This window comes from Rhinolophus hipposideros, assembly GCF_964194185.1.
Source record: "Rhinolophus hipposideros genome assembly, chromosome: 10".
Classification (NCBI taxonomy): Eukaryota; Metazoa; Chordata; class Mammalia; order Chiroptera; family Rhinolophidae; genus Rhinolophus; species Rhinolophus hipposideros.
The window spans coordinates 11,085,336-11,153,758 of NC_138056.1; the positions used below are offsets into that span (position 1 = coordinate 11,085,336).

The following is a 68,423-nucleotide window of genomic DNA, read 5'->3' on the forward strand; positions in this document are numbered from 1 at the left end:
ATCTAGGTTTATCTCTGAGCTCCTGCATGGAACCACTATGATATTTTTTCTTGAGATGCAATTGGCATCATTTCTGGGCTTATGGCTCCCCAACTCATGCTACAATCTCTCACTTTTTAAAATTTCCCTGCATTTCAAAGGCAACAAAATCAAAATGACCATGGTTCTGAAATGTGTTCTCTCTCACCCACAGGAATCTGATCCATGAAAACCTAGGAAGTTTGTTAACAGACCAACATGTTTTCTCCTGCTAGTTCAAAAATCCTGTATAGGAATCCCCGATTCCTCCGGTTAGCTTTTCTGCAGCTTCATCACCAGCAGCAGACTGGAGTGTTCTGTGATGTCCTTCTGCAGGCAGAAGGTAAGAGACTACTGGGGCAGCCAGTTAGCTCAATTGGTTAGAGCGCGATGCTCGTAACACCAGGGTTATCGGTTTGATCCCCGCCTGGGCCAGTGGGAGCTGCGCCCTCCACAACTAGACTGAAATAACTACTTGACTTGGAGCTGATGGGTCCTGGAAAAACACACTTAAATAAATAAAAGTTTAAAAAAAAGAAGAAGGTAAGATCCTTTCGTTCAAAAAATTGATTCCAGCTGGGGCCACTGTCTTTGTGGATTTTGCACTTTTTCCCCCCATTTATCTACACAGGTTTTCTCCAGGTGCTCCAGTTTCCTTCCACATCCCAAAGATGTGCACGTTAGGTGAATTGGCGGGTCTGAATTGTGCTAGTCTGAGTGTGTGTGTGGTGTGTGTGTGTGTGTGCCCTGTGATGGAAGGGCGTCCTCTCCAGGCAGGGTTGGTTTGACTTGAGCCCTGAGCTGCCAGGATAGGCTTTGGCCACCTATGACCCTGAACTAGAGTAAGCTTATTAGAAAACAATTATCTGACTTGTTTTTATTAATCTTAAATATATGCATAGCTCACGTTTATTTCAATGTTTAATATTAAAAGTGTTTTGGTTCTTTATTTAGAATTTTGGTGACACTTTTGTGACCAGAATATGCTGTAGAAATTTAACTCTTCTTTATATCAATTAGCCTATGATAAAATTGGTTTCTTTATAGCCATTTCGCTTAAGGTTGCAGTTTCTAAGTACTTATCAATGACATTGAGGACTTGGCTGTAGTCGGGACTCAATTGAAAACTCACCATAGAATAAGATAAAATGAGTTTAGGACCATTTGTCCCCCACAGGACAAAACCAGAAAAAACTGTGTTATTAACACTTTTGAGCACCGTAAACTATTTGATAAGGAGCTGTTTGTTTCTAGGACAGTTACTATTTTCAAATGTGAAAATGAGACTTTTTCTCTTTAAAAAAATGAAACTAATTGTAAAGTGTTTTTACGGTAGAAATTCTATAAAATACGAATATAATGGGATGGTTTTGAAGACTGAGTTAACACATGTAAAGCACTTTGAACAGTGCTTTTAATGTACTAAGCACAATATGAGTATGTGTTACTTTTTGATGACACCATTATATGTTTCTTCATTTTTTTTTCCCTCCCCTTTACCCTACCTCCCCCCCCCCCACTCCGGTTGAAGCTGTTGTTTCTCAGTCTAGTTGTGTAGGACACAGCTCCCTGGCCCATGCTGGTGTTATGAGCCTTGAGCTCCCCCCACTGAGGCAGTCAGTCGTCGGCCCCTCACAGCAGCTCTCCCCGGCTGCTGGCCTCTCACGATGGCTGACGGCCACTCTCGCTGGCTGCCCGCCACTCCTGGCAGCACACAGTAGCCCATGGCTGCCCCCAGCAGCCCAGCTCCAGGGAGAGCTGGTGTTCACAATCTTAGCTGTAGAGGGCGCAGCTCACTGGCCCATGTGGGAATCGAACCTGCGACCTCGGCGTTAGGAGCACACCGCTCTAACCATTTGAGCCACTGGCCCGATTTTCTTGCTAAGCTGTTGCTTGTCTTCAAATTGATGGTTTTTGTTGATTGCTGTTAGACCTAAAAATATGTTAGTTCCACCTCTTCCTTTTACACTTGAAATGTTAAATCAGCATGAGGTAGAGCCTGGTATAGTATAAAAGCCTAAGACTAGGAGTCAGAGTTTAAGTCCTAGTTTTGTTACTTAGTAACTAAGTGACAAATGAGCAAGTGCTCATTTTCTTCCTTTATAAAGAAAAGAAGAAAATGCTACCTTGCGTAGCACTCTACAGAGTACATATACTGTAGTGTCTTAACAGCCTTCTGATGTGTTATATGGTTCAGGTTCTACAGGTGAGTGAATTGAGGTCTAGAGAGTTAAGTGACTTGCTTGTTAGTTCTCTTTGTAAGTGCAGAGTTGGGATTTATTCCTTAATTCAAAATAAAGTATCAATTACTGTATATGCTAGTACACTGTATTGGCATGGGCATACAGTATATATGAAGATAAAAAGTCCTTCCTCATAAGGAATCATGTAAGGGGAAGACATTCAAATAACCAGTGTATTCAAGTAACTGTGCAGTATGATAAATGACATAGTGGGTAAGTATAGGCTGACATACAGCATCCTTGACAGACTTGAGGAGGTTGGGAGATTTTCTTGGAGGAAGTAACCCATAGGTGAGGTCTGAATGACAAATAGAAGTAGGAGGAAGTGGGGAAAGATTTTCCCATTCGGAAAGAAAAGCACATACACAGAATTAGAGACGTGACCAGGGATTTGTGAGTGGCTCATTATGGCTAGAGTGCAGACAACAGGAAGTGTATTGACCAGATATTGCTAGAGAAATTAGCAGCAGTCATGTAAGGTCTGAAGTGTTATGCAAAGGAAGTAGGTCTTGTTCTCAGACCTTTGGAAATTATATTTAAAGATTTTAAGGTCATAATCAGATACCTGTTAGAAATAGCATTCAGGCTGCATGACAAGAATTACTGGATTATTCTTGAGCCCAGATAGGAGGCTGTTTTGTAACCCAAAAGAGAAGGAATGGTGTCCTTAACTAAGGCATTGAGAGAATTTTTTGGCTTTGAGCTGTTAAATTTACACTTGTTGCAGTTAACAGCATAGACTCTATAGCTACACCCCCTGGGTTTAAATCTTGTTGGTGCTACTTACCACAAAATTGTGGGCACATGACTATGCCCACAATATGGGGCAAATGTGGGCACAATTGACTCATCTGTAATAATAGCTACTTCACAGGGTTCCAGTAAAGATTAAATGAATACAGATAAAACCCTTATAACAACACCTGGCACATAATAAGGACTCAAGAAGTGTTCGCTTTTTAAAAATTAATGTTTGATTAGATGCAGTGGGTAAGAGAGAAGAATCAAAGATGAATTCTAGTGCTCAGTCTTGGGTAACTTGGTGAATGTGATACCTTATTTTGAAGAAACGGAAGGTTTTAGGGGGTGGGGAATGAGTTCATTTTCTAGAAATGTTGCATTGGAGGTACTTGTGGGACATCACTGTAGACATGCAGACTGTGTCACGTCTCAGGAAAGATACCTGGGCAGAGGTTTGGACCCAGGAGTCATCAGCAAGCCTTTGTGAATTGAAGCCATGGGAGAGACTGAGATTGCCAATAAAGTGAGAAAGTGGCTCAGGACAGACTGCTGGCTCTTAGGCAGTGGATACAGCTCAGGAGAGAATTGAGCCCTGATCCAAAGCTCATGACCTTTCTGTTAGACCACAAGCAGCTTCTATAAAACTTTTAAAATTCTCCTAAGTCACAAAAACTTACTCAGCAAGTATTTGATCCCCTAGTCAAGCTCTGGCTATACCTGAGTAAGCAAGACAGGCACAGTTTGTCGTCAGAGCTCAGTTTTAGTCAAGGAGATGGACCATAGATAGCTAAGTGCTGTGATAGCTAGAGTACCTCTCTGTACCCAGGAGGACCTAACCCAGATGCGGGGTAAAGTAGGGGAAGGCTTTGAAAGAAGTGATGTCTAAACTAGATTTTGAAAGATATAAACTGAGTTAGCTAGATAATGGCAGCAGGTCCCAGGAAAGCAAAAGCAACAAATTCCTCCTACTTAAACTTCCATGGAGAGAAATTGAGAGAAGGGGCAGCCTTTTTGGGTAGTCGTATCTGCTCAGCTCATGAACGTGACAGTCTGCATGAGATAAGTGTTTGGGTTTCCCTCCAGGTGAGGCAGTCCCAGCGCATTGCTGCATCCTGTCTGCCTGCAGCCCCTTCTTCACAGAGCGCCTGGAACGGGAGAGGCCAGCTCAGGGTCGTAAGGTGGTGCTGGAGCTGGGGGGCCTGAAGATCAGGACCCTTAGGAAGCTGGTAGATTTCTTGTATACCTCAGAGATGGAAGTATCTCGAGAAGAAGCCCAGGATGTGCTTTCTGCTGCCCGTCAGCTCCGAGTATCTGAGCTCGAATCCCTTCAGCTAGAGGGTGGGAAGTTGGTGAAGGCCCCTCAGGGCAGAAGACTGAACCGGGAGTGCTTACAACCTCCAACTGCTGCACCGGTCTCTGCCCGGGTGGTGGCAGCCAGCCGCCGCCCTCGAACTCCACTGCCGGTCACCCAGACTCCCTGTCCTCTTGGGGCAGTGAGGCTGAAGGCGTCGGGGGAGGAGGGGTCCCAGGACAGGTGCAACCGACAGAATGCAGAGAACTTGTCTGACAGTCTTGCGCTCAAGAGGAAGGCCAGAGCCTGCCCACCTCCACAAGAAAAAAGCTCTTCACCGTCAAGCCACAGTCAGGGACCTAAAGAGACTAAGAGTGACCCTGTCCTTGGTCCTACAGTGCTTTCCCCCAGCAACTCGTATCCCTCTGTGGATGAGCGACTGTTGCCCAGAAAGATCAGACTGAGTCGTTCAAAGCCATCTCCTGATGTCTGTACATCCAAGCCTTCCTGCATTTTAAGTGGACCCAGCTCAGTGCCCACAGCCCCTGGCCGGCGTCTTTGGCGACAAAAAAGTATAAATAAAGAAGCACCAGAGGACAAGCAGAAAGCTGGGAGAGTTAATCTTCTACACAGCACCCCAACTCCATCTGGTCTTGGAAAGACGGGTGGGAGTAAGAAGCGCAGCCCTGAAGTCAGGGCACCTAACTCAGACTCTGCAGAGGAGGGGCAGGTTGGCAGAGTGAAACTTCGTAAGACTGTCAATGGGACCTGCTGGGAGGTGGTGCAAGAGCCTCCCCTCAGAAACTCTCAAGATAGTCCTCAGATCCCAGAACCTGGAGACTCAGAAGAGCCTCCAGGGATGCAGCCATCCTCAGTTAACCAGCAGGAAATGTCATCTGCTACAACAGACCTGTGTCAGGACTCCCCAGTGTGCACTAGACTACAAGACATTCTTTCTGCTAGCAGCTCCCCGGGCCCCCCAGTGGTGAAGTCTGAGTTTGGGTCCAGTCCAGAGCTGGTAGGGAAGGAACCTGGGTTCGATGTTGACTGCAGAGAGCCGTATGCATTTGACACAGACCTGCTCGGGCAGCCCTGTGAAGCCGAGGAGTACCGAATCACAAGTGCTGCTGCCACCAGTGAGTTGGAGGAGATCCTGGACTTTATGTTGTGTGGCTCAGACATTGAGCCACCTACAGCATCTCTGGCGAGTGCCAGAGCTGAGGGATGTAGGACCCCTAGTTACCACCTGACAGAAACAGCAAAGAACTGGATGGAAGGGGAAGAATGGTATATACCAGACATGGAACTCTGGCCCAGGGAGCTCACAGGATTGGAAAAGGGACCTGTCGGTGAGAACAAAGAGCCAGTCGAACCCCTTAGCCCTCTTGTCCTGCCCTCTGAGATGAGTGAAGGGGAAGTGCTTTCAGTAGAAGGCTCTTGGACTCAAGACCTAGAAATTAGCAGCTCCGAGCCACTGAATGATCAGAGAGACAAACTTCTACACACTGACTCCCTTGACCCTCCCCAAAAGTACTACGGAGACCTCTCACCTCCCTGTTCACCCTGGGTGGAGTCTGGGCTGGAAGAGTCTCTAACTATGGATGAGGTATTGTACCCTGCTCCAGAAGCAGACAAGGAGGTACTTAGCAACTCTGAGCTGTTGGACCCGCTTCCTGCCAGCCCTAAAGAGGAAGAGATTGATGTGGTAGACTGGACATCAGAGGGAGAGCTGATGCCCACCGGTATCCCCTCCGTATGGCCTGACCCTTCCTCAGAGTCCGACACAGAAGTAGACATACTAACGTAGTGGAGCAGGGAAGGCAGTTTCAGGGCACTGGGAGGATAGAAATGTTGGCTAGCAGAAGGGGTATTGTTGACAGAGAGGCTAGCACATGTCCCGTTCTCCCCTCCCCTCCCCAGGCTTTGGGAGTCAGGCCTAAGTCAAGAAGTACCATGAGTAGAAAATTATGAATTTGAACCATCTTATTTCCTTGCAATCTATTTTACAGTTAGTGACTAACAAGTGAAATGATAAACTGTGTGGTCCCCCACTCTAGTGGGTCATAAGTAACAGCCAAGGCCAGATCTCCCAGGTTATGAGGCACTGCTAATTCAGGAAAAAATAACACCCTCCATGGCAGGAGTTTTATGTATGAGAATACATTCCAGAAGGTGCGAAGCAGTGCTGGAGTGGGACACTGAGTGGGTGGGAGTGACAGGATGTGTCCAGCACCGTCATGTGAGGCTTACTCTTGCCAGTATGGGGAGTTAGCCAGAACCTCCAAAGGGGCCAGGAACAGGTACTTCCATCATCACTTCCAAGAAGTGAGTTGAAAAGATATATTTGCTTTTAAAAAAAATAAATTATTTACTTTTCCCCATCGTTTTTACAAGTATTTCACATGCTCTACCAGAGAACCTAGGAATTCCAGGTTAATTTGGTGACCTCAGGCTATGAAAAAAACAAGGGACCAATTCCGTAAGGCTGGCTTTGTTCACCCCCACCATAAGATTAAGTTTTATTACTCAAATACTTTATTTCAACTTTTTATTAAACAAACCAAATCCAAGAACTTTTCAATGCCTTACTAGAGGGTTGCCTCACATCTGAACCATCATTTCTGGAGGGGTAGAAACCACAGCTTCAGGCACATGGCTGAAGTTTGGCCATGTCCCGTCATAAATGCTCCAACACCACCAGGGACAGAATGCTGTGAAAATGAGGGGGGAAAAGGTTAGAGCAGGGATCCAGACAAGTAGATAGCCTGAGGAAGATGTGCCCCGCCTCCAACCCTTGAACCCACAGACTCAGGAGAGTCAAGGATTGCCTCCTCCAGCCACATCTCAATCAACATACCAAGTGCCTGACCACATGCCAAAGCACCGTATGAAGCACTACAGATAAGACAAGGTCAAAGCCATGTGACCAGGAGTGAGAGTACTGTAAATGCATGCAGTGTTACTACATGGAGCTATTAACAGGCCATACTAGAAACGAAAAAACACGGTAGGGGTAAGCATACCCGAAGTCACACAAAAGATTTTGCCCATAAAGGGAAAATCACGACCCACATAGATAAGCACGTGTCAATGATTTTGTTTAACTCATAGATGAGGGAACCAGTGGTACTTAACCACTTCAAACAATCAAAACACATACCCTCAGGAATGTGGAAAACGAATATTTTAACAAAAATATAAAACTGGTCCATACCCCCAAGGTAATAATTAACTGCATCTTCATAAATAAGGAAGAACATAAATTGCATTTCTATAAATCATTACATTACCATCAGGCCTACGACTTAGCTCAAAGACGATTAAATGAAACATGGAGTTAGCACACGGCACACTAGAAAGGAAACTGATTTTTTACGATTTCCGTTTTCCCTACCAGTAAAAGGGAAGATTCCCAATAGAGAAAATGCTGAGGGCAAGTAACGAGTTATGAAAAAATGTAGCTCCTGTGTGAAAAGCGGGTAACAGGGCTGCTTGGCAACTAGGCACGAGACCAACGCAATCCCTCCCAACCCCAGGCCCCACTTCAAACCTCAGCATGAGGACTTCTGCCCAAACCTCCCTACGAAAGGTACTTCTTCAGCTCCCCTACCACCTCTGGCGGGTCGGGGAACTTGAGTTTGCGTGGGGGCCCCTTCTTGATCCCCGTCCAAAGCTCCGCACCTGGGAAAAGAACGGAATGAAGTTACTGTTATCTCTCCGCGGTTTCTGAGCATAGCCCTTCCTCCCCTCGGAATCATGCCTTCTCCCCCCAGACCCGGACCCCCACTCACTGCTGCCGTCCGGCCGCAGCAGCGTCACCTCGAAGCTGCCCCTCCGGGGCTTGGCCGGATTCACTTTGACTGGAAGCTCGGGGGCCTCCAGGCGCAGCGCCTGCCTCAGGGCCGCGGCGTAGCGCCCGTAGACGCGTCAGCTCGTGCTACGGGGAGACGGGGAGGGTCAGAATGGGGCCCCGGGTCTGCGACGCCCTGCCCCCATCTCCGTGACTCTCCAGGTCCCTCACCAATGCTCGATAACCACGGTCGCCTCCTCCACTCCTTTCTGGCCGCCAGCCCGCTTCTCCCGCTTGTCGGCCGCCGCGACCACCGCCGCCTCGGCCTTCCGCTTCCTCCCGCGGGAAGCCATGGCGCCTGGAGCTCGGCCCAGAACCGAGCCGACCTGGGGCGGGAATAGGGTGCAGACGTGGCCACTGAGCAGCCACGGAACAGTGCACGGCCCCGCTCCGACGTCCAAACCGCAGGCCAGAAAAACTGCTAGCAGAACAAAACTTGCCAAGCGGCGGAAAGCCCCGCGCCCGCGAACACGTGGTCCGGAGGCGGGACCTCCCGGCACAGCCACTCTGCCCGCAGGGTGGGGGGAGGTCCGGGGAGCAAGACCGAACCACCAGCGCCTGGGAGGGGGGTGGCGAGCACAGCAGGGGCGAGAATTAGGTATCTCTGAAAACAAGACTGGCTGCAGGTTTTTCTGTAACAGCGCATCGTGAACTCAACCCCCAGCCCTCAAAACCTACTCCCTGGGACCCGCGGACCAGTTCTGATCCAAGTTTACAATCTAACTCGGTGCGGTCCGTCCCCTGGTTTATAAAAACTGGCATTCACCAACTCTCCCCAGTCCTGGGGACCAATGCCTGGCGTTTGGTGAAACTAATCAGAATGGTCTTTGACGTGAAAGAGGAAGTAAGCAATTCCTCTGCAGTTGCCTGGTTTTGTAACACGCAAGGATAAAGAAGCAATCAAAAGGAAATCCCAGTCTCTTTATTATGGAAAACCATCAACTAACTGGGTGTGGGAGAATAGCTAGGAGAGTAAGTGAAACCCCAATCCTGTCCAGGGGCTTTCTTCTCCAGGCCCATCACACCAAAGGAAGGTCTCAAACCTCTATTCCCCTTCCTCCCAATCTCCATAAATACATTATTCAAAGCTATACTCATAAGAAAACTCTGTGATTAAAGTTTTCTCCTTGGGGCCAGTTACGAGCTTAGGTTTGTATTTTCTACTGAAGGCCACAGACCGAGACAGAAAGGCCTACAGCAGTAAGGGTCCTTGGAAAAATCGTAGCATTGACTATACATACCCTGGCATCTTATATTAGGGTGTAAGTAGTCTGTGTATGTCCACTAAGGAATAATGAAACCACAGGCGGTGGAGATGTGTGTTGGGCAGCACTTGACACTGATGCAAGCTTGGAGGGAAAGCATTTCCTACTCCATCACGTGAGCTCTCTCTCTCCAGTGGAATAGCTGGCCACTGCAGTGGAGGCCTTCCTGGAGGGTACCTGTCAATTCTCTGGATGCTTCTTTAAATCAGAAGCAGCATCCTGCCCCACCCAGGCCAAACAGGGAAAACATAAATAAAAGGTGGAGGCCTCAGGCAAGGCTTGTGGTTCCAGAAGGAGCAGGGCCTCAAAGGTGCCAGGAATTGACCAAGGCACTGACAAGGCAAGGAACCTATTTGTCCTTCTTGCTTTCCCCATCTGGCACTGCTGTGGGGGTTAAGGCCACAGGCTGCTCCTCAGGAATATTATCTCCAGCTTTGGATAGCTTCTTGGCCCGTTGATACAGCTCATTCAAGCTGAATTCTCGGATTACGTTCTCCTGCACAAAAGAGATGCATACATCAGGGTTCAGGTTAGAAGGGAGACTTCAGACCTGGGAAGTAGGAAGTATTTAGACGCAGTTTAGGAAAGGAAGAAGCAAAAGACAGAAATCTACTCTAACTAAATCTCTTTTTTGGGTACCTGGAAAAGTCAACTAATATTTAAGTACCTATTATGTGCAAGTCACTGTGAGCATACAATCTAACGTAATGTGCAAAACAACCCTGTGAGTCCAGTGTTACTGTCTCCAATTTATTGCCAAGGAACCTTAAGGCCTACAGACTGTAGGTACAAAGGCCTTTGAGACAGAATCTTAATTTGTAATTGTTTTCCCAGTGCTCGCAGGTCTAGCACATGGTAGAAGCATAATATAAATTTGCTGAGTGAATTCGTGAAAGAGGTCTAATAACTAGTCCACACTCTCAAAGCTTGTGGGCAAATGGCACAGCTAGGAATCAAACCCAGGGTGGGCTCCAAAGATCACCCACTGTTCCACACCCTTCTCCAAACCACTTGTCCACTCTTTCCTGTACCTCAGAGAAAGTCCAAGAGACAGCTCGTCCTTTCTTGTCAATCTGTGGCCGCCGCATGACCTCCTTGCCTCCTTGGAACAGGATCAGGGTAGGAAGCTGCTTGGTGAGAGGTGATGTGCTCACTTTGTACCTACAGGACCCAGAAAGTACCTGTATATGCATCTATATACACCATTCCAAGTGATTCCCTGCTTAGACCCTCTGCCTAGGCTCTTACATACCGTGTACTAACATCAGTGTAGCGTCCAACGTCCACCTTCCCAAAATTTAGCCCTGTACAGTTGTACCTAAGAATATATGATTTAACACAGTGAAAGAAGAGAGAATGGATCAAGGGAAGAGGAAGTACAGATATTGGATGGGGTGGGGGGATGCCTTTGGTTGCAGTGTGCAAAAATCAAGGTCAAAAAACCGTAAGGGAAGGGATGACATCTCAATTTCCATCCTCCCTCCCTTTGCACTACTCACTTGAGGGAGAGGTCCGCATAGATTGGAGCAAATGATTGGCAGTCATTAGACCAATTGGCAAAGAACTCCACAATCCAAGTGACCCTCTTGTCCCGCTCCAGCTCTTCCTGCCACACACAAAGAAGAAACAATGAACTTGGATCACACAGGCTCCTGGTAAGGTCCAGCCCTTAGCGTCTAACTCCTCATCCTGGCTTCCCCTCTCCACGTTCCCTAGCTCCCACAATGAACCACAGTGCCCTTGACTTCCATTCTGAAGCACTGCTGCTCCTCCCAGTGAGTAGGGAGCATAACTATAAAATGACCCACACGGGACGCGCAAAACAGCAGGGCGGACGAGCACTCACATCGATGGTTTTATCATTGAAGTACTTGATGTACTCAGGGCCCATGTACAGAGGAGGTTTGCACGTCATCAGGAACACTAAACAGAAAAAAGATGTTGAAGGAAACATACAAGGCCTCAGGGAGGGGATTTATTTTCAAACCAATTCAAAGATTTCAAGCACCAAAGAACATACTTTATGGACATACACACAGACCACAGACACATTCCCTTCCTGTTAGTTTCCGTAGATTCTTATCGTCTGAGCCACACATATAATTACTTAGGTACAAGTTATGGAAGAAGCGGATGGAGAAACTGGCTGCGGGTTAGGGTTTGGTCCCCACAACCCAGTCTCGTAGCACCTTACCTATGCAGAGTGTGATGTAAAGCAGGCCCATGCGAATATCCAGGCGGAAGAAAAGAATTGCATTGGCCACCTTACTAAACATGAAGATGTTGCCTATATGCTGCTCCACGGTGACTGAAACACAAAGATGTCACAGGTCAGGCGGACCTGCATGCTCCTAGGACCCATTTTTTTGTCCCTTTTCCTTGAGTGCTTTGAAATGGGAGACGGGGAGGGGGATAAAAACCTAAGATGGAATTCAGCCTTGGCATGGAATGAGGGACGAGTCCTAACATGAAGGGAAGTGCCTCTGGGGCTGCCGAGCAGCGGGCTGAACTCACTGGATCTGCGGTTCTTCATCATCACAATGGCGCTGAGAAACATCAGGATCTCCACTTCTCTCTGCAACAAAACCAAAGGGACAGGAATGCCATCAAAGAGACGATCTGGGTGGAAAAGGGAGCCAAGTACGGAATAAACACCAACAGAGATGCAAACCAGGAATGGTGAAAATAAAGATGTAACTGGAGTCAGCTAAGGCAGATGGGGAAAACACCAGGCAGAAGACCTAGGTTCAGGCTCTACCCGTCACAAGCTGGCTGGTGCCTTTTAGCAAATCACTTAACCACTGAGCTTTGGTTTCCTTGACTGAAGAATAGCTATTTCAAAATGCTATTGTGAAGATTAAGTGATAATGAGCATGAAAGAGTTATGTCAAGTATGATATGGTATAAAAATGTGATATTAGGGCCGGCCGGGTGGCGCAGGCGGTTAGAGCTCCGTGCTCCTAACTCCGAGGGCTGCCGGTTCGATTCCCACATGGGCCAGTGGGCTCTCAACCAAAAAAAAAAAAAAAAAAAAAAAATGTGATATTACAACCAACTCAGTCTGACCTTGGTAAGGTAAAACTTTTCCAAAGAAACTTTCTCAGTAAGATTCCATTAATACAATATATGGTTATTCCATTTGCTTGGTTTTGTTTAAATCATTCTTCTCCACCCAATATTCAGTGATAATCCACACATCTTTGCTATAATTTGAGAGGTTAAGGAGGCCTTTTAATAGCTCTCAAAGGCCCTTTTCAGTACCCTTGGCTTATGTTCTTTCTCACATTCTAGAATGTAAGCTCCATTGGAGCAAAGTGAGACAGACAATCAACATGACAAAGAAACAAGATAATTTTAAAGAGTAAAGACTGCAATGAGGAATAACAAGGGCCGTGTGCGAGAAAGCGTGGGAGGAGGGCGACTATGGATGGGATGGTCTGAGGTCTTCCACAGCTGTTTATAATACAGGGGCCCAAAGCATTACTTCAGACAGAACCAATCAACTCGGATTTATAGCTAGGAGTCAGCGACGTAGGTTTTTAGCCTCAATCTCCAACAAAAAGTTGACAGGATTTACAAATGGAAATGTACAGTGAGGATTAGAGAAGATGCAGACCTTTCTAAACATTACACCTGAGCAGAAATCAGAAAGCATTTTCACAAATGAAATTGATTTAGCATTGAGACTTACAATTGTGGAAAGGTGAATTTAAAAGGGGAACTGGTTAATCAGGAGGCCAAAGATAGGACTAAAAGGAATGTTCTCTAAAGACATAGAATGGGTCCATGGTGAATACTGGCTGTGTATATTCCAAACCTAATTATTTCCTTTTCTTCCTAGGCATACTGCAGCTACACTCTCTGTCTCTGCATCTAGGTAGAACTGTGATTAGCACTCCTGAATGGAATGTGAGTGGAAGTGATGACACTTCTGCACCCAGTCAGTAAGAAAAGGTGTGTCTCTGCATTCCAGCTTTCTTTCTTCATATTCTGGCTGGATGATACAGGGATGACCTAAGGCCATAGGTTGAAGACAGTATGAGACTGGGTTCCAGAATAACTGTATGAAGCAGAGCCCCTTTGGTTGTTCTGCTTGTTTGTTCGTTGCTTTAAAACTTTTTAAAAGGAAATTTCCAAACATACACTAGACAGGATACTGAAGGGTAGCAGACTATGCCACCCCAAAATATGCCACTTTAATAAAAGGATTATTTTTAGCCTGAAGATAATCGAAAAGTAGATACAAGAAAAGCTCCCTGTTCTTCCCCCTTTTTGTCTAAAAGCAGGGCATAAATTTTCAAAGGTGTCCCTCCAACGCTCTCTACCAGAAAAAAGTTAGTCAAGAAATATAACTTTAAACCCTATCAGCCAGAAGATAGCATCAGAGGCATCTGTATAACAAGCTAGCCTTTATCTACCATTAGTTTACCTTCCCAGAGCTTGCTGCCCTTGGAAGCTTAAAACTGCGTTCCTTTGTCCAATCACTCCTCCACATTTATTTTCCTTTGTTGAAGATGCTATATATGCCAGAGTAGTAAGCCACCTCTTTGAGTCACTTATTTCTCCCTGGGTATCTCACATGTGTATGAGGTGTGACAATTAAGTTTGTGAACTTGTTGCAATGATGTTGCTAACCATTGTTGATATCAGAGGGATTATTAATTATGAATTTGTACCAACTGGACAGTTAACCAAGTTTACTACTCGGAAGTGCTGAAAAGCGTGTGTGAAAAAGTTACGTGACCTGAACTTTTCACCAATAATTCATGGATCTTGCATCACGACAATGCACCAGCTCACACAGCACTGTCTGTGAGGGAGTTTTCAGCCAGTAAACAAATAACTGTATAGGAACACCCTCCCTACTCACATGATCTGGTCCCCGGTGACTTCTTTCTTTACCAGATGATAAAAGAAATATTGAAAGGAAGACATTTTGATGCCATTCAGGGCATCAAGGTTAATACAACAGCTCGATGGCCATTCCAGAAAAAGTTCCAAAATTGCTTTGAAGGGTGGACTAGGTGCTGGCGTCGGTGCACAGCTTCCCAAGGGGAGTACTTCAAAAGTGACCGTAGTGATATTCAGCAATGAGGTATGTAGCACTTTTTCTAGGATGAGTTTGCGAACTTTATTGTCTGACCTTATACATGAGACTTCTGTGTCTTTGTCTTTTATTACAGCGGTCTTAGCCAAGACCTCAGAAGGATAGAGGGAAATTATTTTTCCTCCTCTACGATACTTTAATGAACCTCTATTACTCAGCTTCAACAGTAACATTTTGCCAAAATGCTTCCATTTCGTTTATGCTAGCCACTTCTTTTGCTGGAGAAACTAAACGCAAATTCCAACTATATCATTTCACCTGTAAATACTTCAGTGTGTTTCTCACAGATATGGATCTTTTTTTTACAAACCAAAATACCATTATCATACCTAACACAATTAATAATTCCTTAATGTCATCTAATACTTGGTCCTTATTCAAATGATCCCAGTTACCTCAAATTGTCTTTGTACAGTTGTTTGTTTAAATCAGGAACAAGCAAGCAAGATGCACACATTACTTTTGGCTGATTAAGGTCTTCCTTAATCTCTAAAGGATAACTGCTTTTCCTTTTTACCCCAAGCTAGTTATTTGTTGAAGAAACTGAGTCAGTTGTACTGTCAGCTTTCCCACTTTCTGGATTTGGCTGCTTGCACACTTATGTATTTGTTCTGATGATGATCTATCTCCCATATTTCTTGTAAAGTGGCAGTGAAACCTAGAGGTTTGAATACAATAAAACCCAAATCTTTTGCCAAAAATACATCGTAGGTGGTGCTAGATACTCTCTATTCCATCCCTTCAGAGGACATATCAACCCTCCGTATGATGGTGTCAGCATCCACAGATGATCGTTGCCTAGATTTATTATTTCATTAGGGTTTGCTAAACGATTTTTAAATTCGATCATTTCTTGTGTATTTATTAGCTCAAATTCTCCTGTTAAGATACCAACATTCCCTTATTAATTATATGGTTATGTTGAGATAGTATACAAGAAAAGCAAAATGCTTGATTTTTTCCTTTTATTTTAAGAAAATAAACTTTTATTCTGTTAAGCCACTGAAAATTTGAGGTTTACCTGTTATTGCTAACATTATTTACTCTAATATCCCAACTTCCCAATCACCAAGGTGATTCAGTAAAGCACAGATTTTCCAGGAAAACACTGGCTATCAACCCTAAGTAGAGATGCTCCACGACTCACGATGAACCCGATAAATCTATCATTAACGTTGAAAATATCATAAGTTGAATGTATTTAATACTACACAATAGAATATTGGTTGTTCACCCTCTCGATGGCATGGGTAACTGGGAGCTATGGCTCAATGCCACTGGCCAGAATCACGACAGAGTATCATAACACATATTGCTAGCCTAGAAAAGGATCACAATTCAAAACTTGAAGCACGGTTTCTACTGAATGTGTATCACTTTCACACCACTCTAAAGTTGAAAAATCGTAAGTCAAGGACCATCTGTAGTTAAAAAAAGAATTGTACCAGAGTAGTAACAAAATACAAAACCTTCCAGTATTTTGCATACTAGACAAGAGTACACGAGAAATTAATTATATAAAATGTCCTTACACTTATTGAAATCTGTATGTGTGTGTGTGTGTATAGTTTTTTTCCCTTGCTTTTTTTAAGAGAATGTTTATCAGTTTATTTGAGCCCAAACTGTGTGACAACTGCTGGGAAGCCAGACCTTAAATGCGCCCTGCATGTATGTCTTAAGCCCCACTTTGGTTAGTGGTATATAACATCAGATGAAAACAAGAATCTTTTGCAGTAGCGTGGCTACCCTTGAGCTAATTAATAATACTGTCGGGGAAAGGGCAGAGGAAGTATGAAAGAGTAAACAAGGGATGGAGGATAAAAGCAAGGGAGTGAGTTCTGGTCAAGTTCAAGGCTCACTGTTGCGGGGAGGAATGGAAAAAAGGCAGAAAGCTCAGAGTGGCCCTCCTTCCTCAGAACACAGGAGCCGCCATACGGCAGAGGGCGTAGAGCTTCAGTTCGTTTGCCTAAGCGGTCCCTTCATTCCCACTCAGGAAGCACAGCAGGAGGCTTGAGGCCGGTTTCCTTAGGCTGTTTTACAAGTCCTTTTCGATAAGCCTAGCAAGTTTACTCACTTTGGCACCCTCGGGAGGCACCCCAGTGCCTAGCAGACGGCACTCGTTCAGGAAACGTGAACTGGGTGGTAAGCGTGTGCAGGTACCACGGCCGGAAGAGAGGCTCCCAGTCCCAGTCACCCGCTCGTTGTGCGACCTAGGGCAAGTCTCCTCATCACGCAGAAATCACTTCTTCACCGACAAAACGGAACTGCTACGACTTGCCTTGTTTATCTACCCGGCCCCTTAAGCGGCTGTACGTGTGAGCAGCACCGTAAAAGGCTGTACACAGGTGTGTGGAGTTTGGGTCGTGCTGCTGACGAGTACGAATGGTAAGATGGAAAACACCCTGGACTCGAGGGTCAGAAGGCGCAGGCTGTTGTGCAGGCTAACCTGCTGTTTTCCCATCGTGACTAAACACGAAGGGATTAAGACTCGAGGACGGCCCAGGCCCCGCGCTCTTCGTGGTAAGTCGGCTAGAGTTTCAAAACCTCAGGGGTGAGTTCTCAAAAACGGGAACTTCGGGGCCCCTGGATGCAATAGCGAGGGAAAGGACAGTCAAGGTCGCGGGGTCCTAAGGTGGGGGTCGCTCACCCAGTCAAAGTCACACGGGTTGCCATCTTCGCGTTGCGTGGGGAGAGTGTGGCAGAGCGGGGGCAGCTTCCTCACGAGTAGGAAGGCAGCAGAGAGCAGGGCAGACAGAAGGTAGTAAGGTCGGGCCAGCCATCGTGAAAGTCGCGGCACCGAATACACCAGAGCAATTAAAGGTGCCAGGACCGCCATCTTCCTGGCCCCGGGGCGCTCGCCGCTCTTCAGGGTCGATAAGTCTGGCCCCGCCTCTCCCACCATTGAGACTTCCATTGGGCCTAGTCTCGGATGCACCGCCTCCGGACCCGGAAGTGTATCTATGATTGGCCACTACAGTAGGGAGGAACTGAAAAACGGGTTTCATACTTTATTGGCCAACCTAACTGTCGTTTTTTCCACCTAAGTCATTTTATTGGATATGTGACTGTGACGAGCGGAAACAACAGAGAAATTAATAGGGTTAGATAGCACTTCCTGAACGTGCTCAGAAAGCGACGGAAGTAGTTGCCGGAAAAAGTAGGCGGGCCCTAAGACATCCAATGATAAGCAGCTCACGGAGGAAGAGGGCGGTACACCGTGAAAAGATTGTCCAATGAAAATCACTAGCGCCAGACACCCGGACAGCGCCGGAGTAGAGGGGAAGATGGAGAATTTCACGGCGCTGTTCGGAGCTCAAGCTGACCCACCCCCGCCTCCAACCGCACTCGGCTTCGGACCAGGAAAACCTCCACCCCCGCCTCCCCCTCCTCCAGGCGGGGGACCCGGCACGGCTCCGCCCTCCACCACGGTCACGGCCCCTCCCGGCGCCGACAAGTCAGCAGCTGGTTGTGGTCCCTTCTACCTAATGAGGGAACTGCCAGGTGAGTACTAGCCTGGCCGTAGCCAGCCAATCAGAGCCTAAGGAGGGGGTGATGGGCGTGGGTCTTAGCCGGCCGGCGGAGGTGCAAGGTAACCTAGGCAACGCGTGTACGGACCTTGGAGCTCTTACACGCGAAAGGCCTCTGAGAATTCGCAACCAAAGGGATGACGTGAGTCTTGGGATGGATTAAAGACGGAAAGAGAATGCACCTCCGTAACCATTTTTCACGGTATATCCGTTCGTTGTCCCTGACACTGGTTTATTATGGTTCCCTAAAAATTATCCAGAGTTTGAGTTTGGAACTCGAGAGTCCCGATTCATCATCACTGTGGTCCTGAGGTTTTCACATCTGTCACCGATTTGCTGTTGATTTGGAGCATGTTACCCCCAGGGTCTCAGCATTTCTTCATCTGTTTGAAGAAGTGACAGAATTAAATCAGATTCTTTCAGAAAGTTACTTTGTTGAGCGTTTGCTGTGTACCACTGTTCTAAATGCTGAAGACTCGGCTGTGAACAAGACTGACGGCATCCTTGCTTTTTTTGGAGTCTACATTTCAGTGGGAAAACGCAGAGTAAACCAGATTAATAGCAGACAGTGGTTAGTGCTCCACAGGAAAAACAATACATGGTAAAGAATTGAGGGGACACAACTGCTTTAGCTAGAGTGATCAGAGAAGCCCGCGCTGAGCAGGTACCATGTGAGCTGAACTGTAAGCATAGAAAAAGAGCCAGCTATGTGCGAGTGAGAGGGATAATAATAAATCCAAGAAATGAAATCAGAAGCCCTGACATGAGAAAAGGCTTGGAAGGGACCAGTGACATGAACAGGGAAAGAGTGATGGAAGATACAGGTGGGAGAGGCAGGCAGAGGCCTTTATAAAGCATTTAGATTTTAAGTTCAGGGGGAATCCATTTTAACACAGGATGGTGACATAGTCTAACGTATTTTTAATCATTCAAGCAGCTGCATAAAGAATGAAATGTGAGGAAATCAGTCAGAAGTCACTGCTTAGTAGTCCAGGAAAGAGATCGTGGTTTGGACTAAATGATAGCAGTAGAGGACACAAGTGAATGGGTACAAGGTAAGTTAGAGCTGACAGGAATGAAGGACAGAATATAAAAATAAGGAGGCGAGGGGTTAAGGATGACTTGTAAATACTTGGCCTGAATACTTGAGCGGATGGTAGTGTGGAGACCAGGAAGGGACAAGTTTGAAGAGGGGAAGTCAGGAGTCACTCTGAACAAGGCTCCAAGCTGCCTTTCAGTTAATCCCAAGTCCTACTGCTACATCACGAGTGGAGGGAAATAATAATGAATATAATACATAGAATAGCCCCTTGAAGTGGGCATTGTTATCTTCACTTTATAGTTTAAAAAACAAGTGTAAAGAGGTCGACTTTCCTTTGGTTGGTTGGTGGTTGATGTCTACCAGCAGTTTCTTCATCCTTACCAGTTCCGATTGTATCTCAGTTGACAGATGTTGAATAGATATTCTGGACAAACGCTGGGCGTGTAGAAAGGTGGGGCATGTGGTGAGAAGGGAAGAGAGATTAAAGCTTATGTTATGGGGGCGGGGGGTCCACAGTGTGAGGGATATAAAGGATGAATGTCTAAGTATTACCTTGTCTTGTACACCTGAAACTAATAAAAAAAAAGAAGATTATGTTACTTAGGGATGCATATTATGTGGTTTAAGGACAGTGACCATATTTCTTGTCAAGGCCAATCTCATTACTTTGGGGTCATGCCTCACATAGGGCATCTATTAAGAACTACATGATAGTTTTCAAAATGTGTTCCTTAGTATCCAAAATAACAGCAAGAAGCGTGGCCAGTTAGCTCAGTTGTTTAGAGGGTGGTCTTGGTAGCACCAAGGTTGCCAGTTTGATCCCCACATGGGTCACTGTGAGCTGTGCCCTCCTTAAAAAAAAAGAAAAAAAAAAGATGACAGCAAGAATAAGTTGTCACTTGAGTGGACTTTGAAGAATTCATATATTGGTGAGGAATATTAGGAAGAATTTTCCTATAATTAGGTCCTAACAGAAATTTCTTAAAAGGAAAAACACCTATGAGGGTGTTTTGTTTTTCAGGAGATAATGGAGACCCATTTTGGATGGATCAAAAAGTTTGTGTAGGAGACTGATGGTTGAGTGGGCCCCAAAGCTAAGTTACAGTAGGATGTGTTTAACCATGGGTGCCAGTCAGAGGAATTGAGCTTTATCCTGAGAGTAATAGGAAACCACTGATTTTTTGAACTGAGAAGTATTGCTTCTAAAAATATCTTGAAAATGGGTGTGCCATGTATTGAAATAGAGAAACCATGAATGAAGTGAGGAAGATTCGGAGTTTAAAAAAAAATAGAATCTGCATGGAATTGACTAAGTGGAAGTTGGAAATACAAGATTAGTTTTCAGGAGAGGAGTCAGGGCTGGAGAGAGAGATTTATAAATCATCTTCACAGAACTGATAGAACGTTGGATGGACTCAGAAATAGCAAAGTGCCGTTTCAGCTGAAGCTTGAGCATAACCACCTGAAAGGAGGCGAGCTGACGGGGGGAAGCTCAGGACACTGTAATGGCAGAAGGTAGTGCCAAGCTATGAGGAAAGGCAGTGTGGCACTGAGCCTCTGCTAGTAACGGATCACTTTTCTGAGATGTTTGATATGAAAATACAGAAAAAGAATAGGGTAAGGCCTTGAGGTATGAAGGAAAAAATACCTTGATCATTTAATAGTTATTGAGCACCGAGTGTGGCTAGTTTGGGCATCAGCCTTACATGAGTGAACAAGGCATTGTCTGCCCTCAGGGCTCACAGTTCAGAACCTGAGTTTTCCCAAGTGAAGGATTATAAACAAACAACTTTTGTCATTTTACCCTTTGTGTTCATCATAACTCTAGATCAACTTGTAGGCTAGATATTCCCACCCTTGCCACTGGGATCCTTATTAAATTACTAATGAGTTTATATTCTTTGTAAAAGTCAGGTATACAATTTTTATACTGAGACTGCCTTAACATTTATATAATACTTTACATTTTTCAGTATGTTTTCATTTGAACCTTGCAAAAAAATTTAGCGCACTTAAGATAGTTATTACCACATTCCATAGATCAGAAACTGAGGCATAGAGAACATCTAGGATTAGAATTCTAGTTGCCCAGCTTCTAATTAAACATTTCTTTTTTCTAGGCAAAGCATTATACTCATTATTATGAGGAGGAATAAAGAGGGTGATAATAAGTTAGACAACAGAAGCTAGAAAAATCTCCTGGCTGTTTTTTCTGTGTAAAGGTGATCAGTGTTTGGGGGAAAAAAAAGGAAGCCATTGGGTCATATTTGGCCCTTGGCTTGGTTGTAGCTGGGCTGTGAGGTACTACTATCCTGGTCGTGTTAGGGAATATAATTTCGCACTATCCCTTTCTATGAAAAGCACTCAGATCAGTGTTTAGCACAGAGTAAGCATCATGGAAGTTATTGTGCTTAGTCCAAGGAGAGAAGTGTCTTCTTTTTTGGGTGAGAGCAGTTTCCATCTCTGCCCTATTTGGATTTTTGCCTATTTTTTCATTCCCATTCCAACCTACCCTTCTATAGTATTATATTTTTAGTTCATGTTATTTACTTTTGCTGTTATTTAAAAATAAATTTAAATTTTTTGGTAATTCTCACTTGAAGGATTCCTTATTTAGGCTAAAATATAGTCCTTTACTTTCCCTCTGGGTGACTTAACAATTTTCTACTCTTGGGACTAATATTTTATCTTCCTCCCTGTGTCCTCTAGGTAGCACCGAGTTGACAGGCAGCACCAACCTGATCACACACTACAACCTGGAACATGACTATAATAAATTTTGTGGGAAGAAAGTGAAGGAGAAGTTGAGTAACTTCCTGCCTGACCTGCCAGGGATGATTGATCTGCCTGGTTCCCATGATAACAGCAGCCTCCGTTCCCTCATCGAGAAGCCCCCTATTCTCGGTGGCTCTTTCAATCCTATCACAGGGACCATGCTGGCTGGTTTCCGCCTCCACACTGGCCCGGTGAGTCCCCTCTTGGGGAGGAAGAAGGCAAATGGGGAGGCCTGAAAGGCATGGAGGTAGTTTTTCTGTCCAAGTCTGTTCCTTCCTAATTTACTGAGCAGACAAGATGATGGGAGCAAGGGATTTCCTCACTCCACTCACCTGGACCTCCCTTTGGTTCCTTCAGTTGCCGGAGCAGTGTCGTCTGATGCACATTCAGCCTCCCAAGAAGAAGAACAAGCATAAGCACAAACAGAGCCGGACCCAGGATCCTGTCCCCCCAGGTAAGAAGCAGTTCTGTTACAAACCAGAAAACCTCCCATTCTGAATTTGGTTCAGCCTTCCTCAGTTAAAAACCCAGTTAAGTTCCTCATGGAGCCCTGGACTCCCAAATTCTCCTGAAAGAAGAAACTGATGCTGATGTCCTGGGGTCTCCTGGGCAAGTAGGAGCTTGGGGCGGGGCCTTAGCCGTGCCTTGGTAGCCTCTGGCCGTTTGAAGAGAAGCATTTGCCCCTAATTAGGGCTTTTCTGTAGTCTGCAGTCCTAGTAGGAGGGAATTTTGAGCTCTACAGGTGATAGGCGCCTAATGTCTCCTACAGAAACACCATCTGATTCGGATCACAAGAAGAAGAAAAAGAAAAAAGAAGAGGATCCTGAACGGAAAAGAAAGAAGAAAGAGAAGAAGAAAAAGAAGGTAGGGTAGAGGCCTGTTGCTGCAGCCCAGTGGGTCTCCCCATGTCTCACCCCCGTCCTACAGAGTCCATGGCCTCAGGCTGGACCAGGTCAGGTTACAGTGCTTTCCTGTACAGCCCTGGTCAGGCCAAGGCTACGGCCTAGTTGTTCTTACCCCTCCTTTGTTTTCCCTAGAACCGACACAGTCCAGACCACCCAAGTATGGGCAGCTCTCAGGCCAGCAGCAGCAGCAGCCTGCGCTGACAGGACCCCTGGACTCTGCCGGGATGACTTTTCCTACTGAGCTAAACCTGCTGACAGAAGCTGCCTCCGGGCTCTTGGACGCAGCCTTAGTAGCATCCCCTGCAGCTGGAACAGAAGGCAGCTCCTGCTGTGCTCGGTTAAGAGTAACGCGTTATGAGAGAAGGGCCATGCTTTTCTAAGGCTCAGCCCAGCTTTCTCATGGACATCTCTTCCTCTCCCAGGAAGCTTTCATCTCTTTTGTGCAGTTTGTCTGATTTAGGACTTTATCTGATTTGTTAGCGTTTTTCTTTTTTTTAAAAAAAAAAATTGCATTTATCAAACTGGCTCAAGTGTGGCTGCCTTTTTAAGAGGTAAGTAACCCTTCTATGAGAATCAGGGTTTAAGGCAAGGCTTGCTAAAATCTGAGGGGATCTGGGTCTTGTATCACATTACCTCATCAGCAGGCAGGGAAATAGCCAAAATGAGACCGGGGAATGTGGTCCAAAAGGTAGGCAGAGCTTGCTCATACCTTTCCACAGCAGCTGTGTATCACCCTGCCCATAATGTTGAGAGCCAAGCAGCTGGATGAGCTTCAGGCTACATCTGAAGGGCTGATCCAGTTAGAGCCCAACTGTATTCTAGGTCAATTGTGTGTTGAAACAATAACCAACTGAAAAACTACCCACAACCGCCAGTGTATTTCAGCAGGTTGATTCTTGGTCAAGCCTATGATTTCTTTTTGAAGTAAACATCAGGCAAGCAAAGGTAATGTTTATCTTTATAAGAACTTTTGACCTGCCTCATTCCTTAGCTGAGACAATGCAAGTATTTGGCTGATGTGAAAACATTTCTAACCTTCTAAGACAGCAACAAAAAGGCACCTTAAACTAGAAAACGTCAATTCCTTCAGTCTTTGCAGCAAGACAGGTAACTGAAAACATCCATGAGAAAAACCCAAGCTAATGCAATCTGACTTACGCTAAATTTGACACGGGACAATTAAAATCTGTTCTGAGCCAAGGCTGTTCCTAAATCAGTAGGCGGAAAACCACTCATTTAGCTCATTTTAATCTATGATTTCAGAGCAAGAGTTTATATACTTAAGTTATGGACAGTGAAAATAAAGGGTTCTGGACAGTTTTCTGAGGTTTAGTGTCTGAGGCTGCCCATTAAAATTAGGGCCCAGCCTTTGGCTTTCACAAATAGAAAATATGAGATACCGAATTGAACTGTGCCCCCATATGTCCAGTACGCCTTTAATAGGGTTTTCATACTCTGCCCATCCACTCTCTCCCCTTTGGCTACATCCAAAATGAACTACTTTCCAGAGACAAAATTATGCATTAAGAAACAACTATGGCACAAGGCAAGAGTTCTCTAAGCTTCAAAATGACAAGCTTTAGTGGTTGCAAAACAGTTTTTTTCCAGGAATTTTTTAATTAAATCACCAAAATAAAAACAGGATCTATTGTTTTAAGTGATTACTTTCACTATAATCCTGCCTACAGATGGGTCAGGACCAGAGAAACTTCTGAGGTTTTCTCTTATAACTTCTCACCAGGGATCACTTACCCTGTCTTAACCAGACAAAATAACGCAAGTCAGGGGGAGCTGGTTAGATCAGGATATCTTTTTATTCCTTGTTGGTTTAAAATGGCTAATCAGAATAAAAAATAAAAGGGCCTCTATCAAGAGGCTGGGGTCTCCCCTATTTAGAGGTTAGAACCCAGGTATCCCCTCTACCCAGCACCATATTGAGGTGGGCTGAGGGGAACCCCCAAGGGACACTCGGAGGGGCCTAGGCCTGCCACTCCTCTATCCCCCATTTTTGGCATGTGATGAAAAATATTGCTTTTTGGATTCTTCTCTCCCAGCCTTGGATTTAAAAATAATGTTAACTGTGTGAGATGGGGGAAGGTTTTGAGGGGCTAGTTGAAGAAGCCCACCCTAGTCCTAATCCCTCTCCCCCAAGAAGGGGGGATTATCTAATATTGTTTCTGGAGCTCAGCCAAGCTCTTTTCCTGATCTCCCCACCACCACCAAAGTCGTGGGGCTGTGACCCCTTTCCTGGGGAAACTAAGTGCCAGTGAGCCTAGAAAACTAACTCTCCTCTCCAGGTTCGCGCTCCTCTGACCAAGATCCCAGACTCGCCTCTCCCAGTTTCTTTCCTGATCACTTAGCACCAGCAACAGGGGGTGCTATTTCCTTAGTTGGTAACTGGGACGAGAGAGGGAACTCTAGGGAAAAGGAAGATCCCCTCTTTTCCTGCTGGTCTGAGGAATGGGAAGAGTACGATTCCCCTCAAACACATCCCTCCCTCATTTTCCCATCCCAGGATAGATATATAATTTCTTTGATATTTATAATATATATATATATATATGTACACACACACCTGGTAACGCAGAAGAGGAAAAAAATAGAATCCGTAACAATAATAAAAAAAATTATTTCTGGTTTAAAAATGATCTGGTTCCCTCCAGGGCGAGCAATTGCACAAATGTCCACTGAGTCTGGTCCAGGGGTCAAGGAAGGGAAGGTCTTATGCGGTAAAGGTAAAGATTGCTACCCCAGTCTCAGGGCCCCAACTCTCCAACTCCCCAACCCCGTTGCATTTTATAAAACGCTCCTCATCCTCTTGGAATCGGTGGTTTAAAAAATGTCCATGCAGGGGAGGGGAGCCCCTTGAGGAAAGGAAGGTGGCCACCTGGGGCCCTTTGGTGTAGGCGCAGAGGTGCAGGGGAGGGGAGGTGCCAAGGGCTCACACCGAAATCTCATAGGTGGTGCCACCCACCCCTGACACCTTCTTGACTCCTCCCCTTGTGGGGCTACTCAGAGGTGGCTGGCCTGTGCCAGGGGAGGCTGAGCCTAGACTCTTGGGCTGCCCGTTGGATTTGCTGTAGGCGGTCTTGAGCTGTACTTCATCTCTGGGAAGAAAAGAAGAGAAAATGTCAGGAAATGGGACATAAAACAGAAAACGGAGATAGTTTTAAATGTTCAGAGAATAAAATGATATACTTTTCTACACATACACTTTTTTACCCAAACATTCCCTTTTGCTTTATTGCCCTGCTTAAAACAACCCTGATTCCCTAGTTCCCCTATTTATTCCTTCTCTCCAATAGCAGCTATCTTGCATACTTACTCTCAGACAAATGAATCACTTTTTAAGAAGACAGGATTAAGAAAAAAGTAAAGTATCCCTTAACAGGCAGCTGGAGTGAGAGTGAAAACGAAGAGCTACCTACACGCAGGATAACCCTGGGTCCATCTGCACTAGAATGAACAAGTGTAGCAGCCCTAATACCTTCTGCAGGGCGGTATGCTAATTTCAAGTCTGCTGAGAGCCAGGATGGACTAATACTTACTTGGGTGTCAGTAACGGCTGCAAGGCCACTTCCTCCGTCTCAGAGACACCAGCTGGGGCTTTTTGGCTGCTATAAGACATAGATCTGCCCAGATATGGGGCAGTTGGGCCTGTTTCAGGGGAACCTAGTCCCCGGCCCCTTAGCCCATCTGGCTTGCCAAAACGGGGGGCAGCTGGGCGTCCCAGTGGAGTCTTGCCCAAGGGTGATCTCTTCGAATCATCTGAAGAGGAACTAGTACGAGGGGCATGGCCTGAGCCTGGTGTTGACTGAATGCCTGAGTCCCCCAAGCCTGGTTCTTCCTCACGGCCTGGGAGTGGGGGTGACTGGCGTAGCAGCTTCTCTCGTTCCTGGAGGGAGGCCACAATATGGCGCGACAGATTGTCGTACCGGACCGGTGAGGGCTCTCGGTGTGTTGGGCCGGTTGGCACCAAATGTGGGTGCCTGTCGGCTTCCCGTTGCTGGGCCAGCCGGGCTGATAGGAAGGGAGAGGTGTAGCCTAAAGGCGGGTCTGGCTCAGGCCCTGCCTGCACTGACTCGAAATCAGGGCTGTCTGAAGGAGTGAGCAGGCTGTCGTAAGATAGACTTCCATTGCGTGTCTGGTTGGCCAGGCTCTTATAGGAGGTGGAGGTTGTACCCTCTGAACGAATGGACTGCAGTTGGCCCAGCTCAAAGCCTGTGCCCTGGGCTGACTTGAGACTGGATGAGCGTGAGCCACTGGACAGTGGATCAAAGTGAAAGCTTTTGCCAAAGGTGGGAGAACGGAAGCTCTCTGGTTCCAAGCTGGGCTCTGAGCGGTAGCTGGGATGGCGGCTGCTCTCTGCAATTGAGGTTGGTTCCTTCAAGCTGTCACCACGACTCAACTGGGGAAGAAAGTAAAGCAGGTTGTTAGTGCTCCTCCTTGTGTACAGACGCTACGTCCCAGAGCCCAAGGCGTCAGTGAAAAACTATCTGCTCCGTGCCACAGTATGTCTACGACATTTACGTGTGGTGTCTTAGCCCCTAAAGCAAATCTGTGAGTTGGAACAAATGATCTCATTTTAAGATGCACAAAATGAGGCTTAGAGAGGTTAAGTACCTTGCCCATGACGGGTTTTTAAGTCAGGTATGACACTGCCATCGGCGCTTTTTTCTATATGCTACATTACCCCCTTTGGTGAAGTAACTCTATCAAGGAGGTTCAGTGCCACTCACACGAACGTTTAGTAACACGCGTCTGGTTTTCTTTTCTTCCCTCCGCCTCTTCCTTCCCTTCTCCCAATCTCCTTTCCCCACAGCAGTTGGCATACATTACAACCTACTTCTTAGAGAACTCAGTACCTTGGCGCTGGAAGAATGAGGCATGGCGGCTGATGTGCTGCTGCTACTGTAGCCTGGCCGATACTTGTACATGGTAGGTGTGGGCGGGCTGTCCTTGCCCAGGAGGCTGCTATCTGCAGGAGAAAGGCCCAGGGGCCACCACTTTACAAGCTGCTCTCTTAGCCTGCCTACAGTTCCCTAGAGTACAGGGCAGAACAAGGTAGGAGTCCACATAGCCAGCACAGGGAACGTCCTGGGAACCTGATTTTGCAGAAATCCATACTGAAGACTCATAGCAGCCCAGAACTCACAGGGAGAGAGAGAATGCACCAAACAGGTCTAATGTTCTCTGCTCCGTCCAGAGCTGGCAGTCCCCCAACAAACGTCCAATAGCTAAGTAGCATCCCCTTTCTCCAGTTGACCAAAGAAGTGTTGCTCAAGGAGCACCTGTTGGGTGTTCTCAGCCACAACACAAGAATTATCTCCCAGCCCTGGCCTGCCTGTCCACTCCACGGTTTAGTCACCTTCTCACTCCTGCCGCTGCCCTTACCCTCATTAGTAGCGAGGCTGAGGTGTGTTCTTAGCCCCGTGTAACGGCTCAGGTCCGGCTTGGGAGGAGGTGGAGGTTCAGCATCTGCGGACTGGCTCTCTGTGATCTCCAAGCTTCCCTTAGACTGGATAAAGGAGGGAGAATGAGATTTGGAGAACCAGGCGTTAGGGCAACTCAAAGTATTAAACTGGTATACGTGGGTGTTGGGGAGGCGATTATCATGTATTTCTAAACTGGGGCTGGAAGACAAAGGACGAGAGTCAGTTGGGGGATGGTACTGGATAAAGAAAACTTTTCAGCAAGGGTTTACTCCTGTCATGTTGTTCATTTTCACTGCAATTATTTGTTGAGCTCCTACCATCTGCAAGCTGCTACGTTAAGTCCTATGAAGACATGGAAATGAATGGACCCAATGTCTAATGTCAATGAACTTACAATCTAATGGAGAAAAGAAGATATGTATTTAAAAATTTTAACACAAATTAGAAAGTGGTTAAGTACTAAAAGAGATGAAACTAAAAGCAAGTTTCCATCTCTTTGCCATGAGTGAGGGTCCCCAAGTTACCTAGCTTTCCTCCCCTAAATTTCTCACCTTACTTCTCCTCAGCTCTCCCTGGATGCCATTGTCCATGATTTTCACAGTTATCTGCCCATCTGACACTTCTGGTCGAAGGAAGGGAGGTCTAATTACAATTGTCTTCTCTTTCTTTGGTCTCCCCAAATACCTGAGTGTCAAGAATAAGAGGGCTTTCATTGATTCATTCCTCTGTATTCATCGGTTGCCTACCTTGTGTAAAGCATTTTACACAAGAAACAGTCCTACAAGGCCAGTGAAAAGGTCAGCACTGAACTGATTTCTTTGATTCCATGAAGAACTGCAGCAAGCAAGTCCTCTGGGCAGATACCTAGCTCAAGGCACTCGGGAGTAAATCTCACCCTCAACTCTCAGAGGACAGTAACCACAATACCTGGTGCACATCAACGGAACTCACAGGGTCCACTAAAGGATAGCATGTCTCTCTCTTGCAGGTACTTCCCGTTCTAAGAGAATCCTTCCTAAAGGCTTCCCACCAGAGCTCCCCATACCAGAAAAAGCTCAAAGACGACAAAAGTTTTGACCAAGGGTGAACACTAGACCAAAAGGGTAGAGGTACCTGGGTGCTGGGGAACTGCAGAGTACACGGCTGACATTGTTACAGCAGCCATTGGTGAAGGGGTTCACACCTCCCCGGAATTTACCCGTAACCTGGAGGGAAAGAAAAGGTCCAATCAGTGAGACGATGGGACCCTGACCTCCAAAGGCCAAAACATCAATGAGAAATTACTGTGCACCCACTGCCTTAGAGAAACAAAAATGAGTGAAACACAATCCTGACATCAAGCAGCTTATCCTACAGAGGCTAAGAATGGGAATTCTAGAGTCAGGGTCCTCAGTTCAAGTCCTAGGTCTAACTCATGGTAGCTGTCTCACCCTAGACACAAGTTTCCTCATGTAAAATGGGATAAAGCGCTCTTGAAAGCTAATATACATAAGAGCAAACAAGTAAGGTTATCTATTATTTTATGTACAAAAATAATTGTTTTCCTTTAAGCAGCACTATAAGCTTCTTGAGGGCTGACCCAGGTCTTTTATTAAATTTTTTACAAGCCCAGAGCCCAAAATGTGCAGTATATAGAAGGGATTCTGTAAATGTTTGTTAACTAAGAGATGGCCTCTGCTCTCATGCTTATAGGAGGAACTTGGGCTTTCCTCATAAAAAGTATTCATGAAGCATCCATTCATGGAAGCACTACGCTACACACTACTCAGAGGGCTACCTGACACATGCCCTGCCTACGCCACAGGGGTCTCCCGTCACTTCTTCCCGTACCTGTTCATTGGTTGTGCGTCCCCTAGCCACCAGCACCACGTGAAATCCCGTGAGGCCAGCTACAGGGATGAAGAATAAGCCAGCCACACACATCACTGCCATTCTGAAGCCAAACAGTCAAGGAGAACAGCGCAGCATGATGTCACCTTCCCCAGCCCACGCTGTGGCCATCTTCCCTTGAGCCTCACTACCACCACAGCATTCAACCTTCGTCACTCTTCCCCCTCCCAATCGTGCAACCCATGGGCCTTGAAGGATACGTGACAGCCGTGCGGACCCCTGAGAGTTCCTCCATGTGACAGAGAACGTAAAGGAGGCCAAAGCCAAACACACCCATAATGTGCGCTGTCAGGGAAAGGAGGAAGAGGAAGAAATAACGGTAGTTTCGGCGACCAATACAGTTGTTCACCCAGGGGCAGTGATGATCAAATTCCTAGGGGCAAAAAGAGACAGACTTAGAGGCATGCTTGGACATAGCACTAGATCACTTCGGTCAAGAAAAGGAACAAAGAGCAGGACTTAAGTGTTGTGTTCAGTAATCTGTGATCACGTTCATCATTCAGTTGCAAAATTAAAAAGCAGTTCATCTTGGGGGGGCCGGTTGGCTCAGTTGGTTAGAGCGCGGTGCTGGTAGCACCAAGGTTGCCAGTTCGATCCCCGCATGGACCACTGTGAGCTGCGCCCTTCAGAAGGTAGATAAGGAAGAAAGAAAAAGTAGTTGATCATGCTCTATCACTCTGTAAGGAAGACCTTCCAGAGATTGATGATCAAAGGCCAAGGCTGCTTCTCGAAGTTTATCCTATGTGACCAAGAAACCCTGAAAGGGATGAATGTCAGAGACTTTGTAAAAACATCAAGATTCACAAGAAAAGAGGCTTCAAAGGAAAACCTGACAGACAACTGCTTAGAGCTAAGTAAAAATTGGGGGGAAAAGAGTTACAAATAAAATCAGGAGATGCAGAAGGACAGGCAGGCACAGAAATACAAGTGTAAAATTTGAATGCAACAGCATGCTGTAGTGGAAGCAAGAGGTAACACAAAGCCAGGACAAATGACCAGATGAGCCAAGGGAAGGAAGGCTGAAGCTATGAATCTTGGTGTTGAGAAAGCCTATTGCCACTTGAGGTCCCTCCTGTAACAGCAGAATATTTGTGCTCTACCTCTCGTGTATGTCACCGCTAACACTTTTGGACACAGCTAGAGCACACGGCCCAGGGAGTTAGCCAAGACTGTTTCATCCAAGGCCAGGAATCCACTGGATTCAATCCTTCCTCTGTGGGATTCAATCCTTCCTCTGTGGGAATGAAGAAGATCACCTGGGTTAAGCATTACGTCTCACCTGTCTCAGGGTTCTTACCTCCACACAGTTGTCACAGACGCTGCAGTGGGAACAGCGAGGAGGACGGTAGAAGCGGCAGGTGGCACACCATTTCATGCGCACCTGGATGCCCTTGATCTCCACCGTTTTGTAAAGGGGGGCTCGGAAGTCATCCTCCTTGTCTTCATCCTCCTCGGCTGCAGAGGAAAGGTCAATTAAAAACAGCTGTGCCAGGACGTACTTAGCACTTGGGATGCAGTGCTATTTAAGATACGGCCTCTACCTTCGAGGAATTCCGACTAATGGGGGAGAGAGGCTAGGAAGCGGTAACTCGAACATTGTGAGATCAGATGGCGGCACAGACGAGGAAGCGGTTTCTTGTGCATTGGGAAATAAGGTGCACGAGAACACAACTCAGAGGTGGCTCTGCTATGGGTACGCTGATATTCTTGCTGTACATATTATGATTGTTTTAAAAGAAATCATTTACAGACCAAAGCACACATTTACAATGAGTTTGCATAATAGTTCAATACCTACAAGTTCATGACTGAGCTACAGTAATCCCAGAGAGGACCAAATGTCAACCTTTTCATCTATGCACAAGGCCTTTGCCCAAAAGACCTTCCCCCACTCTTAATTCCCTATATGTGTATAGTTTAGTATTGTTTCTTTTTTTTTCTTTTTTTAATTTTTTTTATTTTAATTAATTAATTTATTTATTAGTTTCAGGTGTACAAAACAAGGTAATACTTAGACGTTCATCATTTATATCCCTCATACTGTGAACCCCCCTCCCCCCATCCACTATCCCTCCGACTAGTATTGTTTCTTGGCTCAAGACATTTCTCTGTACCTGAATGCCCTTTCAATTCTCAGCTATCAAAACCCACCATCCTACTTCAAAACTTAAAGGATATTATTTTCCTTCTCATCTACTGTGTGCAGTTGTTATTTTTTATTATTAATCTAGAAAAAACACACGTGGGAAGGAAAACTAATTAGGTAAGTTATGGTGTAGGGGTTAAAAATTAAGTTCTCCAATTTTACTGACTTGAAGAAATGGTTATAATATAAATAAGTGAAAAAATGCAAGGTAAAGAACTATACAAACAAAAAAGATCCCATCTTGAGATTAGAGATAAAATACACACATCTATATATTATATTGTTGTATGTCTTCAAAATACTAGAAGAAAATATAAACAGTAGTTATCTCTGGAATGTGACATTACAGGTGATATTTATCTTATTTGTAGTTTCTACATAATAAACATTCACTGTTTATTAAAATCTTTACTTTTCTTAAAAAAAATTTTATTTTAAAGGAAAAAAAAATTAAATGCTACTTATTTTGAAATTTCTGATCCTTCCACACCATCATCTACCAGAAATGTGCTATTTTTCTTCTTAAAGTATTACATAGTTCTTTGATTACTCTCTTATCACACAGCGTACTTATTCATATATAAATGCTTTCCCCATCTTCCCTTCCAGACCAAGCTATTTGAAAGCAAGGACCTTTTAAAAAAAATCATCCCAAATTACCATAATGCCTTCCATATAGATAAATATTTGCTAAAAGAACACTAAAGGCTCATTAAAACAGCCCTCCTTATCTTCAGAGACTCAAAGTTCCCTTTCATTCACCTAATCTTTGCAAGACAAGTCACAAATGAAGTGCAGTGACACAGGCTTTTGAGCACAATGAATTTCAGAAAAACCTCATCTCACCAAAGTTGCTATCCCAATTCACCTGTCTCATTCTTACAAGACAACTTCACATTTGAGAGAAAAAGCTGATGTCATCAGCAACAACCTCCATCGATTTCTCTCTTTCTACCTCTTATTCCACCAGTGACGGTTCAGCATCACCCTTCCGACATGCATGGGAAAGCATCTCCTTCCTCTAGGTCACTCTTCAATGATCCCCTTTCTCCCATTTCAGCTTCTCTCTCTTCTCTGGTACCATCTCCTCAGGCTACCAGCATGACTTCTATGTCATTAAAAAAAATCCTCCCTCTCCTGTAAGATATTCTATCTTCTGTCTTCTCTGCTTCACTCCTTGAAAGAGTAATCTTAAGACTCATTAACTCTTCTTCCCCATTTCCCATTCATTGTCTTCCAAATCATTACAATTTTGGTAATTTAACTATCTCTCCCACATACATACATATATACACACTATTAAAACTATTCTTGTACAGATCACTAATTTCTTAATTAACAATGGGCAATTTTGAGATTCCATATTATTGGATCTAATTTCTCATACTGCCAACCATCAGCTACTTCATGAACTTTCCTTAGTTTCTACTTTGTCCAGTTTCTCCTCCTACTAGCCTTTCTTGCTCAATCCCTCTTCAATGGCTCCTTCTCCTCTGTTCCTTATTATAAAATGTCAGGTCAGGTTTGACCTTGGTTGTTTCCTAATCTCATTCTACTTTCTCTAGATAATCGTATTGCTGTTGCTTCAAATACCACATGGCTGAAGACTCCAAGTGTGACTACTCAATTGCTCACTGGGTAACTCGAGCTAACTGACCCATAAGTATCTCAAATTCAACATGTCTAAGATTCTCTGTCTTCCCTCTAAACCTGTTCAACATTCCTATAACTCGTATCCTGGTTTATAAAAATTAGCATCCAACTTATCTACCAAGTTAGGAACCCTGGAACTACTCTAGACAACTTCTTCACCCTCTCACTATCCCCTAATAAGCAACTGGTGATGAAAATTCCTGTTGTGTCTATTTCTAAAGAATCTGTAAATCCAGCCTTGAATTCAAGTCCTCATCTGGTCTGCATTATTCCAACAGCCTCCAAAACAGTATCTGTACATTCTTACAAGAATTATTTTTTGTGAAATAAAATCTGATCCTGTGATTCCTAATTAAAGACCTCTTGCTGCTCAAAGGAAGAAATATAATCTATTTAATTTGGCATATAAAGTCCCCCACAATTTGGCTCTGGGTTTATCTCTTGCCCCTTCTCGCCCCACCATGCATGCTATTTCCACCCCACTGAGTCCAGCATTTCCTGGCTACAAGCTGCTGCATATGCTCCTTCCTCTGCACAGAATGCCCTTCCCCTCCATCCTCTACTTGGTAGCATTTCCTCAATTTATCTGGACAATGTAAGTGCACTCTGTTCTGTGGTCTCAAAGAACCCTGTTCAGGCCTCCATTTCAGGGTGCATCACACTGTGGTAACTGTCTAATTCTTCGTGGATGTTACTGTGCCTAGCAATAATGCCTAACCCACATGCTCAAAATATATTTCTGCTGAACAGGTAACTGAAAATCAAAGAGTTGACTCAAAGTCAAATCACATGACTAGAAGTTATGACATATATTTCTGAAGACCCTGACCTGCTTTTCATCATTAGACTATAAAAGTATCCCAAAACCACAAGATTCCCAAGACCAAATGTATGTGTCTAAAAATCATTGTTTTTCAAAGGCACCTAAGGAGCTACCAAGAGGGGAGGGAAATCTTACCTCGAGGGAAAATCCCTGGGTCCATGAAGGTGGCCATGCTGAAGTTGGCCAGCACAAAGAGAAAAACAATTGCATTGTAGATGGGCACTGCAGGTGACACAGAGATGCTTAGTCCTGGACAGCTGCACAGATAAGAAAGAAAATGAGGGGCTGCCTCGCACACTTTGGACACCAACCATAGAAAGACCTATAAAGATTCAGCCCCCAAAGCTATATATAAATCTTGTGTGTTTCACCTTTGCTGGCTCAAAGTATCTTTGTCCTTTCCAACAAATGGGTCTAGTTTCCCATGGAAATGCTCCTTTTAGATCAAGGCACGGTACTCAGGATTTCTTGAGTCTACTTCTGAAAAATCTGAAAAACCTCTTGCACTAAGGTCTGTGCTCTTCAGATTCTTTCTTTCCCTGGTGGTCCTTCCACGTTTTGGAATCTGTTCTTATCTCCTTTTTACCAGGCACAGGAGTTAGGGACTGAGTATGTAACGGACACCAGCTACACTCTCTTCTCTGGAGCAGCCTAAGGCTTCTGGATCCCAGCCATGCCCCACTGACCTGCACACTGGCCCGAATCTTGGGATACCACCAGCCTCTGGCTCCTGCTCCCTCTGGCTCTGAACTACTCTCAACTGCCTAAAGTTTCATCACTGCGTCAGATAGTCCCGAGAGTTTTATTCAACTAGAGGCTAGTTCTCAAGGTGGGGAAGAGAAAAACACAACACCCAGATAAGGATCAGTATCAAGACACAGAACTATATCCCTTGGGGTCTATAAATGAAGCAGAAGAGCGGGGAAGAAGAAAAGAGAAGCTATCAGAGCAATGAAGTCCTACGTCCTTAGGAAAAAGAAACTGGCCAAACAATCCAGTATTCCACAGCATGCAAATCAAGAGATATGCTTTAGGTAACTTTTCTTTGGCAAAAAAAAAAAGTGCCCTGGTCCCGGATTATGCTCAGCTTTTGTCAGGATATAAGTCTAGTAGGAATGCTGCAAGTGCTCTTCCTTCTCTGATGATGTCCTGAGAGCTGGACGTTTCAGAACACAGATGTGCTGCTTGCTTTGTCTGTAGTATCAATTGCCCTCTCTCCCCCGTCTCAGCTCAGAAAGAATGTCCCATTACAAGACAGTGGCTAAATACCCTAATCTGCTTTGTGGCTCAGAATTTAATCTCCAGAATTAGGACAGTATCTGTCTTTGTCCCCTTTATCTAGTCCAGTCAGAAGGAAGGAAGAGTTCATTGAAAGGAAGGAGTGGCCAGGAGACCAACACAGCATATGAGTCTGGAAAATTCATCCACAGCAGTCCTGGATTCTGTTGAGAGAGGTGACCTCTCAAAACAAAAAGCACAGCCCTGAATAGAGATTCAGGACAGTTCACAGAAATTGAGCTCCTTAATGACATATAAACAAACTAATGATAAGAGACAAAACTGATTGCCACAAAGCATTTCACAAGTCTTGACCACCACCATCTATTTATTCAAATTCCATTTAGTCATTCATTTAAAAAAAAATTAAGTAAATATTCATTACATGCTAGGGTTTTTAGATAGTAAATATCAATTAACTCTTTGCTTCTCCTGATGGGTCAGTGCATAACTGGGAGATAAAATAATGAAGCTAGGGTGAGTTGAAGGCACCGATTTCAAAGGCAAACAGACCTTCTGTCACAGTTCTAGGTTTATTCTATCAGTCTCCCACAGAAGCCTCTTCCTCTGGGGGTTCTTTGTTTCAAAAAAGATGTCCCCCTACCTTGGCAGATTTGGGGATGAACTACAATTAAGGAAGAGTCCTTCAACAGCCCCACCTAAAGCTTGCTTCTGGTTCCTGAGGAGGGAGGGAAAGAAACTGAAAACCAGTCATCCAGGTCAGAGCCCCTCCCTAGTAGTTAGCTGTCGCTTCAATTTCCGCCTGGGGAAGAAGAGAAAGGGTGACTCACTTGACTCCTACAGCCTGGGAAGATAATTAGAAGGGAAAAAGAAATTAAATCCTTAGAACACTGAGGTGCCATGATTTAAAAGTCACATTCCTAGAATTGGCCACTGTGGTTACTGTGGCCTCTTGAGCATCTGAAAAAAATAAGGGTACCTACATCCCTGAGGGACACTAAGGTGAATGAGAATGAGACATCAGCCCCCTTGCAGGCTCAGCCTTCAGTCTTTCTGACCCCATTCTCTCTTCATTTTCTGTATTTCCAAGTAAAGCAAATCACACAATTTCTAGGGTATCCTGCCAAACACCTTCCCCTGGATAATGAACTTTACCCCTGCAACCTTCTTGCTATCAACCCATCCCAGTTGAAGTATGAAATTCTAGAATCGAGTTCAGCATGTTGCCAAAATAAAGCCTGCCCCCAATGTGGCAGTATCTAGAAACGATGCAAGTAACTCAATTTCACAGGCAGTATTTGCTGCTAGATTCAAACCAGAGACCGGCTGCTTCCAACCTGAACACTCTAGCTGCAGGAACACCTCACCAAGGAGGCGTGTATGAGCTAGGCCTGTGCCTGCCATATCCCACATTCTGCTTGGCTCGGGGAGAGACCTGCTGTTGCTATAGTATTTTGCCAGATTCCTAGGTGACCACCCCAAGTCCAAGTAGCCTGGCTGAATCTGTTGCCTTTGATGGAAGGAGATGAGGCCTGAAATAAGAGGAGTTGTTGGGGCTCGTCCTCAGCCTATAGCAATAATCACAGAGCGCCAAAGCATAGGGAGTGGCCATAGCCCAGAAAGCTGGCTGACTCACTGATGAAACTCCCAGACCCATACCATCCCAGAAACAGGTTCTTCTGCCCACCCATTCAGCACTCCTATTTTCAAGGCCAAATAAAACGGGAAGAGTAGGTTTCAATACCCACAGTCCTGAAAATCTGTTTCCTAGCTCTAGCACTTCCTATTATAAAAAATGGTTCAATTACTGGTAAGAAACACAAGTAGGAGTCAAGAGCTTTGGATTTTAATCTTAGCTCAATCAAGGCTTTGCTCCTAGCCTTAGGTAATCCATAGGAAACTGGCCAAGCTCGTTACTTCAGCTACACAATACAGGTATGAGACTGAAGGAGACAATGTCTGAAAAGATCCTGGAATTCTTTTTAAACCAGCTGGCTTAATGCTGGGCATTCATTGGCTAGAATACACATAAAAAAACATTACTAACTGTCACCATCATCATCAATTATCATTCCAGCTCCACCTTCATCTTTTCCACTTCCCCTATCTGAAGTACTGGAGATTCAAGAACACTTAGAACATAGGCTGCGCTCCTAAAGAACAGGTCTGTGCATTCCACCCATGCCTAGCACATAGCTGGAGTGTATGCCTAGTGTTCCTGGTTGATAGGCAGGGCTGAAATGAATATCCTACTTCCTGCCTGTGGGGACCCTTGAGACTCCATGGGAAAACAACTTTTCCTGTATAGGTGGGTAAGTTTCTCTTAAAGTACTTCATTTGCGGTGTATTTGTTACCCAGACTTTCAAGAAGCTCAGAGCAAGACACAGGACACATATTCCTGGATGAGAAAACAACGTGGGAAGACAAAAGAACAACCATTGCTCAATTAATGACCTAAATCACAAGGCTGCTCCCACTCAAATCAGGTGCTGGCACCTCCGCAGTCATGAAAAAGGACCAGAGGGAGAGTCACTCAGGTTGCCCAACTCTCTGGAGCACAGGGCTGGGAGGGGCCAGAGGCAGAAACTGAAAGGAAGAAAGCTCTCTCATGCATGGGATACTCTGGACAACCCTGGCTTTTATCCTTCCCGCAGAGGATCACCTGCGGCAGATTCCCTTCCCCCTTATGCCCTCCCTACTGACTTTAGAAATAAACAAAATGAGACACTGGCTGACTTCACTCAGAGCTCCAGGAGACTTTAGAGGATAAAATTCAGTGATTTATTTCAAATGGTCCTGCCAGGAGTCCTAAAAACGTCTCAAGGGTCCCTCGGAAGGCAGAGGAGACGCCGAGTGTACCAGCCTCTACACACTAGTCTCACCTGAAGCAGACAGTCCTACTCTTTATGTTTTATACACTGGGGTTCCACAGCAGATCTCATTTGAAAAAGGGGTCATGTTGCTTAAATAAACTACTCTAAGTCAACTTCTTCATTATCAGAGGAAGAAACAGGTCCACAAAGGTTAATAGGCTTCACCAAAATCAGTCTCCTGACCCCAGAAGAGAGCTTATTTCTTTTACCTAGTACTGCTCCCCTGCCAATGAAAAAAGGAGACTAAACAGAGATGAGGATCCAGGCACATTATCTTAAATACAGAGTCTAGAACCTAATTGGGGGGGTGGCCTGGTAGATCAGTTGGTTAGAGCGTGGTGCTGATAACACCAAGGTTGCAGGTTCGATCCCCGCATGGGCCACTGTGAGCTGTGCCCTCCTTTAAAAAAAAGAAAAAAAACCCTAATTGGGAGGGGGAGGGTTACTTTAGCAAACACTCTCCTTCCCAAATAGTGAAAAGGGATCCCCAATAACTCACTTGCTTAGTTTTAGTACTAGACAAATTCAGTGAATGAGGGGGATTAGGCTTTTAGAAAGAAGACCTCAAATGTTTTATTCAAGCTTTTCTGCACAGCAGACCATTGTTTGGTGACCAAGCCCAACTGAGAACTTCTGCTCATAGCTTTCCCCACTTGACAAAGAAACATGTTGGGTAAATTGTTTCTAACTGGTTGAAGCCTCCATGTCTCTACTAATTATATCTGCTGAAAGGGGCCCTTCCTCCTTCTCCCCATCCTCTACATCCCAAAGTAATTCTCCCCTGAGGCTCATACTAATATAAGGACAGACAGGCGTAGCCTAGTGAATAGGATGACAGAGTACTTACTTACTTAGGGCCCCAAATAGGAGCTGGTTCAAAGACAGCCTTCCTCTTAGCTCTCTATTTGAAATCATAAATTCGTTTTTAGGTTGTGTATGATTTTAAAGTGAGGGTTCTCCAAGGAACTGAACCTCAAAAGGCATAGCACGTGGTGGGGAACAGTTCTGGAGAAGAGTGGCACCTCAGGTCAGATACAGGCGTGGAAAGGAACTGTTATGGTCAGATCGAGAGGAAGAGGTGAGAATTTCAGAAGTACCAAGAGCTGAGTGATAAAGATAAATTGGGTGTTTATGTCTCCACAGGTGGGCAAGGGAGACCCTAGGGAGGTAAAAAGAGCCCAGAAAACGGTCCTGAAAAAACTGCCAGGGGAAACTATGATTTAAGGATTCTAACTCTGGATGAAAGGCAATAATTCCAAAGAGTCAATAATGTGCTCCAGAATTCTTCCTGGGGCTGAGAGACCGTGGAATAAGGAAGGCCCCTACTTTTCTGGCACCAGGGAATGGGAAAGTAGGTTAAATGGCTTCAACTATCAGTTGAGAAAATGCCTATGTCAGAACAACTCTTTATGGTGAAACTGGTATAACCAGCCAAGCACTTCAATGGTTCCAGATTAGCAACTTAGGAACAAGCGTTCTGCTTGCCCTATCTCAAGAACAGATGAGTTGAGCCAGTCAGTCCCTTGAATTTCCTAGCTTCCTAAAGGCTTTACCCCGTGAAGGAAAAGAGACCCTTGCCAATTAAGCAGGACTAAGGGTGTCAGCGTGGTCTTGTACATATCCCTCCACAACCGCCACAAGGACGCTGAGATCCCATATAAATGTCCTGTGGTTAAAACGTTGATTCTACTGACTGGCCAGCCTCCCAGCAGAAGTCTGAAGCTGAAGACTCCTCCTTATTGGTAGTCAATGCATGAAGAAGGACAAACACTGAACACGTTGAATTGAAGCAAGAGACAATGATTATGAAGAACAGAGGAGATAGAGAAGATGGGCTGCTCTAGGTCTGAGGGATCAGCAGGTATGCTCAGGCGGGAGAGCTGGGGGCCACGGAATCTACACCTTCTACTCATCAGAGGAAGAGGTGAGGAGTAGGATGCTGCTCATACCTTAGGAAACATTATTTCCTTTTAAAAAACTAAATAGAAAACATCAGTATTATTTTGCTGACTCTTAGCCAAACAACCCACTTTTTTTTTTGGAATTCCTTTCTGTATTTGAAGCTCAATTTGGGGGGTTTTACCTCCCTCTTATCTCAGATTTAATTTCTGTTCTCAATTTCTCCCTATAATAGTAACTACCCCCACCGCCCAGCCCAGCCATTCCTGCTGTGTTCATCCTTCAGTGATGAACGGCTTTCATTCCCTACCACTTCATTGTCTTCCTCTTCCCAGCACCTCCCATTCCTCTAAACAGCACCTCACATTAGGTCTGAGCCTGAACCACACACAGCAAAGTGAACTTCCCAGAAAATCTACCATGCTCTGATTGTTCCCAGAGCTACATCTAGAACACCAACTCAATGACTTGATAGTTTAAAGCTCAGAAGCCGGGGACATGTTAATTTATAAACAGGTAAACAGCAAAGATGCTTACCAGGTGACCAATGGCTAAAATACTGAGGAAAGGGGTAAGAATAAACCACCCTCCTCCAGTAACAAGCAGATGAACAAAGGCTGAATATCCTAAGGGGGAAACCCTTCAATATCAATTGTTTTTTCTAACAGAACCAGGGAATGGGAGAATTACTGCCATTCCCTTCAGCAGGAACGAATGTAAAGGAAGTCTTCTAGGACTCCCCTCCTTAATAAAACTTGCCTTTTCCCAGTGGCCTTCACTTCTCCAGGCTTCAGCTCTTAAGAATACATTGAAAACCACCTGGGTAATACTAAAAGCCAAAACTGTCTCTCTGGTATATCTTCTAAATCAATTCTGAAATTCTCCAGTACCGTCCGTTCCCACAATGTAAAACCCAGCCCTTCAGATATCCAGGGGAAAAGCCATTAACAACTATCTGAAAAACCTTTCGTCTAGTCTAGTTCTTTTCTTTCGGAGAACTGATTGCTTAAGCTGCTTCAGGCCTCTCTGGTGGTTCCCTCCCACTTCCTTCCTAGTTCAGGATCATCTAATGATGGAGCTGGGTAGGAAAATATGAGGACATCTGTGATTCCAAAGGAAGGGAGGCAGGGGAGGATAAAAGATTCAATGGAGTAAAATCTGTAACAAGGCTGAAAGGACAGGCTTTTCTTCACTGTTTCTACCACGTCTCTTAGATCTGGATTTACCTCTATCAGACATCAAGCACACCCAGTCGCTTGGCTTTGAAAGCAAAACTCAAGAGAAAAAAATACCCACTCACCTCCCATGGAATGCCCCCCCAAACGCCACCACTGGGAGAAAACTCACGTAAAGGCAAAGAAGAGGGTCGTAGCTCCCACTAAGAAGATGGCGGCTGCTGAGACCGGAACATACTTGCTGGGTTTGAATCTCTTTCCAGACTCTGCGGGCATGTTGGAGGTCTGATGGGAGATCTGCCCTGCCGCATAGCCCAGGCCCACACAGCGGCAGAACAGACAAGAAAATGGGATGAGGGCAACAATGGAGATTCAAGCGCACGGAAGGACACCAGGGAAACAGAAAATTTTAAATTATCACCCTTCCCCCTCCCAAATAAAACCAAAGGTCAAAAGGTCTCAAATGAAGGAAAGCACATGGGAGGGGGAAAGGTGACTCCAAATGATGAATAACCACCTCCCCCGAACAAGGCAGAAGGAGAGATTAAGAAACAATTTGTACAGTTGTAAAACTGGAGACAAACAGTAGGCTGTACACATGCAAATGGTTGCAGGTAGAGAACATAGGCAGTCACACAGATCGAGGAATAGTTCATGGATGGAGATAAGCCTTCAAAAGGAAAGAAGGGGAGACCATCAGGAGAGGGCAGACCACTTCGGGCAAGGAAAAATTCTTCTGAAGAGATACTATAGTACCTCCACGACTACCACACTTCCAAAATGTGAGCTGCACCAAGAGAGGCGTGCCCTGTGTTTCTATTTTAATCCAAGAAGGAACCTGGGGCCCCTTTCCAGCTTTAAAGAGAAGCGGTTTTTACTGTAGTCCTTGTCCCTTTTAGGCAGTTTTCTCAATGCCACCACTCCCACACCTTGACTTCAGGGCTTGTAGTCTGGCAGTAGTGATTTAATTTTATTTATTTTCTCTTGACGGCTAAAGCTGGACAGCAGCTCTTACAAGGCTGAGTTGTAAATCCTTTTCTTGAAGGGGGAGGGAAAACAGAGAGACAGCAAGCTTCTATGTCTTCAAATCTCTTCTTGTTAGTCCCAAACCTTTTAACGGCTCCGTTTCCTAGAGAGTTCATGCAAAACTGAAGGGAAATATAAAATCCCTGAAGCCATGTTCTTCCTGATAAGCAAAATAAGATGAAGAAACCAATTCCACTCTATGATACTTTTTAAAGGTTACTGTGGATGAAAGCAAATCCAAAGAGGTCCCTGTGTCCAAGTTAGTCAATGTCTCTGATCTTTCTTCTTCAATCTTGGGCTTTCGGGATGCAGAGTTCAACTGGGTTACAGAGCCTCACCTGGAAAAACAAAACACAAATATCTTTATCAAAGAAATTCTTTCAGGGCATTTCTTAACAATATCAAGGCTAAAACTGCACAGGCCACTCTGTTTAAAAATGCCTTTTGAAATAAAGATTATTTTCCACTTCACTTATGTGTATGTGGAGCTCTGAACTGGGAGGACAGTGGATCCAGAATCCTTCACTCTTCTAAGTGCTGTTCATATGAGACAGAGAAGAACATGGTTTCTCCCGGCGTAAGGTCATCAAAGAACTAGTTCTTGAAAGGGGCCCATCTCACCTGACACAGATAGTCAGTGACAAATATCAAAATCTAAAAACAAACAAGGGCACAGCAATGAAGGGCAGTCCTAGAAAAGAGATTTCTCTTTGGACGAAGAGTATTTATTGCTACAATGAAAAGAGAAAAAATAACCTCAAAATTAGGACAGTGAGTCTCATTTCCTTTCTGTGTATGTCTCTCTCTCTCTTATCCTTCTATACTTTTCAGTTATAACCCTGAAGACGTAGAAGCTGAATTTTTGGTCTTCTGGAATAACACATCAAAGGACGTTGAGAAATGTTCTTGGACTGAAAGGTGAGATACCTTCTATGAGAAACTGAGTCAACCACAGGGGCTGGGCCTTTTCTACCCAATTCGACAATTTTTTATTCCTATATTGGCCTATTAGAAAGTCAAATGAGCCCCACCTTCCCTGATATGATGAAGAGTTAACAATTATTTCTGCTGTTGGTAGTAGCAAAATAACATCAGCACCTTGGATTTTATAGGATGCTTTTCATCTAGTGATCTCAAAGTACTTAACTCGCATTATCGGTGACACAGTCCCTTATCCCACTCTGTAAAATTGAAGACTAGAGAATGCCTGAGGCCATTCTACTGAATCACTTGAGCAGTCAAGTTCAGAACCCAAGAGTTTACATGTCTCTTTGCCAACACAAACCCTTTCTACCTCTTTCTCATCCACACTACCTGCCCAGTGATGACAACTTGGAATCTGCAGACCAAACATTTTGCTTCTTAGAATTTAAAAGTTTTATCACACCCAAGTGATCTAATATTTCCCCTTAATACCAAAGGCAGAGATTAAAATATGAGAAAGTTTGGATAATGAAATACAAATGTGCCCTGTAAGTTATCACTTCCTCTCCCTTACCTGTGGCATGGAAGGGAAAGGCACCTTCTTTCAAGATGCATATGTCTCTCTTTGAAAAACAGTGTTTTAGAGGGCCAAACAGCAATATTAGAACAAAGTGAACACCCAGAGATTATGATAAATTGTTCAAGTCCTAAAAAAGACAAATCCTCTCTAGCCCCTAATTTTATGACTGTTTAACTCTCGGTTTCCTATAGGAATCAAATCCCAACCTTCTAAATGTGGGCCTAAGTAACTCTGTTAACAACGAGAAGCAAATCTCTGGTTTGTAGACAGTATTATTAAACTTTCTCCTCAAAACCCCAAAGATTAGAGAAGATGAAAAATTGCACTGCTTATATTTTAGCTAGCATAGGAAATCGTTTAGACACCATATATTATTTCAGAACAGATTTTCTGACAGGAAAAAAGTCACAGGAGCTAATACCAAAAGGCCATGCAATTTTGGGCGTATAATACTGAGAAACAAGAGATCAGCATCTGAGATGTTTGGGAAGTATACGTTAGAAGGGACAAGACACAACTTAAGAATTTATTGGGTATAATAAAGACGCACCAAGTCTTAGCAGAGGGATGTGCTGTGGGTCGTAGGGGTAAGACTGCAGGTGAGCACGGTTCATCTGAGCCAGCAGTCTGGATCCATACCAGCATGAGGAAGGTGTGCAAGCATGTGTACGACATAGTCGGGCACACAGTCATCTATGGAAGGGAAATATGTGTCTATAAAACAAACCAGAGAGTACGTGGTTTGAAGGCTTTAATAAAGGTTTATTACAATTACCTCCTTACAGGAGTGAATGGATATGGACAGCACCACTGAGAGCACAAGTATTGTTTGTTGAAATAAAGTGGTGTAATACACAATACAGTAAATCTGAATACAAAGTAAGCAAGGTGTCATGGAATAATCCACACGTCAAGATATTACTGGTTGGAAAGTCAAGCAGAAGTTACCCTTACATACCGAGGTGGCAAAGTTCACGGATATCTAGGTCTTGTAATCACTGGTGGGGTTTTCAAGACTGGGTGATAATGAGCATTCTGAAGAGACTGGACCCAGGACAGAGGGACACGCTGGGATGAAAGAACAGGGCTGAGGCTGTAAGATCAACCTAGATAAGATGGCACTGAGCAGGAAGTGAAAAATCCAGGGCCGAAACATGGTCTAGAACATGACCTATCTGATCTTACGCTTCCTTTCATAACTTTAAGTCACTTTCTGACTTCTCACGTCAGTGTTTTAATTCGGCCAAGCGGGTAAAACATCTTGCACCTCCCTGTCCCACGGAGAGATTCCCATTGGTAAGATACTGGCAAAGATAGCCGAGCTCCACTGGGAAAAAGTATGAAGTACTCAAAGCACGGAGCACCCGGCTGGCGGGGGCGAGGAAGCGGACGGAGAGGGGAGAACAGGGAACAGGACAAGGCTTGAGCCGAAACAAGTATCCCTGACATGCAGGGAGGCGGACGGCGAACGGCACCCAGTCCCCGCCCGGAGCCGGGCAAGGAGAATCCCGGTGCGGGGTCGCGCGGAGGCCGAGAAGACGGAATCCGCGGCGGCAGGGCCCACTGGGGCTGCGGGGGAAACTGCGAGAGACGGCAGAGCCGGCGGCGCAGGGCCGGGGGCGGAAGGGGCGGCGGCTGGGCGCCAGGTGCCCGAAGAGACCGGGATCCCGGGCTAGGACCGGGCGGCCGGGCACTAACCCGTTTTGAGCACGGGTGGCCGTGGATCCCAGGCCTCTACTCGTCGTCAGTTTTCGGGGCCCACGGGTCCCGCCGCAGTTGGAGGACCCGGCCCGGAGGAGGAATGGGGCCTCAAGCCACCTCCCCCTCGTCGGTCCCCCTTCCCTAGAGGTCATTCTCCCCTCCCACATCACTGGCCCCGCACTTCCGGTTCCGCAGGGGCCGGTGTCCCCGGTACTCACCCCCGGCGCGGTTCCCGTCACCGCCGCCGTCGTTGTCGCGGCTGCCTCCCAGCAGTGCCGTCCGGCCTCTGAGGAGAAGCGCGCGGCCCCCGCACGCTCCACGCCCGCCCTGCTCCGCGCGCTCCCGCTCGGCGACGCTTGTCTTCGAGCCGGCGCGCGACCGTTGCCCTCAGTGCCGGGTATCTAGCCCTCCCAGCGTTCCCATTGGCTCCCTGTCCCGGGTACGCGCGACGTCTCGCGCGGGGCACGTTTCTCTCATTCATGCGACTCGCGCCGCCGCGCCCGCCCCCGCTCACTCGTCCATTCACCCATAGCCCCCGCCCCCACTCCGCTCTAGGACGTGCGCGCGAACCCCGACGACCGCGGCGACCTCGCGATTTGATTGGCTGCAGGAGCACAGCGCCGTACGCACGCGAGAAAACGAGAACGCGCGCGCAAGGCCGTCGGGTTCCGCAGGTGACTGGGAGTGGGGGATTGGCGTACTGCGCAGGAGTCGGAAATGGGGAAGTGGCCCGGGAGTCTTCCCGTTTCCTGTGTCCCATTTTCTATTCCTGCTGTATCCAGGCAGAAATCTTTGAAGTAAAAAGTAGTAATGTGTGTGCGCTGGAAGAAATCAAAAGCAAGCAGCTACCCCTTCGAATTCGCCAGACCACCTCCAAGTAAGTGTGGTACGGTCCAGACAGGCTTCCAGTGTAACCAATCACCGATGTGGGCCCCGCCGTCTTCCTGCTTCTCCCCCTTCAGGCATTGGCCAAAACCTTTGGCGACTAAATGTCCCTCCCCTCCCCCACTTTTTTTTCCTCTTTTTTTGATGGAGAAAACTTTATTTAAGACAATCTTGATGAAACAGTTCTCGGTCCAGCGAGTTGCCTGGAACCAGCAGAATCCCAGGGGGAGAGGAACGGTCTTGGCCGTGGCTCCCGCATGGAGAGGCTGCCCGGACTGGAGGAGTCAGTGTGGGGCGAAGCTCCTACCAAAAGCCCGGGATGAAGAGGAAAGCGAGCGCGAGCCTCGGAACCGGAGTGCCGACGACGGCAGGCCCGGGGAGTGCGCGCCCTGTGAGGCGGGGGCGGCCGCCGGGGTGCGAGCCAGCTCTGGGTTCCGCGTCATTCCCTTCGTTTCTGACTGCAATCCAAGGAATGGGCGCCGTATCCCTAACCTAGCTGCAAGGAAAAGGTCCTCCAGCAGCTCCAGTCCCTGGCGAGGTGCTGGCCAGCTCTACGTACATCACAGCGCCACGCTTTGCCCTAATTAGCTCTCCACGGCTGTGAACCCAAGAACGAGGCCAGGTGTTCTCTCAGTTAGCTCCAGGCCATTGCTCTTTTGAAAGCAGCCCTATTACATAATTGTCTTTCAAAAAAGTATACGACCAGCCACTTCTCTAAAGCCAAGTGTCTTCGTCTGTACGGCGTGATTCTAAATCCTGCCGTCTGTCTTGGGGTTTGGTGTCAAATGTTGCGGGTTTAACTGATCTGAGACTTCCGCACTAGGCAGTGGGTGAAGGAGAAAGGTTGACCTTCTGTTTTCTGGGGGCTAGTCTGCTTCCTTCGCTGACGTGGCGTTTACATCAGGTTCTAGTTCACTCTTGCTAAGGGCTTCAGTCTCCGTGCACTGCAACACACACGAGGGTTCTCTTTTTTTTTAATGACAGTGTGCATGTAAAAAATGAAATCTTTAAAATACTGTAGACCTTACAAATGTTGAGGTATTAACTGGAGATAAAAATATTTCTTCTATTTATAGAGGCTTTTAGGCTGTTTCCTTAGGAAGAAATCAAATTTCATTTTTTTGACTGTATTTTTCTTGGATTTTAAAACTTCATTTCCCCAACTTCACAAATTGGGCATTTTTCTTTTCCTAAGAACCTGTAAGTTGTTGTGTCTCTGCTAGACAGTGCTAAATGGGAACAAAAAATTTGACCTTCCACCATCCAACCACACATTCTAAACTCCCCGAGGACACCAGTCTACTGGATGCTAATCTCTTCGCTGCATATGCACAAACAGTGGCATAATCACTATTCCAAGGTTTAGCGAGAGATTCCAATTTCTTGTCCAGTTTTCCTTAGCCTCATGCAAGATATTTCCTGGAAAGAATGGTTAATGGAACATAAGCTTTAAACTACCAGCCACTTCTGAAAAGTACTGCACAGTAAAATCGAGGCTAACAAAATGGGATATTCAGACCACCAAACTTCAAATAAATTACTTGCTATGTATATCAAGAAATACCTTCTAATTTTCTAGTGTAGTTTATACTTTTTCAAATTCTCTTCACTTGCATTTCCTCATACGTCTAGATGGCAAACCACACGATCATTTTTAGTTGAAGTCAGTGGTAAATAAAAAGACAACAAAATGTTACCCTTGGGTTTAGATGCAGAGAGGAATGACCTCTCTTTATGTATGAATACTGCTGCCTTCCCTCCGATACCTATGAAATGTCTCTGCTTGTGTTAAAGGACAGTTTCTCCCATTGTGTTCTGGATCCCATCCTTCACTCCTGCATTTTCTTCTGAAATTGTTGACATTTTATTTGAAAAACAAAACACATACAGAAAAATAAAAGTGTCAGGAACACACCAGGCCCATCTTTAAATTATCTCCCTCTTGAGTGTTGATATGCTGAGGCATCCTGTCTAAAAGGCTAATAAACTCTCCCTTAACCCCATATCCCCCTCCTACACTATTTCTTAGCAAAGCATCTTGAAAGAGTTGTCCATAATTGTTATCTCTACTTCTTCATTTTGTTATCTCAATATATTTCAATAGGATTTTTATCCCCACCATTCTAAGACTACACTCTTCAAGGTCAATAATGACATCCTTGGTTCCAGATCCATAGTCAAGTCTTCTTTGCTAGCTCCCATTATACTTCACCTCTTACGTTTGTAGTGCTCTGAAAGTCCATCTGCCGCCTCCTGATGTACACTTAGAATACCACTGCTTTAAATGCCCTCTATAGCCAATAGCTTTTATGAACCTTCAGCCCTAACTTTCCCCAACCCTCCATATTTGTTTCCAACTGTCTGTGTGGTATCTGCATATGGATGACTAATAGCTCAAACTTAACAATGTCAAAGTAGAATTGATACTCCCTTATTCCCTCCCTGAGTTTCCCCAATCTCCATAGCCAGTCTAGTTCAAGTAAACGATGTAGGGATCACCTTTGCTTCCACTTGTTTTCCTCACCATTTCCATCAGCAAGTCCTATCAACTTTACCTCCAAAATGTCCCAAGGCAATGTACTCACCAACTCCACCTCTGCTGCCCTACTTCAATCCATCAGTTCTCACACTGAAACTACCTTGTGTCCCTGCTTCTACTCTTGCCTCTATTACCCATTTTCCACACAGCAGTGATCTTTTCAAAGCATAAATTAGACCGTATCATTCTAACTGCTATGTCCTGAAATGGTCTGAATGTGTGTGTCCCCCAGAATTCATATATATTCAAATCCTAACCCCCAAAGATGATGCTATTAGGAGGTGGGGTCTGTAAGAGGTGCTTGAGTCATGAATATGGAGACTTCATGAATGAGATTTGTGCCTACACATAAAAGGCTCCGTAGAGCTCCTTTGCCCCTTCCACTACTTGAGGACACAGCTAGAAGTTGGCAGTTTGCAAATTGGAAGAAGACCCTTCATCAGAACACAACCATGTTGGTGCCTTGGTCTTGGACTTTCCAGCCTCCATAACTGTGAGGTTTCTGGTGTTTATAAGCTACCCAGTTGATGGTATTTTGCTAAAGTAGCCAGAAAAGACTAAGACACACCCCCTCTCTCATTGTTTCCCACTGCTCTTGGATTACAAAATCCCTACATTATCTTCGCTGCCCTTTCCAGCCTCCAATTTTACCACTCTTCACCTTGATTCACTACACTCCAGTCACACTGGCCATTCCCTTCACCAACCACGTCAAGCTTTTTCCTTTAAGTTTTCACACCGTTTCCTCCACCAGGAATATTTTGCCCAAATTTTACACAGCTATTTAGGTCTTAACTCGAAGTGTTTGCTTAGGAAAGGCCTTTCCTGACCACCCAATCTAAAGTAGCCTCTCAGTCACTGTCCCATATCACCCAATTTTAAGTCTCTGTATATAGCACTTATGTTTTTTGTGTTTGTTCTGTAAATTCCATAAGACTTTTAGTCTATCCTGTTCCCTACCTAGAATCTAGCAAATAGTAGGTGCTCAATAAATACTTGTGGAGAGAAAGATTAAAGGGCATAGATACTTATTCAATAATCCAGGTTCAAACTAGGAACCCAATCATTTGCAAGAGATCAGAGCATGGGCTTTTCCTTGAAAGCTCAATTTACACTTTGATTTAGGGCCCGATTCCAATCAAATAGACAATAGGAAAGATAGCTACAGCTGGGAGAAAATGAGCCATCTCTGGAAAATGATTAGATCTGAAATCTCATCCCAAGTTTATCACCAGCCTGTTTGGTTTCTCATAGTAACCCTGGCTCTGGCAACAGATTTGCCATCTAGTTAAGTGCAGAAGGGGAACCATCATAAAAATTCACCTGTTTGGCTCACAGGTGGGCTCTTGGCTTTCCTCTCTTCTAAGCATTTAGCAATAGATCATAACAATGATATTTCTATAATTCTTAGGGGGAAAAAAACAATTTTAAAAAACTATAGCAACTTCTGTGATATGGCAAAAATATTTATTAAAATAATTTTTTCCTAAGTTTGAACTTTATTGCAAGGAGGACTTTTAACACAATGTTTCATTCTGGATAAATGGGATAACAAGTACTATATAGAAAATATAAAGCAGTGATAAAAACAGTGAAAAAATGGGATTCCCCAGGGCTTGCAAGATTTCAAAGCAGCCCCTCGGGATCAAAGAAACCAATTATATTCCCATGGTTTTCCTTTTGGTCCCAGATTAGAAGAGGTGGGTTACCACCACTGGTTTTTAGAGGTAGAACATAAACTTTCTACTAGCCACTATTTACTTGTCAGCCTGTTCTCAACAGATTCTCATACCTCAGCCCACCTGCCTTTGGTGATGGCCAGATCTCCATACCCCAGGCAGCAAGGCTTCCTGCTGATCTCTATTTAAGATCCATGAACCGGATATCCATGATGAGAAGGAAGTTCTTAGGCAGTGGGCGGGGGGCTGGAGAGAGAACAGTAAACATCTGATGCTCCAGGTCCACGCTGGTCACCACAATGAAGCCCGCCACACTGGTCTCAGAAAGGTTCTCCTCTGTGCCCTCTGCAGTGCTAACACTCAGGAGGTGGTGCACCATGTCTCGGCCAGGGGTGACAGGTACTAGCTTGAGCTGATTGTCCTCCTGGGACATGCCCAAAGGCAAACAGGAGTCTGGGATTGTGGGTGCCCCAACTTTGTAGATTTTCACATCTGAAAACTTGACATTGAAGGCATGGGGATAGAAACAGCCTCGGAATCCATAGAAATACTCACGGATACGCTCATCCCTACATTCCCGCCGGAAGTCCTTAGAGCGCTCAACCACACCTCCTGATTTAGGGAGCAGCACAGTACGTACAAAGTGAGGCAAGTCCCGTTTCAGTTCATTGTACAGTCGTTCTTGATCCAGAACCACAACCACATCCACCTCAAAAGCTGAGGCTGCATGCACCAGGGCCTGGTAACCAGAGCCCTTCACCCAGCCACAGGTGTTAATGACACAGCCACTCACAGAGGCCCTTCGGTTCACTTCACATCTTTGGTTGAACACATCTGCTAAACGAGATGTAATCTGCAGAAGAAAGGATCAAGGTGAGGGGAAAAAAAAACGCAAAAACGAACAAATCCATAGCTATTTTGTCCCTCTTTAGAAGAAGTGCTGTTAACGTACAAGAAAAACAACATTTTACAATGGCTGTGGTTTTGACCCCCACAAGATGGATTTAATGTTTATGTTGTTTCTTCTGTCTCCTGTTTCATGTTCCACATGGGAATTTATAGAAATTTCATAATTCCTTAAGAATAGGTCCACAGAAACATTTACAATCTGAGGTTGACTTATATCTAAAACTGTCTTTTCTGAAATCATGTGGCAATACCAGCTAAGGGAGCAAAGCAGTATCTGTAGACAGTTTTAACTAGCAAACCTCTGCACAGCTTCCTACCTCAATAGCCGCCCTTCCCTCCACCCAACCTTGGCTCTGACCTTGTTATAAAGCTTGATGTTGGTGCCAGGAGTGGTGGAGCCAAAATGATACACCAGAGGGGCCTGGATAGAGAATCCCTCTTCAACATCTGCGGGCCGCTCAATGTAGAGAGCTCCCATGGTGCCAGGGATAGAAACAGAGCCTTGGCCCACATCCAGCTCCACGTAAGTGGGGCGGCGGCCCAAACGCACTGCGTAGTTGAGCAGCAGACGGCACACTGTGGACTTGCCCACATCAGTGGGGCCCACTACCATCACCCGGGGGCCTCGCTCCTCTTCCTTCTCCGCCTGCCTCCTCATCTGCTCCAAGGCTGTATGAGTGTTGAGGTAAAGCAACATAGGGGTGTCCTTCGAGACATATGCCACCTCCGTGCGGCCACTCAGCTGTAGAGAACAACCATGCCAAGTGAAAACAGCCACCTTGGCACCAGCATCAAAGGTGAATTTCTTGTTTCGGGTCAGCTCTGTGCCAAAGATTTCGGCCATGCCAGCCAGCAGCTCCAACTGAACTGACTGAGATGCCTCCACCTCAAAGCGAAGTTCTGTTTCTCGCTCTAGCTCAAATTTGGTCGCTGGCTTCTTGTCATCATTGGCCTCCTCTCCCATCTTTTCTGTGTAGCTGTTGTGCCTACAACACAAATTAAATTTCAGATCTAAACAAGTCAGAACTCTGTTCAGAATCCTCCAGTGGATGCTACTCCTTATCTTGCTTTATTTTTCTCCTTATCGCTCATCACCATCTGTCTCACATATTTTATTGTCTGTCTATCCTCAGTAGGGTTGGGCATTTTTGTTTTGCTGCTGCATCTCTAGTAACTAGAGTAGGACTTTAAAACCCAGAGGCACCTCTACAAATACACCAAGTGACTAAATGACTCAGACGTAATTAGAAAACTGGATCTACAGATTGACAGAACATTGGGTTACATTATCTCACCATTCCCTTCACTGTACTGGGATACTCCAGACTTGAGAAAGCAAGGGATGCCGACTCCCCAACCCTTAGTCAACAAGAAAGGGCGTCTGCGATCCGTATGCAAAGAAGAGAATACCTGGTCTGAACTTAGAAAGCAGCATTAAGGCCCTGCTCAGCAACGACTAGTAGTGCGATCCTTTTCCTCAGCTGGCAACCGGAGGCACTTACACTTCCCCACACAAAAGTGTTGTTCTGGGGATTAACAGGGATCGATGGAGGGGGAAAAAACACTTCGTGAGCTAGAAAACGCCAAGGAATAATTAAGAATTACAGTGGTACCTCCGTTTGCTAACATAATCCGTTCCGGAAGACCGTTTGAGTTCCGAAACGTTTGGAAAACAGAGGCGGGTATCCCCACAGAAAGTAATACAAAATGGATTAGTCAGTTCCAGACCTTTAAAATCAACCCCTAAAACTACAAATTTAGCATGAACTTTACCATCTAATGATACCATAGCTCCATAAAATTTACAGTGTTTATAAACCAAAATATTCGTCAATGGAGACATTCAAAAACCGAGGTACCAGTGTATTTCTGATACAAGACTGCAGCTTTAGGTCCGGCATTTGTCCCAGCCTCCCCAGACACAAAATCTGCCCAGGCCCCAAGGAAGCGCCAGTTGCTTCCCTGAACTTATTATCTCACCTGCACAGCCACGAGCCCCAAATGTTAAACGGAGAAGCCCTCCCACACGGGACCTAAGCTCGCGGGGACCCACGCCGGAAACAAGGGTGGTTCTGCACTTGCGCAGTGGAGGAGACACGGTGGCGCAATGACCCTTGGGATATGTAGTTGTACAACAGTTGAGCTTGTGCAGCCGCTCGGCCTTCTGGGAGTTGTATTAAAGGTTTATTTTGGTCGTGACGTCAAAAGTGGGAGGGGCTGCGGCCATCGTTGTTCGCAAAGTGGGCGGGACGCGGGTAGGAGTGCCGGTTACGCCCCCGCGCGGGGCGGGGACCGGTCGAGGAGCCGTGGGTCGTGTGGGCGCGGCCCATGTGGTTTCTTGCCCCGTGTTCCCACTCACCTGTTACCCAGGAAGGAGAACGGAGGGGGACTCACTGTTAAGGTCCCACGATAGCCTGCTTGCCTGGACCACAAGCCAGGAAGTGACGAAATTGGCAAACCCCTCTGGGACACGAAGAAACCTAGGCGTAGGGAAAGTGGAGGAAAATAGCCTGTCAGATGCCCACCTGGGCTGTCATCCCCTACCTGACTCGTTCCTTGGCACCTAGAGAGCATTAAAAACAAGGTTTTTGCATAAAAACCCAAGAATTTCTTCCGGTTACTCTTTACCCAGTCATTACCCGACCACCTCTCTTCTTTTGAGGGGGGAGTTTGGTTGGGGCCTCTTTGCCCTCCCTCAGTCCCTGACAGTTACACAAGGTCCACAGGTCGGGCTACGTCTATAAGCCACGTCTCCCAGCCTGGGCTTTGGAATCTTGTATTCTTGGCTCTGCGACTTGCTCACCTTGTGACTTTGGGCGAATCATAGGCTTAAACGCTCTGAGATCCAGTTTCTTGTTCTGTAAAATGGGGGTGATAACGGTACCCAACCTCTTAATGTCGTTTTGATGATTGAATGGGATGATACACAAAGTACTAATGCCTGTACTAAAGCACGATGTACCAAGTACTAAAGCACGATGCCTGTAAAACGGAAAACATTTGATGTCAGCTTTTAAGTTTTTATTACAGTCTGAGGAAGGGGGGCTATAATAATGCCACCCATTTGTTACAGTGGTTTCCATTTTTCAAAGCCCTTTCAGGTTACCTTTCTTCACAGTCACCCTGGAAAGTAAGTTTTATTATCTCCAATTTCAGATGAGGGGGAGATGAAGATAGGTGAAGGGACTTGACCAAGTTAGGACTCAAACCCAGGATCTTGGAGTCTGAGTCCAGTTAATATAATAGCAAACACTTATGTAGCGTTAGATGACAGGTACTGTCCTAGGGCTTTACAGGTGTAAATTCATTTAATCCTCAGAAGAGCCCTGTGAAGTACATACTATCATTGTCATCCCTACCTTACAGATGAGTACTTTTTTGAGTCCAGGTCACATGGTTAATCTGGACTGAAAGCCCAGAAAGATTTTCTGGTTTGCCTTTGTCCCACTGACCCTACCTTAGCACTCACTTTCGAAGAGTGCCATCCTTACTTCTCACAGTTTTTTCTTTGATAGTTTGCTTTAAATAGTTCATGCATTCACCATGCATGCATTAACTCTTCAATGAACTATTAGATATTCCCTAATCTTTCACCATTCTTCAAAAATTCAATTCGTCTTTCATTCGCAAGTTTTCTCCATGAGTGAGTTCATCTTCTCCTGTTTCTGTGCAGTCTATTTCCCAGATCTTTTTCTTTGCCTCCACACTCTCTCCCCTGAGGCAATTTCTTCCAATTAGCTGAAGGTCATCTTTATTTGAATATTGTATAGCTATCTCAAACTGAATTTAGGGAAAAGAAACACCCCCACCCCGGCTTAGACTTTTCTCCATTTTGCTTTCTAAACACAGAAAGAGTCAGGGCACATTTAATGCATCTGTGCTTGCCTACAAACTCTCTTTTCTCTTTCACCAAGCACTCCTGTCATCTGCACCCCACCTCCAAACCAAATAACACTGTCCTCATATCTTTTCTAATCTCCTCTCCAGCTAAACTCCCTTGATCATTTTCTTCCCAAGTTAATTTAAACTGATATTCTTTTTGCTTCCAAACTTTTAATCCTTGTCCTAAAACTACTCACCTTCTGTTTTCCCACTTCCCACTGTTTTCCTCAATAATTGTTTCACATATTCCTCCTGTATTTATATTTCCTTTCTTACCTGTTGCCCAGTCAAGAACACTTCCCTCTTCTTTCTTTACCGAGTTTTCCCTCTCAATTTCAAAGTTCTGTTACTATCACCTACATTGTGTTTTCAGAATTTACCTTAAACCCCAGAATCTTCTGATTAAATATTTAGAATTCCTTTATTCACACCCAGCTAGCAATGCGTCCCATTACATTTCCTTACCTTACTTTTTAAAAAATATATATTTAAAAAGGCTTTATGTAAATCTTGCATCAGAAGATGCCATTAGTTATTGAGGATGGAAGGCAAAGAGGTTATATATTAAAAGTATTTTTTGAGGGACTATCTGGTGCCTCATTAAAATAAAAGTTCAGGTTAATTTTTTGTTTGAAGTAATTGGTTAGGAAGAAATACAGGAAATCCACAGAAAAAGATAGCAATGATATCACAGAATGATACCAGCCAGATTTTGAATATTCCTTCACTCTGAATCCTACCTTACTTTTGAAAGAAAAACAAACCACCGCAAGCAGTCCTTTCTGTAAGCCCCCATCTCTGTGAAACTTCATTTCCTGAATGTTAGCCTCTGTTAGAAATCAAGGAGTTTCTCTTAGAGGATGTGTTCTGTGTCCACATACTTTCATGACATGCACAGGGCAGCACTTCATAAGAAATATATTTTTTAAACTTTTATTTTAAGTGTCTTTTTTTCCAGGACCCATCAACTCCAAGTCAAGTAGTTGTTTCACTTTAGTTGTGGAGGGCACAGCTCACACTGGCCCATGTGGGGAGTGAAGCAGCAACCTTGTTGTTAAGAGCACCGCACTCTAACCAACTGAGCTAACTGGCCGCCCCCATAAGAAATATTCTGAGTCAAATGAAATATAACTGGAAGCTGATAGAAAGATAGCACTGAAAGAAGTGAGTTCTTCAAACGATACAAATTTGGCACGTGTCTCTTGAGCTATCGTAATTTAATAATAAACCCTCTCTCTGGGTTTCAGGGTATCAAGTTGAGAACATACTTTTGCAATAACAGTAACGGCTGTTTACTAAGTACCTATCAGGTGTCAGGCACGTTTTAGCTATTTACATGTCATCTCACTTTGCTGCGCGTCTCTGTGAGGGAAATATTGTTAACTTCATTTAGCAGAAGAGGAAACCTGGGGCACAGAGAGGATCAGGAACTTGCCCAGTGGTTCCTGGTGAGTACAGTGGCAGAGATGGGATTCTATCTCAGGTCTCTTTGAAACCAAAGCCAGACACTGGGACCACGCCTGAAGGTGCAATTCATCTGCTGTTTTGGGAGCATCACCTCTGCACTTAGGCATTGTTGTCCTGGGGCGAACAGAGGAACTGCCCCCAGGACATGCCTCAGAAAGTTTACAACCGGTAGAGAACCTTATGTAATGCGGTGTCTCTGTTCATGAAACACAAGCAATTTGGAGATAGTTGATAAGAGGTTCCCACACATGGGATGTCGCATTTGCTCTATGATTCCTTGGTGGGGTAGGCTAGTAAGCTGAGGCTTTGAGGTTTGCAAATGCCTGGTACAAGCTTGGGGGCACAGTTTGCCATATGTGACAACTAGTATGTCTTTCTTTTCTCTGCATCAGGGCTGGTGTCCCTCTGAGCTGAAATGAGGAATGTATCATTTTGAATGTGTGCAGGCGCCACTCTGCATCCATCTCTCACCGTCACTTGCCTTGCCCCCTCCTCTCCTCCAGCCCTGCCGCCCGTACTCCATCCTTGCCCAGCCCTATCCTTCCCCCAGGTTCTCCTTGGCCACACTGCCTTCCTCCTCAGTAACCAGCCTCTCCTCTTTCTCGTACCCTCCTGGTCCTGTCCGTCTGCTCCCAACCCTTGCCCCACTCCCCCATCCCCATCCCTCGATTCCTGCCCCCCCTCCCTCCCAACCCGCCTCCTGTGTCTCCCAGCCCTGCTCTGACGTGGGAGGTGAGGGGGGTGGGGGGAGGGATGACTCACAGTGTTATGATGCAGTTCCACAACACACAGCTACATTCACCCACAGACCGAGGTACAGACGGGAGACAACCTCTGGCCCCCCAGCAGCTGGCCAGCTTTGCAGCCCGTCCTGAGCCCCTATTCCCCTCCCTGCCCCCATCCCCTTCTCAATTGAAGGAGCGGAAAGAGAAGAGAGAAGAGTGAGCAGAGAGATTGAGAAAAAGAGAGATAGACGGAGATCTCTGGAGCAGACCTCAAGGTGAGGGGGCAGCCCTTCTCCAAATGAATTTTTTTTCCCTTTGCAAATTTCCTCCTCCTGCTGCGTGTTGCTTTCTCCCCTTTGCAAAAGCATTATTCATCCACCCTTTGTCCTCCCTTCCCCCTCCCTGCTGCCTCCGCTCCGCTCTCAGTGCCTCCATCCCTCTCCAAGCGCTGACGGTTCCCGCACTTATTTCCTGGCAACTTTGGCTGCAGCATTAGGCATCACTGTTTATTGTTTTGCTGCTGGTGTGGACCCCCCAAAGCCCGCCCAGGGAGCTGGTTGTGCTGCTAATGATTTTGGACCATACCATGCTGAGAATGCCAGCCCAGAGGGGGCCGAAGCCTCAGAGCAGATGAGAAAATCCATTGTGAGCAGGTGGCCTCCTCCCTTTTTTTCCCCTCCCGAGAGGCATCGGATTCGAACCTGGTTCCTCCAACCTCCGCCTCTGGGCCTCTGCTGTCGGGGATGGTTCCCCGGCACCCCCACCCCAGACCTCCCTCTCCCCTGCCTCCCACGGTCCATCCTTGGCTCACTTGGGGAAACATCCTCTCCCCAGCACTCAGCTAGCTTGCCTTTGTTTTTCCCCCAGTCATTTGCCCAACGTGCTTTTCCCTGCGATCTGAGATGGGGAAGAAGTGACCCCTCCTCCCCCTCCTCTAGCCTTCAGTGCAGCCTCTCCTGGCTTGATGGGGAAGCATTAGGGAAAGGGGGCGGGAGGCGTGATGGAGGCTGGGGAAGGAGGGAGAGCAGGGACCTGGCTGGCCCCCTCCCCGAGCCCCTGAAGGTGTGCTAGGTGGAGCAGCAGAGGGGTACTTGCAGGCAAAGTTGGAGGCCGACTGGTGAAGTGGACGCTGACCAGTGTGCTGGTGAGGAGGGCCCATTTCCTGCGGCCAGAGCCCAATGTCACCCTGAACTCAGCCCAAGGTGTCTTCCTGGGGCCCAGCCACAGGGAGAGGACCTGAAACTGAAGACGGTCCCTGATGGGGGTTTAGTGGAGAGACTGATGACCCCTGGAAAAACGAACAGCTGGGCCACCAGCAGCCACCGCAGAGGACAGGATGAGAGCCCGTTTGCCCGACTACCCAGTTGCCTGTTCAGTTTCGTGGCCTAGTTGCCAGAACACCCAGCTGGCACCTCTGAACCAGACTTGGGCTATGCCACCCACAGTGGGGCCTGAAGGGCCCATGAAGAAGGCAGAAGCTCACCTGCTTATCAGAGCCCACAGAGGACACCTCCCTTCTTATCCTGACTCCGGCACCCTCATCCACTTGGGGGTGGAGTTTGGACAAGTATCAACATCTTTCTCAAGATTCGTAATCAGAACCCAGCAATTATTTTCCTTCTGTCACCCACAGAGGTATTGCTGTTTGTCCCTGCTCCTGGGAGGTGGAAAGAAGCATTCTCTGCCTTGTACTCCAAAGCACAGCTTTTGAAAATGAGAGTCCCTCTCTTGCTACCTGTTGTGGACGTTACCCCCACACTACACCACCCGGCCCGGGAGTGCTGGCTTCCCTGTGGTCCCCATTTCCCATTGGTTCCAGCTGTCAGATCTGCCTAAAGGACAGTTTCTGTCCTACAGCTGGGAGCCTAAAGTCCATAACTGAGGGCAAAGGCAACAGTAAGGAGCAGTAGATAGAAGCCAAGGGGCTCAGAGGCTGGGAAGACAGCAAGGTGCTGCCTCTGGGCCAAAATGAGCGGTCAGGACCGGGAAGCAGCCACATCTGATGTCCTTGGCACCAAAGGAGGCATCCATGCAGTTCTGCTTCGCAGAGAGCAGGACCCTGACCCCAGGAGCGGGCTGAAGCAGGGTGTAAGACAGCCTGCTCTCCCTCCTATTCGTCATGCCCCTCTTCCCACACAAAAAGTATTAAGGACCAACTGTATGACAAATGGAGGCCACGGAATAGAAAAACTGCCAGGAATCCCCAACTTTTAAGACTGTGAGCTCCAGACCCTATCAGAGCATTGGAAGGCAGATCCTCACCAAAGAACTGAAATCAAGGCGAGCACTGCAGACGTCGCTCCCATGGCAGCATTGTGCCCGCGGGCTGCTCCCGTCCCACGAGGGAGACACTACCTCCCCGGCTATGGTCCCAGAGGCCAGGCTTGCCCGAGCAAATGGGAATCCAGGGGACTGGGAGGCTCAGTGCAACTGAATGCTGAGAGGGTTGATGGGATAGGGAAGTAGGGGCAGGGGTGAGGCAAGCCCCATCTTCTCTATTCCCTCAAGAGGGGCTTCTCATGAGGTCACAGCTCTTCTGACGCACCTTCCCCCCCTTCCCAGGTGACTTTCATTTCTATCTGGTTCACGTCTGGGGGGGCCCTGGCCGGGCAGCCCCCCCACATTCCTCCTGTCCTGAAACACGGCTCTAGCCAACCTGCTCCGCTGCTTTACCTGCGACCGCCTGTGTGGGGGCTGCACAGCGCCAGCCCCTCCAGCCCGCCAGGGCATCGTCCTCCAGCCCGTCATGCCCAGCTGTGACCCTGGCCCAGGCCCTGCCTGCCTCCCCACCAAGACGTTCCGTAGCTACCTGCCCCGCTGCCATCGCACTTACAGCTGCGTCCACTGCCGTGCACATCTGGCCAAACATGATGAGCTTATTTCTAAGGTACTGCCACTTCTTTCCTCTCTCCCACCAGGCTTGTCCAAACTCACCTGGGGTGAGACAAGGTACCCATCCTCCCTCTTCCATGCCCCTTGGGATTCAGGCAGTGGGGCTGTGGGCCACCCAGTAGTCACTGTCTGTCCTGTGTCTCCACAGTCCTTCCAAGGGAGCCATGGCCGAGCCTACCTGTTTAATTCCGTGTGAGTCCACCCTTCCTTGTGCGTGCGTGCTTGCGTGTGTGCATAATTCTGAGGAGAAAGGGGGTTAGGCACCAGAAGATGGCCTCGTACCTTCTGCTTTTCCTCCCCTCTTGCAAAGGGCTTCAGAAACTCAGTCTGGGGAGTATGGGCAGAACTGGACTCACCACATTGAAAAAGGCCCAGGCACTAGCCATAAAGGGGAGAACCGCTGAAGGCAGGGGCTTCCAGCTGGGCAGGGTAAACTCTCCAGATGGAAGAGCTTTTGGGCTACTTGGGGGTTGGACTGACAGAGCAACCCCATTGGGTGCTGGGCCCTTCCTGTTTCCTGAGACAGGGTCAACGTGGGCTGTGGGCCAGCTGAACAGCGCCTCCTGCTCACCGGGCTTCACTCGGTAGCTGATATTTTCTGCGAGAGCTGCAAAACCACACTGGGCTGGAAATATGTAAGTAGCTGGGAGATGGCCCTCCATGGACCTCCAAGCCCCAGTGACCACGTCAGGTCTTTGCGTGGTCCAGAGGTTAGAGGGTAGGTCTAGGAGGACTGGGTGGGGGGACTTTGGGAGCAGGGTAATAAGGTGATTGGAGGGCCTGGAGGGGAACTGCTTGGTCCCACATTCACTGCTTCCTCTCCACCAGGAACAGGCCTTTGAGACAAGTCAGAAGTACAAGGAGGGGAAGTACATCATTGAAATGTCACACATGGTGAAGGACAACGGCTGGGACTGAGGGCAGGCAGGCTGTGCCCTTTCTCCGCATGCCCCACCCTCCCACACCTGTCCCCTGGCCCTGCCAAGCAGTCCATACCAGCATGAGTACTGCCCCACCCCTGGGGGGACCCAGCTCCCACCAACCCGTCCCGCCTCCACCTCATTACTCCCAGGCCTCTTTGGAACAGGGGTCTGGGGTACCCCAGGGGTGCTCAAGGCTCAGGAGTGGGCAGAAGTCAGGGGAAGACAGAACTGAGAAAAAGGGATGGTTGTGGGCCCTCCTAGCCCCAAAGTCTGGTAAATTGAGATGATGGCAGGGCGCATTCTCAGGCAGAGAGGACCATGGGAGGAATCAGGTTTTGCTCCACCTCTGAGTGAACAGAGGACAAACCTGGAGTCACGGAGCTGGTAGATTCTAGGCCACAGAAGAACAGATGAGAAAAGGCTTGGGTTGGAGTGAAATTCTGGCCTCAGACACTGGGGGATACCAGTCTCTGAGGGTGAAGTATCCCACCCCACTGGTAGGAGAAAGGATTCGGGGGTGGAGGGGAAAATCCCAATCCCAGGCCCTGGGAAATAAAGGAATCACAGGGGTTTCCATTTCACTCCACTTGTTTATCTTGGCACTACAGAGGCACTTTCGAGTATCTAACCTTTGCCATTGGGTGGGGTGTGGAAAGCTGCCCCTGGAACAGCCTGGCCGTTTCTGGAGTGAGCAGTCTTTATGGGCATTACCTGAGGCCCAGCCACTGCTCCCTGGGACCCAGTCCCTTGGAGGGGAGGTGGGAAATCAGTGCTACGGGGCCAGGCTTCCTCGTGGCTGCCACCAGCGAACGAAACTTTTGTATGATACATAGTGTTTGGGTCTATTTTTTAATAAAAAGGGGAAAAGCAGCTGTGAGGCATTATCCTCTGACTTTCCTTCCTCGAGCTCGTACCATGTAGTCACACTCCCTTCCCAGGGGCCTGTTCCTTGGTGCCACTAGGGGGCAGCAATTGTTTCCACCGGGGCAAGACCCCACCGGGGCTTTTACTGGGGCTGGGGATCCAGGGGGAGTTTTCCCTTAGCAAGAGGGATGGCTTTTGTGAACGGTATCCCAGCTAGAGCATCCAAAACCAGCGGGTCTTCCAGAGCCCTTCACAACGAATCAACTTTTGCCTGGATCCAGGAATGGATACCTGGAAGGGGCTCATCCCTGAAATAGGGTGTTCTTGGGTCCCATTCTTTCCACCTGGTTCTGTAATGTTTTGGTCAGCTCATGGCCACACTTAAGGCTAAAAGGAAAATCCATCAGCCAAGGTGGCTGCCTTGGCGGTTGATACGCGGTAGAACAAAACAGCTCAAAACTGCAGCATCAATGCAACCATGTGACCCAAGTCCAATTTGGGGAAATGATGTGAAATTCCTATTATTGTTGGGTCACTAACAACTGCAGGGAGGGCTGTACACATCATAAAAAAATCGTTTTTTGTAAGCTAGCTTGTTATTTCCAGATTCATTCATTGACATTGCAAATATTTGTAGAGCAACTATTACTCGCCAGGCATTGTGTTAAGCACTGGGCACACAGTAGAGAACAAGGCAGCCATGGCCTGACTTCATGGAGCTTTTGGTTTAGTGCAAAGACAAACAATAACCAGGCAATTCCAGTAGGTAACAAAGGGCTCTGAACATAAGCATAAGCTTGGGAGCTTGTAGGAGGGGCTTAGCCTAGATATGAGGAGTCAAGGTAGGTTTTGCAGAAGTGATCACTATGATGGCTCTTTAAGGATGAGAAGTTGGGTGGGCATAAGGAAGAGTGAGAGGTGGGGAAACATTTCAGGCAGAGAACTATCAAGTGGCTCAAACTTAGTCCATTTGAGGAGGAAATAAGTTTTCTATAGCTGGAGTGGTCTAGGTACAAGTGGGTGAGAGATGAGATGGCTTAGGCAAGACAGGCAGTGGCCATAAACAATTTAGGGAATCTAGATTTCATCCCAAGAGCACTGGGAAACTGAAAAGTTCTTGTTTTTTAACAAGAGTGGAGTGGCATCAAATGGCTGTTTCATGCCCAGAGAAGAGACTCAAATGGAAATGTTAACAGACTGAAGTAAGGGACATAAAGCAAACTGTGTACCGCCTCAAATACTACTGTCAATGGAGACGCTGTCTGGTCAAAAGGATGGAAGAGAACTGGAAGACACAGAAGTGCAAGAAGGCAAATGCAAGCCATTAAGGAATGATGTCCAGCACCCCACCTGAGAGGCTTTGGGAGGGAGTCTGTCGCATCGTTCAGTTTCTGCATGCCTGGCGATGCCTAGAGATCCTCTCAGGCTCCAGCAAGGGACCCAGAACCCTGTCCTGCTGGATCTTATTTCTTGCACCAAAGTTCTGGAAGGTTTTTGAAGCCCCAAACTCTGACCTTGAAAATTGGGCACATGGGCGGCCGGTTAGCTCAGTTGGTTAGAGCACAGTGCTCTTACCAAGGTTGCCGGTTCGATCCCCACATAGGCCACCGTGAGCTGTGCCCTCCACAACTAGATTGAAACAACTACTTGACTTGGAGCTGATGGATCCTGGAAAAACACACTTGAAAAAAAAAAAAAGAAAGAAAAAAGAAAATTGGGCACAAACTAGCAGCTTTCTTAAGGATCCTCAAGTATGCCTCTTTCAATTTAAGAAGTTCTTGTTTAAGCCAAGTAGGCACTGTGGGAAACAATGGAGTAAATGGCAGTCAGTCATTGCTCTCAAGTTCCTTGTAACCTCTCCTGGAAGGATCATCCTGTGCACTTGACTCAGAAACCTATTTAGTCTCTAAGATCAGCCCATGGGCAATGCTGTCCAAATCGTGGATGCCCAGGCAGGTATACCCTCAAGAACCATTATCAAATACCTGTGACCAAGAGGGGTCATGCTGGGAATTACAGGTGGAGATGAGGTCTCCTTTCTATGTCCCAAGGGCCAGGAAAGGAGCCACAGGTGTCCCAAGGGCCAGATGAGGTCTCCTTTCTATGTCCCAAGGGCCAGGAAAGGAGCCACAGGTGTGGAATGAGACCAGCAGGGTCCTAAAACCCATGTCCTGTCCCCGGGAAACAGTCCTTTAGGTTAACTTTTCCTTTTCCTGTGTATCCCTTTTCTCATGGAGGTCTACTCAGATCCTGACAGGGAGTCTCCCAATCTTCTCTACCCGCCCTCCAATCCCAGGCCAAGCCTGGGGACTCCTCCTCCTTAGACCAACAAGCCACCATTTTTTCTCTCTAAAGACTTGAGACTTTGGAAGATGTCCTCATACAACCAGCAGATGGCATCAAAACCTTCCACCCCTCAGCTCAGGCAATCTTCCAGTTGAGAACCTATCCAAACCTCTTCAGGTAGGTCTACAAAAAGATGGGGGGTAAGCTGTCAAACTTAGGACAGCATTGTATCTAGGCTCTGCGATTTTAGAGCTGCATAACCTTGGCTATACTGCTTAAACCTTCTGGTCCTCAATTTTTTTCATCTGTAAAATGGGGGCATTACTTGCCAAGAAGTCATTAGTGTTCACAATGACGTTAAGTGTCATGGTGTCTGGCACATGGAACGCATGCGGAAGTGTTTCCATAAATGTGAGCTGTTAGTCTGACTATAATAGTGAGGCTTTTCACTTTCCCACCAGGGTAGCTGATTGGCGCCCAGATGGGAGAGGAAGTCTCCACACTGAGGAGGCAGCCGGCGCTGGTAGCACCACACGGCCAATGCCCTTTTAACATTGCACTGCTAGTGGTAGGTGCAGACAGTAGCACAATGTGAAAAGAGCTCCGGCCTGCAGCAGAGGCATGCCGGCCCTGCCTCCTCACCCCTTCTCCCAGTCCCTGGCCCACTCAGCCTCCCTCTGCCCCTTCTCACCGTCAGTACAGCCTTTCCTCCCTTCTTCTCCATTCTCAGGGTCAATCTCTATTTCTCTCCTCTCCTCCTTCTACCTTCTTCCTTCTTCCTTGTGCCCTTCCCAGTACTGAGACCACCTTTTTCTTCAGGTTTTGAGGTGGGGAACAAAGTCCACGGAGGCAGCTGGATGCCTTGAGTTTGGGATTCAATCTTTACAGGAAATGAATGGTAGAAATCCCAGAAGTTTGGGGGACACTCTCATGAAGTTGTGTTTATCTGGATTAATATCTCTGCCAGCTTCCATTCTGGAAAGGAGCTTGCTGACCAAGACCACAGAGACTTCTACTCTTCCCTACTCTAAAGCTCTCTCCTTTTTAGTTTAAAGGGGAATTCTAGGCATCAAGGGGACAACCTAAGATGAAGCTTCAGGACCAGAGGGTGGGGGACTATAGTCACAGTTCCCCAGGCGGCACCGAGAAGCTTCCAAGCCTGGAGGTGGAAGCTGTGGGTGATGCTTCACCCCTGCATCTCTGCTCAGAGGTCTTCAACATCCATCTTATAGATTCAGCATGAAACAAAATGGTGAGGGTGATTCCCTCTTGTATTGAGCAGTAGGAATAGGCTTTCACTGGCAGTGGGATTACAATCTGAGCTTCCTGTTTTATCCAGGGCCTCCCACTAAGAAGTCTTCAAGCTCACCTATAACTTCCCCATCCTGCCCTAGTGGAGGGGGCTTCAATGCTGGATGAACAACTGGTTAAAACCCAAAGCCAGAAGACTGCCCTGGAGGGACACCTGGATAGCCAAAGGTTCAGTGCTCTTGCGGGGTGCACTCTTGGCTAGAGCTATGGCCCCAGAGGCCCAGCTCCAGTTCTGACCTGGTGAACTGTGTGCAGCCCGGGGGGGGGGCAGAAGCATGGGGTGATTCCTCCACAGTGTTGAACAATGAAGGCCTCCGGGTGAGGGGGAGGGAAGGCCTCCTCCCCATTCCCCAGCCAACAGGAGGGATGGAGGACAGAATTCCACTTGGGAGCTCTTCCTCTGGGCTGCCCCTCCAACCTTCTACCACCACCCCCCCTCAGGAAGCAGGAGAGATTCTCTCCCGCCTTCCCAGGCAGAGTCTGTTCCTGTAATCTGCAAACACGGGCCCTGTCCTACAGTTTGCACAGTTCTAATGGACGGAAACTAAGGCCCGCTAGGGTCAGTCACCAGGCCTCTCCTCCTGGGTTGGGCAAACCAGTCCCAGCTGGGAACTAGATCAAGTCAACAGAGGGCAGAGGGGCAAAGACAGGACTGCCCAGCGAGCTTCAGGGAGACTACAGGAAGATTCTTCACCAAGGAGTGCCCAGATGTCTCCTTGGGAAGCGAGAGATAGAGGGGGCTGGGGCCAAGATCCCCTCAGCTCTCACACCCAACTCATTCCAGAGCGGGATTCCCAGCGATTCACCAGCCAGCAGGGCCCCTCCCCCACCTCGGGCCCAGGAGCCATCCCCCAGCTCCTTCCAGAGGCGGTGTAGAGACCGAGGAGGAAATGGGGGAGGGGAGGCCCGGCTCAAGTTCTCTCCACTCCCCCTCCTCATTGGCCACCATCTTCCGGCCCCTGCCCCCCAGAGCAGCAGGGGATGGGGCCCAGCCTGTGGAAGGGAGAGAAAGGGCAGGTGGAGGGTTAGCTGGAGCAGCAGGGGCAGCGGCTGGCCCCAACTGTCTCCTCCCACCCCCTCCCCGCAGCCATGGCGACAGGAGCAGGAGACCAGGAGGGTCCTGAAAGCCATGTTCTGTGAATGGGATGAGAGGGGCAGGGGGGGAAGTGGGGGGTGAGGGGCGTTCTCCCTCAACACCCAACTGTGCCCCCCACACACACACCTCAAGGCTGGACCACACACGTGCACACACACAACTCCCAGACACACTAGCTGCATAACTCAAACCTTAACTACACACTTAATCCAAACAGCAAGCACTGGAGTGTGAGCACACAGCTCCCCCCACATCGCCGCACCCCTTAACACCCCACAACTCCTTGCTCAGGGGCGGGCCGGCCACACACACACAGCCCAGTAGGTTCAGCGCACAACTTCTCAAGATGCAGAACTCCCTGCCCTGCTCCAGCCCTTCGGCCACAGCGTTCCCCTCTGAATACACCCTCCAAGGCCACACACCCTCATACACACCCGGGCAAGGACAGATGGCCCAGCCGCAGCCCAGCTCAGCAGAGCCCCCGACCCCTCCCCACCCACCACACCCCCCACTGGAAAATGACAGTGAAGCCGCCCCAACAAGACATGCCTAGTGCTTCCCAGTTACAGTTGTTTAAAAAGGAAAAGATAGAAGAGATGCCCACGAGTGGAAGAGAATGAAGAGGGGGGAAAATGAAGAGGAGAGAAAGAGCCAGACCACCCCCTCCCTTACCCTCCCCGAGAGAGAATAAAACCGAAAATCGGTGGCTTTACCCTTCTGGGAGCTCCCGATACCTACACATGGCTCTTCGTTAGGTTCCTCTGCCTGCCACCTCCTTCTTCCCGGGCTCTTTCTCTGCCCTTCCCTCCCTCTTGGCTTCCCTCCCCGGCCGCGCT

The 68,423-nt window shown here is 46.7% G+C and overlaps 7 protein-coding genes across 17 annotated transcripts in view; 3 read left to right on the forward strand and 4 right to left on the reverse strand.

Annotated features, from left to right (window-relative positions):
• Nucleotides 1–237: 237 nt before the first annotated feature.
• Nucleotides 238–6,100, forward strand: BTBD18 (BTB domain containing 18; the record flags this gene model as incomplete). The annotated part of the gene is made up of 2 exons (XM_081064610.1): nt 238–361; nt 4,086–6,100. 2 exons carry the CDS (start codon nt 238–240, stop codon nt 6,098–6,100), a joined length of 2,139 nt encoding a protein of 712 aa, XP_080920736.1.
• Nucleotides 6,101–6,827: 727 nt separating this feature from the next.
• SELENOH (selenoprotein H) lies at nt 6,828–8,898 on the reverse strand. The gene is made up of 4 exons (XM_081064680.1): nt 8,315–8,898; nt 8,085–8,230; nt 7,844–7,974; nt 6,828–7,004 (listed from the first exon to the last, which is right to left on the reverse strand). Exons 1-3 carry the CDS (start codon nt 8,434–8,436, stop codon nt 7,874–7,876), a joined length of 369 nt encoding a protein of 122 aa, XP_080920806.1. The 5' UTR covers nt 8,437–8,898; the 3' UTR covers nt 6,828–7,004; nt 7,844–7,873.
• A 147-nt stretch (nt 8,899–9,045) lies between these two features.
• Nucleotides 9,046–17,525, reverse strand: TMX2 (thioredoxin related transmembrane protein 2; the record flags this gene model as incomplete). 4 transcript variants are annotated; one of them, XM_081064643.1, is made up of 8 exons in its annotated part: nt 17,163–17,522; nt 11,923–11,983; nt 11,603–11,716; nt 11,255–11,331; nt 10,908–11,014; nt 10,661–10,726; nt 10,440–10,569; nt 9,046–9,904 (listed from the first exon to the last, which is right to left on the reverse strand). In XM_081064643.1, exons 1-8 carry the CDS (start codon nt 17,427–17,429, stop codon nt 9,758–9,760), a joined length of 969 nt encoding a protein of 322 aa, XP_080920769.1. In that variant the 5' UTR covers nt 17,430–17,522. The 4 variants fall into 4 exon arrangements, with proteins under 4 accessions (XP_080920769.1, XP_080920771.1, XP_080920770.1 ...); XM_081064645.1 differs by having other exon boundaries at nt 16,590–17,388; XM_081064644.1 differs by lacking the exon at nt 11,603–11,716 and having other exon boundaries at nt 17,163–17,525.
• MED19 (mediator complex subunit 19) lies at nt 16,821–23,711 on the forward strand (the record flags this gene model as incomplete). Of its 2 annotated transcripts, XM_081064672.1 has the most annotated exons (6): nt 16,821–17,035; nt 17,561–18,016; nt 21,794–22,050; nt 22,217–22,313; nt 22,629–22,723; nt 22,897–23,711. In XM_081064672.1, 5 exons carry the CDS (start codon nt 17,749–17,751, stop codon nt 22,963–22,965), a joined length of 786 nt encoding a protein of 261 aa, XP_080920798.1. In that variant the 3' UTR covers nt 22,966–23,711. The 2 variants fall into 2 exon arrangements, with proteins under 2 accessions (XP_080920798.1, XP_080920799.1); XM_081064673.1 differs by lacking the exon at nt 17,561–18,016 and having other exon boundaries at nt 16,906–17,035.
• An 843-nt stretch (nt 23,712–24,554) lies between these two features.
• ZDHHC5 (zDHHC palmitoyltransferase 5) lies at nt 24,555–46,659 on the reverse strand. 3 transcript variants are annotated; one of them, XM_081064607.1, is made up of 14 exons: nt 46,348–46,552; nt 45,387–45,496; nt 44,979–45,121; nt 42,071–43,262; nt 34,847–34,968; nt 31,387–31,544; nt 30,290–30,462; nt 30,030–30,132; nt 29,313–29,404; nt 28,751–28,883; nt 28,159–28,282; nt 27,630–27,742; nt 26,313–27,172; nt 24,555–25,871 (listed from the first exon to the last, which is right to left on the reverse strand). In XM_081064607.1, exons 4-14 carry the CDS (start codon nt 42,172–42,174, stop codon nt 25,706–25,708), a joined length of 2,148 nt encoding a protein of 715 aa, XP_080920733.1. In that variant the 5' UTR covers nt 42,175–43,262; nt 44,979–45,121; nt 45,387–45,496; nt 46,348–46,552; the 3' UTR covers nt 24,555–25,705. The 3 variants fall into 3 exon arrangements, with proteins under 3 accessions (XP_080920733.1, XP_080920732.1, XP_080920734.1); XM_081064606.1 differs by lacking the exon at nt 45,387–45,496 and having other exon boundaries at nt 46,348–46,659; XM_081064608.1 differs by lacking the exons at nt 44,979–45,121; nt 45,387–45,496 and having other exon boundaries at nt 42,071–42,568; nt 42,655–43,262.
• Nucleotides 46,660–51,001: 4,342 nt separating this feature from the next.
• Nucleotides 51,002–68,423, reverse strand: part of CLP1 (cleavage factor polyribonucleotide kinase subunit 1) — an 18,370-nt gene continuing 948 nt past the window's right edge. The window contains exons 1-6 of one of the 5 annotated variants that reach the window (XM_081064624.1): nt 68,326–68,423; nt 54,945–54,999; nt 54,501–54,621; nt 53,552–53,667; nt 52,500–53,127; nt 51,002–52,085 (exon numbers count right to left, since the gene is read on the reverse strand). The exon at nt 68,326–68,423 is cut by the window's right edge and continues 948 nt beyond it. In XM_081064624.1, coding sequence (XP_080920750.1) covers nt 51,414–52,085; nt 52,500–53,105 — 1,278 coding nt within the window. In that variant the 5' untranslated portion in view covers nt 53,106–53,127; nt 53,552–53,667; nt 54,501–54,621; nt 54,945–54,999; nt 68,326–68,423 and the 3' untranslated portion in view covers nt 51,002–51,413. Of the gene's footprint in view, nt 52,086–52,499; nt 53,128–53,551; nt 53,668–54,121; nt 54,229–54,500; nt 54,622–54,944; nt 55,000–68,325 lie in introns of those variants that run through there. The other 4 variants (XM_081064620.1, XM_081064621.1, XM_081064623.1 and 1 more) reach the window with 4 other exon arrangements.
• On the forward strand, nt 58,245–62,900 carry YPEL4 (yippee like 4). Its single transcript, XM_081064678.1, has 5 exons — nt 58,245–58,490; nt 60,778–61,102; nt 61,256–61,299; nt 61,634–61,742; nt 61,936–62,900. Exons 2-5 carry the CDS (start codon nt 60,962–60,964, stop codon nt 62,023–62,025), a joined length of 384 nt encoding a protein of 127 aa, XP_080920804.1. The 5' UTR covers nt 58,245–58,490; nt 60,778–60,961; the 3' UTR covers nt 62,026–62,900.

What these genes read in the sequence shown, in the direction of transcription:
- ZDHHC5 (XM_081064606.1), bottom strand. Translation starts at nt 42,174, where the DNA reads ATGCCCGCAGAGTCTGGAAAGAGATTCAAACCCAGCAAGTATGTTCCG. An exon ending in CAGCCTCGCTACTAATGAGG is followed by an intron (nt 27,743 to 28,158) that starts GTAAGGGCAGCG and finishes TTTCTCCTGCAG; the next exon opens with ATAGCAGCCTCCTGGGCAAG. An exon ending in CAGCCGTTACTGACACCCAA is followed by an intron (nt 25,872 to 26,312) that starts GTAAGTATTAGT and finishes TTTTCTTCCCAG; the next exon opens with AGATGAAGTACAGCTCAAGA.
- YPEL4 (XM_081064678.1), top strand. Translation starts at nt 60,962, where the DNA reads ATGCCCAGCTGTGACCCTGGCCCAGGCCCTGCCTGCCTCCCCACCAAG. An exon ending in ATGATGAGCTTATTTCTAAG is followed by an intron (nt 61,103 to 61,255) that starts GTACTGCCACTT and finishes GTGTCTCCACAG; the next exon opens with TCCTTCCAAGGGAGCCATGG. An exon ending in GCCTACCTGTTTAATTCCGT is followed by an intron (nt 61,300 to 61,633) that starts GTGAGTCCACCC and finishes TTCCTGAGACAG; the next exon opens with GGTCAACGTGGGCTGTGGGC.